The sequence below is a fragment of the Kogia breviceps genome, chromosome 3 (genome assembly GCF_026419965.1).
Source record: "Kogia breviceps isolate mKogBre1 chromosome 3, mKogBre1 haplotype 1, whole genome shotgun sequence".
Lineage (NCBI taxonomy): Eukaryota > Metazoa > Chordata > Mammalia > Artiodactyla > Physeteridae > Kogia > Kogia breviceps.
Window position 1 is genome coordinate 3,779,099 of NC_081312.1, and position 72,089 is coordinate 3,851,187.

General features: G+C 43.7%; 1 long non-coding RNA gene across 2 annotated transcripts; it reads left to right on the forward strand.

Annotated features, from left to right (window-relative positions):
* Positions 1 to 12,253: 12,253 nt before the first annotated feature.
* On the forward strand, positions 12,254 to 39,910 carry LOC136793903 (uncharacterized). Of its 2 annotated transcripts, none has more exons than XR_010839981.1 (3): positions 12,254 to 12,430; positions 21,695 to 21,780; positions 39,896 to 39,910. It is a non-coding gene; the product is annotated as an uncharacterized lncRNA (long non-coding RNA). The 2 variants fall into 2 exon arrangements; XR_010839980.1 differs by lacking the exon at positions 39,896 to 39,910 and adding an exon at positions 36,488 to 36,728.
* The last annotated feature ends 32,179 nt before the right edge of the window (positions 39,911 to 72,089 follow it).

Consider the following 72,089-nt stretch of genomic DNA (forward strand, 5'->3'; position numbering starts at 1 on the left):
TTGAAGTTTGTATTCGTCGTCAATTATTTGGAACTTTTCCTCAAAGTTGCCCCCTTTTCTCTTGTTTTATTGTTTTTTTTGGCCCTGCTGCCGCCAGGCTCAGCTCCCCTGCCTGTGACCTCTTGTTTGGCGTGCACACGCACCCTCAGCCAGTCTACTGGGTTTCTGCATCTCCTCTGCTTGGATACATCCGGACCTCTGCTAGCCTGAGTGGAAAAGCACAGCAGGCTTCAAGCCCCCCTCCCCACCCCCCGAAATCCAACCTCAGGCACTTTGCAGCCGGGCCTTCAAAATCTCCTGCCTCGGCCGTATCTGTTTCTTCGTGATTCCTTCACCAGCTTTTCTTTGTCCTGCCTCGAGACTTCCCTCTCGCCCTCTCCTCACCTGGAACACCTTCCACCTTCCTGTCTACCTGTCCAGGCTGCACCTCTCAAACCAGGCTCAGACCCACATCGACGTGGCCCACTTTGGACTCGCGGGGAACTGTCGTCCCGGCTTGGCTGTCTTGGAGGGCCTGGTGCTCCCACCTGTGTTTCATTGCCCTGTGCTTCCTTCTCACAGTGTAGCTTGACTTTGGGGATGTTTCTGGTTGAAGAGAAAACAATGGAGGCTCCTTGAGAGCAGGTATCATTTTACACCCGTCCTGGGGCTCAGTCAGCACTCAGCACCCACAAAATAGGCCATCCATCCGTCAGCCGCATGCGGATGTGTAAATCAGAATCACATCTGGGCGGGCAGCAAGGAGAGGGGCAGTTACAAATGAGCCTATTCCCCGGAGGTGCAAGCGAGGTCCACGTGCTGCTTTGCGGAACTCATAGGACCTGTCCCTGGACTTTTTCAAACAACGGAAAAATCTTTAAATTAAATAGAATCTTAAATTGTTTAAAAAGTGAATACGGCTCAGTTGGACTACAAGAGAAAGTGGAGGGAAACCAAACAAAAGCAAATCCAGAAATCCAAACAGTTCAGTCCGCTTTGGATAGTCTTGATCTGCCCAAGAAAAGGAACGGATTCCTGAGAAACAAGCAAGAGATTCTAAAAGTGCTGCCGTGTATCGTCTTGCGGCAGGTGCAGGGCTGCCCAGGCCGTCTTCTAGCAGGTGGCCCTACGCCTCCGCAGGTCGTGGGTACTTTAGAAAAAGTGCCCTCCAGGGCCGTCCCCGTGTGCCCGGAGAGGCTGAAGACAGGCACTTTCTTCAAGGAGTGTAGCTTACCCTGGATCCCGCTGAAAACCTGGCGACAGACAGGGCTGGCCCTGAAGAGGACGATGAATTCCACTCTGGTCAATAGTGCATGATTAAAGCACAAGATAAAAGTGACGCGAACAAAGGCACCTTGAAAACCCTTCAGGGAACAAAGAGATTAGCAATTGCAGTGGTACAGGAAGAAATGAAAATGATGCAAATAACTCAGGAACTTGAAGGAGGAACATTTAACATGTAGGATTCAGCGCAAATGTGTTAACCATCCATCTGAGAGCAAGGTATCTTATCTCACCACTTAATCAAGTTAACTCACCCAGGAGCGTTAGCATTTAGAGATGTACTGTGGTTCTGAAGGGGGCCACCCTGAGAGAGTCTGCATGTTCAGCCGAGACACTGAACTTCCTTCTGGAATATCAGATTCTCAGCTCATGTTTGCAAGGAACAGTAAGATAAATCAAAAGAAAAAGCAGGTATATAAGACGCAGAGCTGGATTTGGAGGACCGCCAGGTTAAAACGTACACGTGGCACTCTTTTCGAGCTGTTTAAAAAACTTTGGAAAGCTTCCTCTCTTTCTCCCTGAGGAAATGTTTCAACAAATGGCTGGGTGGTTTAAGCCTTTCCCATCCGTGAAATCCCTGACCTTCTTCTCCTGTGTCTCTTCATCCACGGCCTTAGACTGGATGAAATGCAGATCCAGTCCACATTATTTTTGGAGAATAGTTTCGTGTTCTGATTTTGTTCCAGTTCAATCGTTTAAGAAAATATGTAGGTTCAGGTTCATTTTAAATTGGTTCGCTCAGTGTACTTCTGGGGTGGGGGGAGACAGAAACAAAACAAAACAAAGCAAAAATACCTCCTTTAGACTTACGGTTCAACACAGAATTAATAGTGGGGCCACCGATCGGTGAACGGTGCTGTGTGTTGGGGGTTTGTGAAGGACAGCTTTGGGTCAAGGCCAGGTCATCAGTTTTAATCCGAAGGGTCGCCCTCCTTATTCACAGTAATTTGGGGGCTTCTTTATCCTAATTACACACCAGGCCCCTTGCGTCAGATTTTGACAGTACCGCTCCACACGACCTTTGGGGCTGGATGCTTTTCAGAACTTAGATTTTATTCTCCCATATTTTAAAAGGGGAATACAGTGTAGAGGCTGTGTATTATGGAATCTGGTAGCCCAGAAGCACCCCTTTATCAAACCCTTGGGCATTTTCACAGTAAACATATGAATCTTCACTTTCAGAGGCATAAAATTGAGACTATAAATAACCTCAGGTACTAAGTTTAGGAAATGACGATTGGTTTTCAGAGTCTTTTGGAGTTTGGGGCTTGCATGTAGGGAATTGTGCTCCTGGATTACAGAGCCCCTACTCTTTTCCTTATTAAAATAAATAAATAAATAAATAAAAAGGCGCCGATTCCAGGCTCCTTCAAGATCCTTTCCCATGGGTCAGTTTTAATTGTAGCATCAGCGTTTCAGTGTTATTTGTTTAGAGAATGCTTATATATGTTCAGAGAATTCCCAGAAACCTGTGGACTGAACACCACGCTTAGTGTGTTAAGCGTGCCCGTCCTAACATTTCCGAGGCCCACTCCCCCGTGTCCTATTGTAGGTAAGAGAGCGACCGCAGGAGGCATCCTGCTGGCTGGACACAGCGCCAAGGACAGCAGGTGACCTCCGATAGCGATGTCTCACTCCTCCGCCTGCCAGGAAAGTCTCCCAGGCCGAAAAAAGCAGCAAGTGACTTCATTTGCCTCTGACCTTTGAATGAAAATAAACTGTACATGACTAATAGAACCTACGGTACTAAGAGGTCCTTAAGATGATGGAAATTGGCCACCAGCATGTGGACGGGCCTCCTGCAGGGGGTAGAGCCTTGGTTGCATAACCCCTGCCATCCCGTCCAGTTTTGACTCAGGAAGCCGGTGTGACCTATATTAAGTTCTAATAAACATCAACCGTTTCAAGAGATACACATATTTTGCCCAGAAACAGCCAGCATTCCAATTTAAATGGGAATGCAATGTCCATTTTTTTTTTTTTTTTTTTTTTTTTGTGGTACGCGGGCCTCCCACTGCCGTGGCCTCTCCCGTTGCGGAGCACAGGCTCCGGACGCGAAGGCCCAGCGGCCACAGCCCACGGGCCCAGCCGCTCCGCGGCACGTGGGATCCTCCCGGACCGGGGCACGAACCCGCGTCCCCTGCGTCGGCAGGCGGACCCCCAACCGCCGCGCCACCAGGGAAGCCCGTAACGTCCATTTTAAGGATGACATTTTATAGGAAAAGTCACGAGTTGTTTGTGAATTTGACTGAGTTTTTGTAGGCCCGCAAGAGCCGATTAAATGCACACGGGCCGTGTGCCCTCTCAGAAATGTCAGAAGTCTCCGTTCAATTTTACCTTGTGTTGGACACAAGTGTTCCACCTACAGGAACGCACTTGTGCAGGTAAAGTGGAAATCCTGGAGAGGGCCGATCCACGAGGCCAGTGTGTGGTTTTGCATCCACTTCAGGAATCCATCCAGTGCTCAAAGCAAAGTGGTCCTGTGTTAGTCATGCAGCTTTTGAGGGGGCTCTTGGGGTGCTGGACGTGTGCAGAGGCCTTGGCTTCACGGAGATGGCAGCTTACACTCATGAAAGAGGAAGCGAAGGTTAGGAGGCCCGCACCCCCTGTGTCTGATAGGGTTGGTAGGGGCGGAGGAGGAAGCAGCGGGCGGTTCCCAGGAGGAAACCCCGGCAGGAGCTATCCTGCTGCATATTTTGGAGCTGCCCAGAGGAGTAGGATGGGGCTGAAAAAGATGACCGAAGTGGTGGCAGCCTGCCTGATCTCTCACCCACTGGCCCAGCATTTGTGACCTGACATGTATACTTAAGCTCACATTGCCAGGAAGAGCCCGGCCTCAGAAAGCTTTGAAATGCTGGCAGATGAACACCCCCGAAGGAGCAGAGGCCAGCCCTGCCCCGTGGCACTGTTCTCATCTAAAGTTCTTCTTAATATTTCTCACGTTAGCACTGTTTCCCCCGATGATCTCAAGGTGTTGTACTGAACTCTTTACGGAGGAAGCGTCTCTTGCATTTTGCATGATTAAAATTTGGGGAGGCAGGTGAAGGTGTCGGCAGGAGAAGAGAGAGCTGCGTTACACAGAGGGTCAGAAGGACGAGTGACAGCAAATCCAGACACTGCCTGAGGCAGGGGGTGAAGTCACTGCCCTCGAGGTAAAGAAGAAATCGCCTCTGCCTCTTCCTGACCCAAGGCCCAGTGAGAGCCACTGGGGAGAGGCGTTGTGTTAGATGCATCAACAGGGGGCCTTTACGGGGGACCCACCACCCAGGCCAGGCAAAGAGGGGACACATCCTTGGAGAGGTGGTGCCTGAGCTGGGGCCCACGGGGTGAACTGGCATTGATCGAGACTAGGCATGGTACAGGGTGATGCACGGAAGAGCGTGGTCCAGGAAGAGAGAACGGACGGCCCGAGAAGGGAAGGCGGGGCTCTGGGGACCCCTCTCCATCACCAGGCTTCCGTTCCTCAGCCGCAAGTCGATGGGGTGATCTCTTTCCCTACAGCTTGATCTGCCTAAATCTGGCCTGGATTGCAGCAAGTTCAAGTTCTGCAGACTTTAATAGGTACTCCCAGAAGAGAAACACCCGATGGACCATTTTCCAACAGTCGATATAGAGGGACGCTTGCAGATACTGATTCATGGGCCTTTTTGGCTTAGCACTCAGCATCTCTGTGTCCGTATCGTCTTTAACTCACGTATTCAGTGAACCTCTGTTGAGCAGCTAATGGGTCTAGAGTGCTGGCCCAGGCACCGGGGTAAATGGTGGGCGGACGGGTGCGGTTTCTGCCCTCGGGGGGCTTACAGTCTGCAGAGGGAGACTCTTCAGGACAGTATCAGCAACATCATGTGACTCAGGTGCCTCTTTACTGTCTGCTGTTTCAGCAGCTCAGAAGGAAAGGAACCTTCAGCAGACACCTCCAGGATCCCTGCCATGTGCCAGGTGCCCTGTGAGATGCGAGGTGGTCCCGGCTCTCAAAGAGTTCGGGGCTTGGTAGGGAAAGACAGGGAGGGTCATCCGAGTGTTAGCAGTGGTAGAGGTCTTGGGGGCACACGGGGGGAGTATTCAATACCACGCATGGGGCATTCAGGAGGAGGGGAGGCCACCAAACAGCTGACTGTCTCTGGGGCACAGTATGCCCTTTGGGGTCTGGGAGAGAGGGTGGGGTGGCAGCGGTGAGGGGCCGGAGCCAGATGGCTGGGGCTGGGGCTTCTCCTGGGCTTGTCTGCAGTCGTTGAAGTACATGCTCCCGGATGACAAGAATTATGAAGGTTGAAGTCGTCCCATCGAAGATACTCTACTGAGTTAAGTTCATATTTTATATAAAATGTTCCGCAACGTTAGGTAGAATTGGACATCGCTTAAAAGAAGAAACCTGATTTCCCAAATGTCACCTGGATAGCTATTTCGATGTCAGATTAAACTTCCTGCTGAATACAGATTTCCAGTGTGGAATGCCAAGAGCTGGTAGTGACACGGGTCCTTTTCTGGGACAACGGTGACCCCCGCTGCGGATTAGAAATGCATCTTGAATTTCACAAGAGGTCGGCGGTGAGACCAATCGCACCGATGAATGTTTCCCCAGACCATCATGAAGGGAGACTTCCCTCCCGCCGGCCCTGTGTCTGCTTAGCTGGGTAGCTCGGGATGACTGCTTGTGTTGTACCTTTTTCTTTTTCTTTCTTTCTTTTTTTTTAACATGTGTTGTACCTTAGGGCACCATTTCTGGGATTAGGAAGGAGGAGGAAACGTGAGCATGACAGTGAGAAGCAAGTTGCTCCCACCTGTTCTAGAGCCAGGTGGTCTGCGCTTGCTGAGGGGAATCGGGATAGCAATTTCTCAGGGTGGGTTTCCGCAAGTTTCCTGTTTTTCTCCCTGGTGTGCGGCAGAGCCTTCTCCTGCAAAGCGGTGGATGCCAGCAGTGGCTGAAGTAGCTGGTCAGCCTGCCTGTGACTCCCTGGCAGGTTCCTCCTTCTCAGGCCGAGAGAGCTCCCCGTCCGTACAATGAAATTGATTTGTGGGCTCAGCTGAATACTTTTTCTTTTCTTTCTCTCTCTCTCTCTTTTTGTTTTTTTAAAGACCAACCCATGAGTAATTAGTTGTGCAATTCAACTGTTTTTCTCTTAAAAAACATTTTTTTTTTTAATGTGGTAGAATTTTTATTTTTTTCTGGGCAAATTTTCAGGATTTAATTGCACTTAAAAATTGTGGAGCCTGTCAGAGTAAATTGCAGATAGAATAGTTTTACCCAATAAAACTAGTCCTGTGATTGTCACCATTGTCAGACTTCTCAGATAAAGTTGTGGGAAGGACAATTTAAGTCTACACACGGTGAACCACACTTCAAATCAGTATTCAGCACAAGGCTCATCACGCTGAAAGACAGAAACCCGGGGTAGCAGCCGTGATGCTGGAGAAATCAGACATTGATTTTAAAATGGTTTCAAAGGCTGCCCACCTAAAGAAAAGGAGAAATGTCTACCCCAACGGGTTTAACTTAAAGCGGTGCAATTAAAGACTTTGTTTTTATTGCAATATAGCTGATTTACAATGTTGTAATGTAGTGCAATTTAATCTGTGAAAATTTTTTGAAAAGACAAAAACCATTTCATACCATATTAAAAGTAGTAAAGCATCAGCAATATTACTAGCTTTGTGCAAAGTTGCATCTGCCGTTCTCCTCCGTCAAGTTCCTGTTTATTCCGTCTGTATGTCCTGAGTGGCCCTAGCCTTTTCTTGAAAAGGAAACCCCCTTAGGGTATGAAAAGCTCAAGTAGTTTTTACCCCCTTAAGAAATACTTTCATCTTCTCTTCCTCCATTTTTGATAAGGGAGCTTCTAGTGCTGAATTGATTTGTCTTCATGAAACGTAGAACTTTCTAGAATATGCAGCTGATCTTAGGACCCAACTTGGATTCCTGAGGACAGGAGGAGACCTCGTACTTTTTATTCTTCCTCCCACGGTCCAACGCTTGTGTTTTTGACCAATAATAAACTTCAACCAAACAATTATTGGACCTACTGAGGATGGAAAGTAGTTCCTCTATTGTTTGAAATCATTTTTAAGTTAATTGTGTTATGTCGATCGACTACTAATCTATAATACACATTTATATTTTATGTAGTTCCCTACACATCAGGAGGATGGGGAAAAACGCCTTCCTTATGTGAAAGTATCAACTCGTTTCTACCCTTCAGCATTGTGGAGGTGAGTTAAATAATACACGGCTTACACGGCTAAGCTGTTGGAGCTTTTAAGCAGAAAGATGTTCAGTGAGAATACCGGTGTAGTGTAGGATTTGGGAGCCTGGCCTCCAGAAGCTGACTGCCTCGGACCTTTGCCCGGGTTCTTCACTCTGGAGCTGGGTCGTGTAAGTTCCTTGAAGCGCTTACTGTATCATGTAAGCATCTCGGCGCCGAGGTCTCCTCATCTGCAAAAGATGTGGGCGTCAGTGCCTTCATCAGGTAGCTATTGTAAGGATTAACCTGATGACCCAGGCAAAGTACTAAGCGCAGTGCCTGACACAGTACAGTACGTAATCGTGTGTGTAATCGTATGGAATCATGTATGGAATCAATCGTTAAAGAGAAAACAGGATTTTACAAAAACAAAACTAGGAAAATGAAGGTGGCTGGATATTTGTCTTATAAGTGATATGTATTTTTTCCAAATGGCCTATGAAGAGTACTAGCCTGTCATCAGTTAATATGATTATGTACATTCACCATATCGGAGACCTAAAGAGATTTAAAAATTGGTTGCCCATGGAAGTTATTAGGTTATGTGTGTGTGTGTGTGTGTGTGTGTGTGTGTGTGTGTGTGTGTTTGTACATACGTTCAGCGTGTCCAGCTGTTGTATACATTCTGTATACATTTTGTAGGCTGTCAGATAATAACAACAGGGCTGGTATAATCTCCATAGCTGCTTGGAAATGACCAATGTCAGCTTGGAAAGGACCATAAACACCACCACCCAAATTGAGAGCCCTTCTGTGTGAGCGTGTGCCTCTCTGTAGGCTGCAGAAGTGCAGGGTGCTGTGGAGGGCGGGCTTGGGAGATGGGGGCTCAGAGGCTGTTCCCCTCTGGCACCCCTGGAGGAGCGCTGCCTTCCTCTTCCTCTTGTTGGAAAGGGGCAGCCAGGGCCCAGGGCCCAGTGCCCCAGGTGCACCTGGCAAGTGGTTCTGCTGCCAGCTAGTCCCGGGCAGAAGGAGGCACGAGCAGGGTGGAAGATAGGAACGTGGAGCACAGGTGGCCTTGGACAGAGCTGACCCCTCCTGGGCCTTGGGAAGCCTTGGAACCTTCCAGAGCCTCACGTTCCTTCTATTGTGTGAAGATTAGCTCATGGCACCCAGATTAGTTGCAGTAACCTGCCATCTCCCTTTAGAAGCAGGGTAGGTGATAGATGCCACTCTGTGTAATAATACCACATCCTAGCTGGAAAAGAGGCAACTGCTTTCTGAAGTAGTTTACTTTGATAAGTGCTGGAGGTGGATAAAACAGTTGGGTGTCTGATAGAAGCGGTAACATATTTTGTCCAGTCCTGGCTTCTGTAGATCTGTTTTGCTGAGTGTGCAATTTTTCAAAAGAGCTTTTCCTACCTTGCGGTTACCTTCGTATTGGAGAGAAGAGAAAGCCAACGCACACCATGAATTACTTCCCCACCAAAAGGCCCTTCTAACTTCTTACATTAAGGGCCTGGAAAATTTGTTTTTAAGTCCAGGTGCTTTCTTACCCAGTTCATTGTGAATAACTGTGCTAGATAATACTGTAGATGTTGAGGGACTTTGTCTAGGGACAGTAGAATAGGCCCAGTATTAAAATATCTTACATACCTACCATTTTAGAAAATGCACACAATATACTATTAATTTACTCTGAAGCTATAGAATTAGGTTCAAATCTGTGCACTGAAAACCTTTCAGATGACATAGTTGAGATAACTTAAATATGGTAAAAAAAAGTTGAGGATTGGATCCACAAATGTAAACCAATTTGTATGAAACATTGTTAATGATCAGTTGTTTGATTTCACCTGGGTAATATTTAACGCTAGTTTGTGTGGGTAGACAGAGTCTAAATGTGAATCTTGTGTATGAAAAGACATTTAAAACATTTTATTTTTATTTTATATTGGAGTATACTTGATTTACAATGTTGTGTTAATTTCAGGTATACAGAAAAGTGATTCACTTACACACATACGTATATCCATTCTTTTTCAGGTTCTTTTCCCATATAGGTTATTACAGAATAATAAGTAGAGATCCCTGTGCTATACAGTAGGTCCTGAAAAGACAACGTTTTTGACTGAAGCTCCGAAGAGGGATTATGTGATACATTTTTATAAGATGTATTAAAACTGTTTGTATTTTTTTCCCTCGAAGAGAACCTCATGTTAAACTCTTCTGCAGTTCTTTCTATACGTGTCTTCAGTTATTTTGTCTTGAGGCTAAAGGGATTTAATGAGAGCTGGCCTTAATGGCCGGGCCTGATGCTGTTCTGAGGGCTTTGCCTGCGTTGACTCATTTATTTCCCGTCTCCTCCTGGTGAGATGGGGTCTCTTATTATCTCCATTTTACAGCCGAGGAAACTGCAGCTCCGCGAGGCTAAACGCCTCACCCACGGTTGAGCGGGGATTCACAACCAGACGCCAGACTTCAAGAGCCTGCATGCTTCTCAGTGTTAAAGAGGAATCTGGGGATGCTTTGTTTTCCGCGGCAGCTGATCAATTCTATAATAATTCTATAATATAATAATAATATAATTCTATAATAATTCTAGAATAATATAATTCTAATATAATTCTATAATAATAACTACGAATGGGTGTAAATTAGGACTACCGGCCAGATTTCACAATGGCAAGTGTTTTGAACTTCTGCTTGAAATAGGCTTCTGTTGACAGGCAGCCTGTTACAGCTGTGGAATTTACAAACATTCACCCAGTGTGGACAGAATCACTGCCTGACGGTCAGAGGATGTTTCCAAATTGCATTTGTCCTGGGAAAACGTAAGGGAGAACTAATGTTACATTATAAATACAGGCTCTACAGACATGAGAGCTGTTAGCTAAATACCTAATAGGGGAGAGTTAAAAATACAATTTTAACTAAGAAATCATTCTATGTTTATCACGCTTTCTCACCTGCCAGGTGCTGCGGGAATCTTCTTTCAGGAGCCCATAGGCTGGTCTGGCTCGAGAGAGCACCAAGTCAAGAGATAGTAAGAACATTTCTGGATGGACAGGAAGAGACTTATCAGAGTACAAGTGATATAACGGAGATGTAAAAAGCGAACGTTTTCAAATAACAGTCCTCCCTTTCTTAAGAGTACCAGTAGCTTCAAAAGGAACAAGTTAAACATCAATTTGGGGAAGACTAGTAAAGGACGGTAACATGTAATGAAATCTTTTTTTTTTTTTTTTTTTTGCGGTACTCGGGCTTCTCACTGTTGTGGCCTCTCCCGTTGCGGGGCACAGGCTCCGGATGCACAGGCTCAGCGGCCATGGCTCACGGGCCCAGCTGCTCCGCGGCATGTGGGATCTTCCCGGACCGGGGCATGAACCCGTATCCCCTGCATCGGCAGGCGGACTCTCAACCACTGCGCCACCAGGGAAGCCCCTATGTAATGAAATCTTGATTGACGACTGTGTGCTCTTGAGGCCAGAACAGCTCCCTGGGGCTTCCTTACACCATCCAGACCCGGACAGGCCAACGCACTGTTTGGGGAGTACCGGGGACTGCATTTCTGGCATTTGTATATTTCAGCACGCTTGATTTAATGGTGAAGTGAGGTCACCGATGATCAAATATCCTTGGAGAAACCCCTCACCTCCAACAGCCCGGCTACGTTGGCGGTCCCCAGAACCTGGGCCGGTGGAGGGTGGGAGGTGATGGGTAAGTGACTTTTAGGCTCCGGGATGGTCTCATTAGGGAATCAGACCTGTTTGTGCTCATTTCAAAGCAGAAGAAACACACTTTTAGAGGAAGAAGAGAAACTCGGCTCTAATCCTGCCCACTGGAGTCCATGGCATAACTTCCAGATGGTGATATTCAGATTCTTTTGATATTCCTCCAGCTAGGGATATGAAATACATATGAGAAAAAAACTTAGGCCCTGGAAAAAAAAGATAAGCGCCTCCTAACTACTAAGAATCCTTTGTGTCTAATGAAATGATCACTTTCTGGTGTGAATGTCATGAAGTCGGCTACGGGCACTATTGGAGCGTAGACTTCACGTGGTCCCTCGGGGATGTGTGACTTCGCCTGCCTGCTCACTGTGGCTTCCCAGTGCTCCGAACGGGGTCTGGGATGGTGTAGCTGCTCAGAGCTATTGATGACCAAGTGACTTAATGATTGACAGGAACGAATCCAGAATGGGAGGCACCCTTGAGAACGTCACAGTGACATCTGATAATGCAATCGCACCGAACCTTTCCCTAGGTTCTTAAACAACTGCAGAAGAATCAGGAAGACCCACGGAGGAATTTCGAAGAAGACACGGCTAATTTACAAACAAGCGCGAAATAGAATGTTGGAGGAGCTCTGCGGCACCAAAGGCTGCAGCGGATTGGAAGCAAATCGGAAAGCGGGCTCTGCGGTGAGTGCGACCGCGTTTGTTTCCCAGCAATAATTTTTGAGGATTAATTTTGAGGGGGAAGAGAGAGTTTCCTTTACACTTCTGTGTAGGATGGCGCTCCATCATGAACTCTTCTAACCGGACTAAAGAGTTTGCTCAGAACCCAAGGGAAAGAAGCCAGGTCCCCTTAAGGCTGTCAGCCCTGGAGGACAGGAGTCAGTTTGAAACGTCTTAGTTTTAAGAAGGTGGCAGAATTACATAATTATTCACAACTCATAAGAAATTAAAATACCTCTTCCAAATATGAAGTTGGGAGATAACACAAACCACAAATTCTAGACTTTCGGAGAGCGCGTGCATCGTTTGGCCTCCCACGCAGAAACCCACATCAGAATGTCTGCGCCGCGAACACGTGGCCGCGCTTCCCCGGCTTCCCCAGCGTCCCTCCGCACACGGGAGGGGTCCCTCGGAGCGGCTCCTTCGCGGCGCTGAGGGGCTGAAGATGCAGCACGTCGGAGAAGCAGGTGGTCACCACAAGGCACCCGGGACCACTGAGGCACCGCCTCTTCCGCTCATGGCAAATCCGCATGAGGTAAGGAACGATCAAGAAAGTCCTAAAATAAAGGCGCTGGGCGATGGGAGGGCTTGGGGGTGGGGGGGGTGGGGGTGGGGGGCGGAGTACGGAGAAATGGTTTCATGGGCCCAAGGAGGCTGTCATTCTGGATGGTGGCCTCGGCGCGCTCATCCTGTTCGTGATAAACCAAAAATCATAGCACCTCGTTTAAGCAGATAGATTAAGCATCACTCACTCAGCCTCCTTTTGAGGATCTGTCCTGCCTCTCGCGCGGTACTAGGCCCTGGGGCTTCCAAGGCAGAGCCGCTGGGTTCCTGCTGCAAGGTGCTCATATCCCTAGCAGGACAGTCAGATGCATAAACCACGAGGGGCTGGACTAGTGCCGGTGCACTGTGGTCAGGGGAGGAAATGCAGGGAGGGTGGGTACCCCCAAAACAGGAGAGGGGTGAGCCCTGGAGTGTGGCGTGGCCATGGGCTGAGGGCTGGAGGGAGTGGGGAACCGGGATCGTGTCTGGTGAAGGGGTGGCCTCCAGGGTTGCAGGGCTGCAGAGGTGGGGGCACCTGGTGCCTCTGGGGGACTGACTTTGTGTGCTGCGCTGAGGGGTCAGGGCTGACCGTGGTGGGAGCCGAGTCCGTGGAAGTCTCTCAGTTGGGAGGCTCTGGAACCACTGCCAAAGCAATTTATTGGAGACAGAAGCCTTACCGTATTGGGCAGAGGATTGAGTGGGACGTGGAGGGGGTAGCGTTTTGAGGACGGCGGCCGTGGCTTACTCCTCCCGGGGTCCGCTCTAGTGCGCGGAGTGAGTGCCCAGTTCACTGCAAATACTTTCCTCTCTTTCCAGAGACCTTCGTTAGCAAGGCTCTTTCACCAACCTTATCTTATTCAATTTTAATGAAAGCACATAGTCTTGACTTAGGAAATAGCCTTATGAACTTGACCCAAAAGGAGCAAGGGATGAACCCCCAGATCTGTCAGGTCTGTGTTTTCTCCACTTTTCCTTCTGTACGGGGGGGAGGCGCTTCATAGAGCGTCCCCCCCTCCTCCCCCTGCCCCCCCATACGGGAAAGCGTCTTATCTTTCGGTTGCGTGTTAGCTGCCCAGGACGCAAAATTCAAGAAACAGTTTCCACCACATTCTCCCAAATACCTACCATCTACCAGACACACACAAACGGCGTGTGCCTTCTGCCCTTTGGGATCTCGTGGTCTAGAACCTTTGCTTAACGTGGCAGAAATCGGACAAGATTGAATTCTCTGAAGAAAGGATACCCACAGAGGAGCATCAGTGCCATTCTGTTTGTGTTTGGAAACCCTTTAAGAGATCAGAGAACTAAAAGAAACATTCCACAGCACAACAATTTTTACCAGCACAGGAGAGCTGTCTTCAGTCTGTCCCACCTGTGGAGAATTACCCAGCCTCTGCCAGTAGCGCTGACAGCGAAGGGGTTAAAATAACAAATAAATGACTTTATTTAGACTCGAGCGTTTCTGGCATTTTTTTCCTAGATTTTTTTTTTCCCCACAGTATTTGATGTGACAGCTTTTGTTTGCTCACACTTGTCTCTCTTTTAAATTTCTCATATCAGCGGTAAAAGCTATTTCTTTTTCCTGTAACATCTTGAGCTTGATATCCAATGAAGGGAGAAATTGCTCTTGCATTACTTGAAATTATACGATTATACCCAATTTGGGGGGAGAAAGATGAGAGGAAGGTAGATCTCCAGGCACTGAAGATTTTTGCAGACGGGTCATTTGCAGCATTATTTCTGATTAGTCATCCATAAAAGTGTTTTTCCTGTGGGGGAGGCTCCTCCATTTCTGGTGTTCTTTAGAAACGCTGATTTTGAGGCCCATCCGGGCGAGGGAAGGACAGTCATCATCCACTTTGAGGCCACCGTCTGGCCTCGATGGGGCTCTGGTTGGGAGCGGAGGGCCACTCTGCACGGAGGAAGGGAGCAAGGGGAGGCAGAGCCGGGTGTCATCGCATCTAAGCATTCCCGTCCGAAGCGTCACCCGTGGAACCATTGGCGTTCTGGATGCGCATGCGCACTTGCAGAGCCGGCCTCTGAAGTGGGCGGGCGGCTTCAGGTACCAATTATTGGTGCGTGGGCAAAGGTTGTCCAGAGAAGTCTGTCTTTTCTGAACTTGGCGAGATCATTTATAGACCATGAACAAACCGGAATTTGCTGGCTAACCATTTAAAAGCAATTTTGGAAAGAAATGTTCAGTTTCCTGACGTTTCCTTATGGGAGTGAGAATCTGTCGTCTTTTCCAGTTTCTTTTCACATCCCAGGGCCCCCTTCTGGAGGCCACCATTTTCCAAAGGAATTCACTTACGGGGGTTAACCTTTTGGCCACTGACGTCCGAGTGAGGACACGCACGCTTTGTTTGCGTGGCCAGTGGGAAATCTTACCTCCTGACATCGTTCTCGGGTGGGCAGGGGGTGAAATGCTTTCTGTAAATTTCAGGGTAGAGGCAGCCATCATTCGATCCATGCCTTCTCAAGCGGCTGGTATTTCCTAAACTTTGCTGTGTATATCGTTGGAAGCACAGCGTTACCACTCTAAAGAGGGACACCAAGGAGCCAAATGCCAGTGGAATTCTGTAATGTGGGCTGCAGTGTAAACTGTGGTAGGGTTGAACTGAGGACTCTTCGAGAAAAACCTGTAAGTAATTAAGTTCTCCCTCCAGCAAGGTAAAAGCTGATTCTGAAGTCTGTTAGCACAAAGGAGAGTGAAACCTTTGTTGGTGATTATATATATATATATATATATATTTTTTTTTCTTTTTTAATGTAAATAAAGAATCTGGCAAGACAAAGAAACCTCATATCTCATTACTGACCTAAGGAGGAAAACAAGGAAAGATGCAGCCTTTGTTGGTTGCATGTTTTCCATTGCTGAGGTCAGGACAAAACTTAGATTACCCTGTTTCAGCAACTCCCAAACCATGTTCCACAGAATATAAGATATTTCCTGGGGAGGAGGGGAGAGAGATTTCATGAGCAACTCAGTTTCAGAAACCTTGCATATAATTTCCCCTCCTCTGGAGATTCATGATGCTCTTTAGCCTATTAAGAGAATGCTGTTTGCCTTCGTCTACGCCAGCGCTCTCTCATCCGGTGTGACCAGGGTTCTTTTCACAGGGCACCTGCTAGTGTCCTAGGAGAAGTACTGTTTAGTCCACCCACAGCAGAAACGCTGCCCACTAGCAACCGATCTGCCCTGTCTGTCCTTGTTTGTGCTTGCTCGGTGGTGCTTTATTCACATCAGTGGTGTACAGTCTGGTGTGATGTGTGTATCCGGCTTTCAGGACAGTCTGAATGCTCCTTGAGGACAGACGCTTTTCCTGTCTCATCTTTGTGTTCTCCAAGTACCTGCTGCAAGGAAGGAAGCGTTTGATGACTGTATGTTAAAAGCTAGTCCCACGGTGGCTCGTGCAAGGACCCAGGCGCGCTTTGGACCCACTAACAGTGATGAGGGTTAGAAGCGGGGGTAGACAATGGAAAGAAAGATATGCAGAGCTAGTCCGGTTCAATTGCTCTCTCTTTCCTGCATTCCATTTTCTCAGAGGAAAACACGTACCTTTGGAGGACTCTTTACCTCTGTTTGCACTTGCAAGAATAAAAGCATAAAACATTTTTTTTTCATTGTAAAATTAGGAAAAGAAATAATGGGATGGACTGAGGCTCAGAGCGGACAGAGATTCAGTTACCTGGCAAGGCTGAGTAGGTAGCATCCAGTGTTCGCCTGGGGCTTTGAGCAGAGAGCACAGGGCTTGGAAGAGAAGGCTTGAGTTTTCACTTCCATGAGGAATCGGGATGAGTGACCATCTTCTGTAAAGAGACTCAGGGGTGTCACCAAGAGGGAGGCTGGTGAGATGGTGTGATGTCCGTTGCTTAGTGTCGTGGGAAGAGTGCAGGCTTTGGAGTCTGGTGGTCTTGGCTCTGAATTCCAGAAGCTCCACTTTAAAAAAAAAAATTGAAGTATAGTTGATTTACAACATTGTGTTAATTTCTGCTATACAGCAATGTGACTCAGTTATACACATAAATATATTCTTTTTAATATTCTTTTCCATTATGGTTTATCTCAGGAGATTGGATATAGTTCCCTCTGCTATACAGTAGACCTTGTTGTATATGCAACAGTTTGCATCTATTAACCCCAGACTACCAATCCATCCCTCCCTCCCCCGCCCCTGCCTTGGCAATCACAAGTCTGTTCTCTATGTCTGTGAGTCTGTTTCTGTTTTGTAGACAGGTTCATTTCTGTCATATTTTAGATTCCACATATAAGTGATATCATATGGTATTTGTCTTTCTCTTTCTGACTTACTTCGCTTAGTATGATAATCTAGTTGCATCCACGTCGCTGCAAATGGCATTATTTTGTTCTTTTTTTTATGGCTGAGTAGTATTCCATTGTATATATGTACCACATCTTCTTTATCCATTCCTCTGTCAATGGACATTTAGGTTGTTTCCATGACTTGGCTATTGTGAATAGCGCTTCCAGCAGCTCCACAGGACCTTGGACTAGAGTTTCAGTTTCTTTAGTTTTAAATGTTGAAAAATATTTATTTTAAAATTTATTTATACATTAGAGATTTATATCATTTAAAAGTATTTAAAATTTTTATTTCAATAATGCCTAACTCATAAGGCAATTGTAGTCTATGTAGGTTCTTGTATAGGTTGACTTGCTTATGCTTATATAAGTGTGGAACACACCAGGTTGTTAACATGGATTACCTGGGAGAGGTGGCCCGTGCAGGCTGAGGTCGTTGAGGGCTGTGGTAGCCAACATCCAGGAAGCCTTGCCTCCTGGCGTTCACGCATTTGTGTCGTCCCTCCCCACTGTGAATAGGTATGACCTGGGTAACCCGTAGGGTATGACAAAATGAAGAGGTGTGACCTTTGAGGCTAGCTCATGAAAGGCGTTGTAGCTTCCACCATGCTCTCTCAGTTTTTGCTCTGGGAGAAGCCAGCTGCCACGTTTTGAGGACACACAGGGAGCCTGATATAGAAAGGTCCATGTGGTGAGGAACACGGGCCTCCTGGCAACAACCCACACCAGCCTGCCAGCCACATGAGGCACCATCTTGGAACCAGAGGTTGCAGCCTCAGTCCAGCCTTCCGATGATGGCAGCCCCACCCTCTTGACTGCCCTCGTATGAGAGACCCTCTGCCCAGAACCACCCAGCTGAGAGCTTCCAAATTCCCGATCAACAGAATCTCTAAGATAATAAATGTTGATTATTGTATTAAGCTGCTAAGTTCTGAGTTGCTTTGTTACATAGTAATGGGTAATTAATACAAATTAGGGACGTGACAAGGCAGACAAAAAGTAAAAGGCTGTACTAAGAACCAGAGTGTGCATGATATGATTTCATTCACATGAATTTTATATAAATGTGCATAAAGAAACTAGAAAAATATACAGTCACAGACTTGTAGGAATATCTGTGTTACAGTGTCAGTTGCCAAGTGGCAAGTATAAATTACAGAATAATGTGTGTAGAAAGAGTCTATTTTGGTGAAGGCAAGCAATAAATCAGCCCTCTCGTGTGTTTACAGAAGCAGGAAGAAGGGTGTGGTGGGTTTCTTTGGGAGGTGATTATAGTACCTGCCTTTGTATAATCTTTTCTTGCATTGTTTTGTTTATAATAGGCTTAAATTACTTTTGTAATTTGAGACTATAGGGAAATAAATATTTTTAAAAATTAAAAAGTAAGGTGATTGAAAATGAGAAGAAATAAGTGTTGCAGACTGCTTGGCGTGCAGAGGCATATTCATCAGAGGTTCTTTCCTGTGACATGGATTAGTTTGGTGTCCATATCTGGTGGTCTGGTGCAGCCTATGGACCCTTTCTCAGACGAATGTTTTTAAATGAATACATTTAAAATATATAGGCTTACAGAGGGAACCCATTCTATTGAAATAAAATTACAATGTATTAAAAGCCAAACTTGTGATGTAGCAATAGATGTGCTTCTTTATTAATATTTTAAATTAGATCCACTAAATGGAACAGCTACCGTAATGTCAGAGTAGTAACGAGTGTAAGCGATGTTTGAGATACTTGCAGCAAGTTTGGTGTGATAAGGAAATATGTGTGATTGCTGTTGATGCCCAAGTCACAGGAACTGCTGATGCATTATACTGAGATTATGCCTAAGTTCACAGATGAAGGGAGTGTTATAAATATCTGTGAGAGAGTAGTGAAAATAAAGATATTCTAATTTTTTTTCCCCCAGTCATGTTCACGGACCCTTTGCAGTAAGTCATCGCTACAAATAGGTCAAAGTCAAATTCAGTCTTTGCGGGGACTGGGATGAAGGAAGGGCAGAGCCAGAGATGCTCAGGGGTTAGTTAGGTTTGTCACCGGGCCAGGGCGCTGGACGCTCATGCAGTGTGGATGCCAGTGGGGTGGTCAGCCAGGGTGAGCAGGGCGTCCTCGGGCACACCAGCAGGGCCCAGCACACAGCGCTCCCTGCTGCCCTTCTCTGTGGGGAATTTTGTTTCCTTGAGAATCTTTGGAAAACCAATACCTAGTTGAAAAATAGCACACCACCTTATTGTTTTATATTTGGTAGGAGCCTGAGATTCCTTGTATATCTTCTACAGAAACCCACAGGGAGAAAGAGTGCTTTGCAGATCGAGGCTTGGGCAGTCCAAAATCTTATAGTCAGATAATACCAAATGCTCTCAAAAGTACCTTGCTGTTTTTCATTTTTATTATTATTATTTTTGATTTCTCTGCTTTCATTCATGGTTCCCATTTTTCTCATTTTAAGCCTTTCTTAGCAGGTGTTTTCTGGAGGTCACCCTTTGAGCTCATCTCCGGTCATTGCTCGTCCTCTTAAAGTTGTCAATCATTTAAATATTTCTAAAATTGCAGGATTGGGCTTCCCTGGTGGCGCAGTGGTTGAGAATCCGCCTGCCGATGCAGGAGACACGGGTTCGTGCCCTGGTCCGGGAAGATCCCACGTGCCGCGGAGCAACTAAGCCCGTGAGCCATGGCCGCTAGGCCTGCGTGTCCGGAGCCTGTGCTCCGCAACGGGAGAGGCCACAACAGTGAGAGGCCCGCATACCGCAAAAAAAAAAAAATAAATAAAAAAATAAAATAAAATTGCAGGATTTGTTTAGGAGCCCAAGGACTTGGATAAACACACCATCAGTGGTACCTTTGGATCGATTCCCCCTCCTCCCCGGGCCCCTTTGAGAGACCTCACCGTTTGTGGAGGTAAATCATATCACTTGCCACTAAGTCTAACAAATTAAAAAGATCCAGTGACCCAGAGCCAAAGATCCAGGCCCTTCCAGAGTGTGACCTGGACATTCTCGTAACCAGCCAATCACTAAATCACTCATCAAATATTATTAAGTGCCTCTTATGTATGAGGCACTTTGCTAGGAGTTGCAGGGCAGTGACTCTCAAACTGTGTATCACACACACCAGGGGTTTAGTAAAGCCAGTTTAGTGGGTTGTGACCAACCTTTTAAAATTGCAATAGAAAACAGTAGTCGTAAAGGTAAGTACTGTGTCGTGGATGTATGTCTCAGATGAATACACGCCCACCCACCCACATGCATGTATGTACTAGATTACCATGAATAGTATACTTGTTTATTTTGGGTGGTTGTCAAAAAACTGGAAAGTTCCTGCTGTAGGGAATATTCAGCAAACATTAAACGTTAGGGCGCCTCTATCTTTAAAGTCATGGTCAAGTGGAATAGTAAACACATTAGCTGTGACGCCTGAAAAGCTAACAGCACGAGGGCAGCTGCACGGTTCTGTTTAACATCTGGGGAGCATCCCTGCTTGATGAGCATGGATTGCCCCCCAGAGTTGGTCTTACCTGGAGGCAGGCGGGAGGGCTCTCGTATCCTCCTCGGTCTTTGACTGCCCTGTGGGAGGGGCGTTATGGCCTCTCAGGGGCGTGGCTCCTGCGGGGAGGAGAGAGGAAACCCTGTGAAGGAGACAGCTAGGAGCAGCGAAGGCTCACAGAGCTGAGACAGGCCCACCGACCTGGTGAAGGCCTCTGGGTGGGTTACTAGTCAAGTCTGCTGCACGGAGCTCCGATTCCCTAATAGAGGTCTCCACCCTTGGAGGATGAAATGAGGCCTAATTGTTCCCTAAGTTAATTCCAATGAAAGATCCAAGGATTTGGAGTACGCTGGTTTTTTTGGGTGTGTGGGTGGGGGGTTCTCTACTTCTTTTTATATAATTATATGCTGCCACCATTTCAGCTTTGCATAGGCCATGAGCACCACCCAAATGTCACCTCATGTGGAATCCGGCAAGAAAGCTTATCTGTTGTCTGTTGCCTGGTAGGATTTCACACTTATTTCTTGGAAGAGGTTGGGCCCTAGTTCAGCCAAATGGGATTGCTGTCTCGAGGAAGACTGTCCCCAGACCTCTGGCTGGGTGGCATGCTTGCTGGGCCAGCAGGTGTTGTCAGGGACACCAAGGTTACTACGGATCATGAACTTGCCTTTGTTTGGTATTTTGCAGGCTCCGTGTGGGTTTGAAGTCATTTTGCCCATCTAGGACCCGTCGGCAGGCAGTTGAGGAGAGGTTCCCTAGGAGTGAATGCGAACAGAAATGACTGTTGGTATTACAGTAGCGGGAGGGGAACTTTCCTGAATGAAAAGAAAATACCCTGACTCTCGGCGTGCCCAGCCCCCCCCACCCTGGGCATAAATAATAAAACCCACTGAGACTTTGTGCCCACTGAGCGTGACGTCTGTTGGTTTTCATTGTGATTGGTACCCACTCTCGCTGTGTGTACTGTAACCCACGGTGAGAAAAGTGTATCAGGAAAGGCCAGGCTAGGAAGATCTGGGTCTGGTCAGTTTGTCCTTTTGGAGGAGTTCAAAGTTCTACAGCTGCTCATAGCATGGCACACAATGGCCAGAACTTCCCCAGACCAAACCCATCCCTTGGGTCATGCACTGTATTCATTGACCAGGCCCTCTGCTGTCCTGGCTGCCAGTCTCTGGCTTTCCCTAATGCAGGAGGAAGGATCTGGGGGTACCACCGGCTGAATGTCAGGGTCAAGTCTGCATGGCACCCAGTGCAACAGAATTGTGTCATTTATCTGATCAATTTTTCAGTTCTCAAATTAATTTTCCAGCCATCCAATAATAAAGACCTCTTACGTGAAAATTTGCTATAGGCTATCAGGGTCCTGGCTCATCTATTTCTAGAAAAACCAAACAAAGCAAGAAAAAGGTAATGACCTAATCCCCATTTAACTTTGTGTCTTTTTGACAGGTTAAGAAGTGCTCAATGCAGAACACTAACTAGTGCGGAAAAATGTTGCCCCGTTCCTTAGCAGACCATTGCCATTATCAGTGGAGGTAAGGGTCTTTTGAGGACACAGAGAATTTTTTCTTATTTGTTTGCAGGAGGAATTGAGAAAGGGTGTGTGTCCTTTGGGACAGGTGAGGGGTGAAATGGAGAAAATGTTGTTTACAGCGGTGGTTCTCCATGGTAACAGACCTGAGGTCCCTTTTATAACACATATTTTGTAATGCTCTGTGGTAAGTTACAAAATATGGCTCAAATTCCCTCCATCCATGAAGGCTCTCCCTTTGCAATGTGGTGTTACCGCTCCTCTCATCAAGAAGTTGTGTCTGTTAGTCCACCCCCTCGCATCCTGGCTGGTCTTGTGACTAACTGTGACCAATAGCATGCCGTGGAAATGATACTGGGTGACTTCAGAGCCAAGGCTTCAAAAGGCTTTGCAGCTTCTACCTTCTCCCTCTTGGAATCAAGTGACCGTGTGAGGAAGCCTGAGCTAGCCACCTGGAGAGGCCACAGGAAGGAGAGCTAGGTGCTCAGGCCGACAGTCCTAGCCAACTGCCAGGCACGTGGCCATCATGACCTCCAGCCCCAGGCTGATTGGCCAACTAGCTCCAAAGGCAGATTGCACTCTGCCAGCGTGCTGTGGAGCAGAGGGGAGCCATCCCAGCTGGGCCCTGCCCAAATTGCCAACCCACAGAATCATGAGCAAGAAATGATTATTGTTTAAAGCCATTGATACCATATAGTTTTTATGCACCAATAGAAAACTGATACTCACTCTTTGTTTTCTTTGAAAGTCATAGGTTATTTTGTTTTCTTTGAAAGTCATAGGTTATATGAACTACTATGCATAAAATTAAAAAGAAGAACGTTAATACCTTAATCGTAATACAAAAGGAAAACTAGGAAAGTAAGCAAATGATGTGCAAATGCTAGAGGTCGACTACCCTTGAAGTTGTACTGATGCAGTAGAAGTTACCTCGAATCACCACGGACTCATCTGCTTCAAGTGCAGGCTGCTAGAATGGGGCTGAATCACAAACCATGATGGCGTTGCCATTGTAACGTGATTCCTGAAATGGCGATCGGTTCTTGGCTGAGTTCAGAAAGACGAAAAGTAATATTTTACCTGTATTGACGTAGCAGTCAGATTCTTAGGGAATTAATTTTACATTAAAACTGTACCCCCCAAACCCTTTGTGTTTATTCATAGAATTATAAAGTTTTAATTCTAGTTACATTCTTTTTTTAATTTTAATTTTTATATTTTTGCTTAGAATAATTATATTTTAGTATTAAAAATTTTTATTGAAGTATAGTTTATTTATAATGTGTTAATTTCTGCTGTACAGCAAAGTGATTCAGTTTTACATATATATATATACTTTTTCATATTCTTTTGCATTATGGTTTATCATAGGATATTGAATATAGTTCCCTGTGCTATACAGTAGAACCTTGTTGTTTATCCATCCTATATATACTAGTTTGCATCTGTTTATCCCAAATTCCCAACCCATCCCTCCCCGACCGTCCCTCTCCCCGGGCAACCACAAGTCTGTTCCCTGTATCTGTGAGTCTGTTTCTGTTTGGTAGATATGCTCCTTTGTGCCGTATTTTAGATTCCACATATAAGTGATATCATATGGTATTTGACTTTCTCTTTCTGACTTACTTCGCTTAGTATGATAATCTCAAGGCCCATCCATAGTTGCTGCAAATGGCATTATTTCATTCTTTTTTATGGCTGAGTAGTGTTCCATTATATATATATATTTTTTTTTAAAAAAAATATATAAATAAATACACACACACACACACACACACACACACACACACACATACATACATACCACATCTTCATCCATTCATCTGTCGATGGACGTTTAGGTAGTTTCCATGTCTTGGCTATTGTAAATAGTGCTGCTATGAATATAGGGTGCATGTATCTTTTCGAATTATAGTTTTGTCTGGGCATATGTCTAGTTACATTCTAAAGTCAAATAAATATAAACACATTCAAAAACTGAAAGAATTCATCACCAATAGACCTGTATTGTAAGAAAGGTTACAAGAAGTCTTTCAGGCAGAAGGCTATTGATACCGTATAGAAATATGGATTACATATGGGGATGAATAGCACTGGAAATGCTAACTACATGGACAAATATTTAAGATAATTTTCTTATGATTTAGATCTCTTTGAAAGATAGCTGACTTTAAAAAAATAATAATGTACTCTTTTATACCATATGTAAAAGTAAAATGAATGACAACAATAGCATAAATGTCAAGAGGGGAAGGATGGAAGTTTACTATTTTAAGGTTTGTATTCTCTATGCAGAGTCATATAATATCTGCTGAAGGTAGTGATAAGTAAAAAATTGTGTACTATAAGTCCCAAAGCCATTGCTAGCATACCAAAACAAAGACATAAGCTAACAAAAGAGGTAAAATAGAAGTACAAAAAAGTACAACTAATTCAAAATGAGAGAAAAAATAAAGGAAAAAGGAACAAAGAATAGATGATATGAATAGAACACAAATAAGTCTATAGATTTAAACAAGCCATACCAATAATCACATAAAATGTAAATGGTGAAAATGCCCCAATTAAAAGGCAGAGATTGTTAGATTGGATTTAAAAAGCAATACTCTATGCTACCTACAAAAAGTAAAATAAAACAAAATACACCTTAAAGATGAAAACACAAAGAGATGGAAAAAGATTTACCATGATAATAATAACAAAAAAATTGGAGTGGCTATATTAATGTCAGACAAAGTAGATTTCAGAGCCTGCAAAAAGCCTGGGCCCTCAGCCACACAGCATGGAAACAATTCTCCAGACAGCTATGAGCGTGAACCTGGAAGTAGTTTCTTCCCCATTTGAACCTCTGGATGCTCACAACGGTCTTATAGGACCCTGAACAGAGAACTCAGCTAAGTCATGCCCAGAATTCTGACCTACAGAGACTGTGAGATAGTTTATGTGTGTTAAGTTGCTGAGTTTGTTGGAAATTGTTTTGCAGCATTGAAAACAAATACAGGTATTAGTACCTGGAGGTGGGGTGCTGGTGTAACAAATACCTAAAAATGTGCAGTGGTTTAGGAACTCACTGGTGGGCAGAGGAGCATGATAGAGAAAGCCCAAGTCTTCCTGAAAAGACTGTGGATAGTAGAAATCTGGGTTTCAGAGATACTGCTGGTGACGGCTCATAGGAAGTGGGCAATATGTGTCTGGAAACTGGAGGAAGGGAGAGTCCTTGACATGGAGTAGCAGAAAGTTAAGTGATATTGTCTCCCATGCTGGTGTGGAAAGCAGGACTTGTAGGTGAAGAACTTGGTTATGTCGCTAAGGACAATCCGAGCAAAGTATTGAAGGTATTCCTTGGTTTCCGCTGGGAAACACATATGGTAAAGTGTGAAAGGAAAGGGATTACTTAATTGATGGAAGAACTGTTAAACAAAAAGGGAGTAGATCTGGGTGATTTTTGAAAATTCTAAGCCTTTCCAGAGGACAGCAGGTGCTCAAATTAAGACAGTGTGGTCTAGAGAAAAATCTGAAGTTGTGACTACATAACCTTTTGCTAAAATCTGAAAGATCAAAAGGTCAGATAATTAAGTCCAATGAAAGGATTTTTGGAAGGGGTATGCCTCACAGATCCTCTCCATCAAACCAGAGGACCTCTAGAAGACGTAAACAGGTTGGCCCTCAGCATCTCCATCTTGCTAGCAGAGAGGACCAGAGACTCTTCTCATGAGCATGATGAAATAAGTGGCCATGTTGGAGAATCCTACACGACGAGGGGCTGTGGAGGGGATCCAGGACCTAAAAGCAGTCTGCCCATGATAGCCAGCAAAAGCTGGGGCTCTTGGACTAATAGCCGCAAGGAAATGAGCTCTGGCAGCAACCCTGATGAGCTTGGAAGTAGATTCCCAGTCAAACCTTCAGATGAGAACACAGCCTGGCTGTCACATTGGTTGCAGCCTCGTGAGATCCTGAGAAGAGGACCCAGTTAAGTCTCATGTGGACTTCTGACTAAGAAAAACTATGAGTTAATACATGTGTGGTTTTAATCCTCCAGTTTATGGTCATTTCTTATGACTCGGTAGAAAACAAATACACTGAGTTTTGACACATTCATACTCTGCAATCCAAACTTCTGCCCAGATAGAGAACATTATCATCATTACCCTAGAAAGTTTCCTCACGCTACTTCCCAGTCAGTCCCCCGACCATCAAACCCCCCAGAGGCAAAAAACTCTGCTGATGCTTCTTACACTATAGATTAATGTTGTCTGCCCTACAGTTTCATGTAAATAGAATCCTACTATGTATGCTCTCTTTTTTTGTTTGGTTTCTTTCACTCAGCATATAGTATTTTTGCAATTTATCCCACATTGTTGTGTGTGTCAGTAGTTGGTCCTTTTTGTTGTTGCATGTTATTCTGTTCTGTGAATATATCACAATTTGTTTAACCATTTTTCAGTTGATGGACACAGGAACGGTTGCTAGTTTTAGGTGATTGTGAGTAAACCTGCTATAAACATTTTTTGAATAAGTCTTTTCGTGAATGAACGTATGTTTTTATTTCCCTTAGGTTAATGCCTAGTTGTGGAGTTGCTAAGTCATGGGATAGGCGTATGATTACTTTTATAAAAAACTTCCAGGTATTGATATTTTTCCTAAGTGGCTGTCTCATTACAGCCACTATGAATAGTGGCTCATTCTCACCAACAATATATGAGAGTTCCCGCTGCATTGAATCCTCACCAACCTTTGATGTTTTCATTCTTTTTAATTTTTGCTATTCTAGGAGACGTGACGTGTAGTGGTATACCATTGTGGTTTTAACTTACGTGTCCCTGATTTCTAATAATGTTGTGTACTTTTTCTTGTGCTTATTGGACATCATGTCTTCTTTGGAAAAGTCTCTTTTAAAATTATTTGCCCCCCTCCCTTTTTGAGGAGAGGGATTTTTTTGTGCTTTTATTATACTTGCTAAGTTGTAGGGGTTCTTTGTATATCCTGGATACCAGTCCTGTGTCTGATGTTTGTTTTGCACATAGTTTTTCTCATATGGTGGCTTCCCTATTAATTTTCCTTATGACACCTTTTGATGAACAGAAACATTTAGTTTTCATGATTTTTTATAGTTACTGCCTTATGTGACTTGTTTAAAAGACCTTTGCCTATCCTCAAGCCGTGAGCATATTCTCCTGTGTTTTCCTATGCAAATACCAAAATTTCTGAATTACTGTAGTTTATAGTAAGTTTTGAAGTCAGGTAATATGTCCTCTAATTTTGTTAAAGGTTTTTTCAAGGTTGCTTTGGCTATTCAAGTTCAGTGCTGTCTAATAGAGCTTCATGCAGTGATAAAAGTATATACCTGCACTGTTTAGGAAAGGTAACCACTAGCCATATGTGAGTATTCAGCCCTTGAAGTATGGTTAGTGCAACTAAGGAACTCAATTTTTAATTTTATTCAATATTAGTTAATATAAATATAAATTTAAGAAGCCACACATGGTTAGTAACTACCATCATGTACAGTGCAGTTAGTTGTAGGTCCTTTGCACTTCCATATACACTTTAGAATATGCTTATCAATTTCTACCAAAAAGAGGCACTGGCTTTGTAATTGAGATCTCTTTGAATCTAGAGATCAGTTTGACCAGAATTGACATCCTAATAGTGGTTAGTCTTTTGATCCATTATCATGGTATATCTCTCCATTTATGTATGCCTTTTTCAGTTTCTCTCAAAATGTTTTGTGGTTTTCTGTGCACTGGTCTTGCACATACTTTGTTAAATTTATCCCTAAGTATTTCATGCTTTTTAAAAAATGACATTATAAGTGAAATTATTTAAAAAATTTTTTCAATTGTTTGCTGCAATTGACTTTTGTAAGTTTACCTTCTATCCTTTGACCTTGCTAAATTCACTAATTAGTTCTGATAGTTGTTTTGTTGATTCCTTCAGATTTTCTATGTAAACAATCATGTCATCTGAAAATAGAGACATTTTTACTTCTTCCTTTCCAACCTGGATGACATTTATTTGTTTAATTTTTATTTGTTTTTATTGGCTTATTGTACTGGCTAGAACCTCCAGTGCAATGCTGAGTAAGAATGTCCATTCTCACCTTGTTTCCAACATTAGTAAGGACAATTTCAGTCTTTCATCATTAGATATTGTATTAGTTATATGTCTGATGTTATTTCTAGTTTTTATCATGAATAAGTTGTGAGTTTTGTTAAATGCTTTTTATGCATTTATTAAAATGATCACGTGGTTTATCTCCTTTAGTCCATTGATACTGTGAATTACGTTGCTTGATTTTTGAATGTTAATTCAAACTTAAATTTCTGGGGTAACCCCTACTTGTTCATAATATACTATGCTTTTAAATATTTTTCTGTATTATATTTACTAATATTTTGTTAAGAATTTTTGTATTTATGTTCATGAGTGATACTGATCCATAATTATATTTTGTAATGTCCCTGTCAGGCTTTGATTCTAGGGTCTCAGTGGCCCTCATACAACAAGCCAGGTGTTTCCTCCTCTATTTTAAGAAAGAGTTTGTATGCGGTTGGTACTATTACTTCCTTAAATGTTGACATAATTAACTAGTGAAGATATCTGGGTCAGCAGTTTTCTTTGTGGGCATGTGCTTGGTAAAGAAAGTAATTTCTTTTATAGATATATGACAATCGAGATAATTCTGTTCTAAAGAATTTGTCCATTTTATCTAAATTGTCAAATTTGTTAAAGTTGGCATCATCTCTTTAATATCTGTAGGATCTGTAATGATGTCCTCTGTCTTGCCCTTGATATTGCTAATTTGTGCTTTCTTTATTACCTTGATCAGAATATCTAGATGTATATCACTCATGTTTATCTTTCAGAGAATAAGCTTTTGGTTACATTGATTGTTCTGTACTTTTTTGTTTTATATTGCACTGATTTCTGTTCTTATGTTTCCTATTCCCTTCTATTTACTTACTTTGGGTTTCCTTTGCTCCTCTTTTCCTAGTGTCTTAAGTTGGAATCTTGGATCATTGATTTTAGATCTATCAACTATTATAAGCATGTAAAGCTATTAATTTCCTTCTAAGCTCTGCTCTAATTCAATCCCACAAATTTTGATATGCATTTCTAGTATCATTCAGTTCAAATATTTTCTGATTACTCTTGTGACTTATTCCTTAACCCATGAATTGTTTAGAATTGTGTTTAATTTTGAAATATTTTGGATTTTCTAAATATTTTATTACTGATTTCTAATTTCATTGTGGTCAAAGATTATACTTTGTATGATTCAAGTGAAGCTGTTTTACCTTTTGATGTGTATATAATGTGAATTTGAATAGAAAGACTATTCTCTAGGTTTTAGATGTAGTATTCTATCAATATCAGTTAGGTCAAGTTTGTTGTTAGTATTGTTCAAATCATCTATGTATTTACTGATTTGTTTTCGTTTAGTTGTTCTATTAATAGTTGAGTGAGGGGGTGTTAAAATCTCCAACTATGATTGTAGAATTGTCTATTTCTCTCTTTAATTGTCGATATTTGCTTCACATACTTGAAGATCTGCTGTTAGGTGCATATACATTTATGGATTGTTATTTGTTATGATGGATTTATGCTTGTATCATTATGAAATATCCCTTCTTATCTCTGTCAATATTCCACTCTTGAAGTCTATTTTATCTGATATTCATACCTTCACTCTAGCCTTCTCATGCTTATTGTTTTCATGATATATATTTTTCTACTCATTTACTCTTAATCTATTTGTATCTTTATATTTAAAATGTGCCTCTTCTGCATAAAGTTAGGTCCAGCTTTTTTGTTTTATAATCCATTCTTATGACCTCTGCCTTTCAATCAGTGTATTTGGTCAATTAACATTTATGTACTTTAAAAAATATAATTGGATTCAGGTCTACCATTTTATGATTGGTTTTCTATCTGTCCCATATGTTTTTGGCTCCTCTTTGAATTTTTTAGTGATTTCTCTATAAACATCACAATATATATCCTTAACTTATCACAGTTTATTTAGTATTAATATTGTAGCTCACTATGTAAAATGTAGAAACTTTGCAACTGCATTAATTTATTTACTTCTCCTTTCCCTTTATGCTATAGTTATTATATGTATTATATCTACATTGTAAAGCCATCCAGACAATGTTATAATTTTCACTTAAATAGTTATAAGTATTCTGGAGAGGGTGCAGAGCAAAGGGAACCTTCTTGCACTGTTGGTGGGAATGTACATTGATACAGCCACTTTGGAGAACAGTATGGAGGTTCCTTAAAAAACTAAAAATAGAATTACCATATGACCCAGCAATCCCACTATGGGGCATATATGCAGAGAAAACCGTAATTCAAAAAGACACATGCACCCCAGTGTTCATTGCAGCACTATTTACAATAGCCAGGTCATGGAAGCAACCTAAATGCCCATTGACAGACAAATGGATAAAGAAGATGTGGTACATACATACAATGGACTATTACTCAGCCATAAAAAAGGAACAAAATTGGGTCATTTGTAGAGACATGAATGGATCTAGAGACTGTCATACAGAGTGAAATAAGTCAGAAAGAGAAAAACAAATAACATATATTAATGCATAAATGTGGAACCTAGAAAAATGGTACAGATGAACTGGTTTGCAGGGAAGAAATAGAAACACAGATGTAGAGAACAAACGTATGGACACCAAGTGGGGAAAGTGGTGGGGGTGTGGTGATGGGATGAATTGGGAGATTGGGATTGACATATATACACTAATATGTATAAAATAGATAACTAATAAGAACCTGCTGTATAAAAAAATAAATAAAATAAAATTCAAAAAAATAGTTATAAGTATTTTTAAACAAAGTAAGAAAATATTTTTATCATTATCCAGCTATTTCACATGTTCATCATTTCTAATAGTTTCCATTTTTTTCCCAGAAGATCTGAATTTCCACGTGGTATTATTTCCCTTCAGAATGAAGAACTACCTATAGCATTTTCTAGTACAGATTTGCTGTCAATGAATTTTCAGTTATCTTTTACCTAAACTTTTTATTTTGTCTTAATTCTGTAAGGATATAGTCAACTGGACATAAAATTCTGAGCTAACAGGTTTTAAAGATTTTTAAAATTTAGGGCGGGCTTCCCTGGTGGCACAGTGGTTGAAAGTCCACCTGCTGATGCAGGGGACACGGATTCATGCCCCGATCCGCGAAGATCCCACGTGCCGCGGAGCGGCTGGGCCCGTGAGCCATGGCCGCTGAGTCTGTGTGTCCGGAGCCTGTGCTCCACAGTGGGAGAGGCCACAACAGTGAGAGGCCCGCATACCGAAAAAAAAAAAAAATTTAGAACTTTAAAGATGTCGTTCTAGTGTATTTTGGCCTTCTGTCATCGTAAACTAGAGGTCCTTTGAATTGTTCTTCTGTATGCAATGTTTCATTTTTCTCTGGTTGATTTCAAGATTTTTCTGTTTATCTTTTATTTGGAACTGTTTGACTATGGGAGCCCGGGTGTGGTTTTTTTTTTTATTTTTAGAATTTAAGAATGATTTTATTACAGAATAATCACCATTAGTGAGCATAATCTTTGAAGCCTAGTGGATTGCTGATTGGCATTAGAGTTCTGGATTGCCCGTTGGCATTGGAGTAAGGTTCATTCTTTGACCTTTTTTAATCATTCATTTATTCATTTAACAAATATTTGTTGAGCACCTACTATGTGCCAGGCACTGTTTAGGCTCTGGGTGTGGTTTTCTTTGTAGTTTTTCTTCTTGAGGTTCTCTGATTTTCTTATTGGAAAATTTAAGTCTTTCATCAAATTTGGGAAATCTTTTTGCCATTATTTTTTCAAATGTTTTCTATCCTATTCTTTCTTTCCTCCTCATTCCACCAATTACACTTATAGTAGATACTGAATCACAGGTTCCTGAGGCTCTTTTAATTTTTTCTAGTTTTTTTCTTTGTATTTATCAGATTGGATAATTTCTGTTGGCCTATCTTCAAGCTCACTGACTCGTTCCTCTGTCGCATCCATTATGCTGTTAAGCATATACAGGGATTTAAAATTTCATGTATTGTATATTGTATACTGATGCTCTGCTCTAGAATTTTCATTTATTTCTTTTTTATAGTTTCTACTTATCTGTTGGCATTTCCTATCTTTACATGCATGAAGAGCATATTTTCTTTCTGTCCTTGCTTTTAAATCCTTGTCTTATAATTTCAATATTTAGGTCATTTTGGAATTAGTCTCCATCTATTGTTTTTTCTCTTGAAGATAGGTCACATTTTCTTCCTTCTTTTGTGTTGTGTGTTTTTGGATTGTATCCTGGACATTGTAAATGCCATCTGAATTCTGTTATATTTATCTGAAGAATGTTGATTTTTTTTTTTTTTAAAGCAGACTATAAACTTAACTGGACTCAAATTGTGAACTCTTTCTCTTGGAATAGCTCAAATCTTAGCTCCGTTCTTTGTCCTTTGCTTAGCGACTTTGAATCCACCTTACATGGTTCAGGTGTTACCTAGAGAATTTGGGGTGCCCCTTGTCTGATTCTATCCTTTTCAGAATTACCCCCTCACTTTCCAGTGACCCTGGTTGCCCTGAACTCTGTCCTTTTGTTCTTCAGGCCAGTAAAACTGTGGGTTTTCCTTGACAGGTTTAGCCACTTCTGTGGTGACAATTTTGAATTGCCCTCAGGCTAAAAGCTATAAAAATGGGAATTTCATCTCATGCCATTTTTTTCCTTCCAAATGCCGACTTCTGTTAGAGTCTGCCTGCCTTTTCTTCATCCTCCAGTCAACCAAAGTCTTGTTTTATAATTTTATTCGAGTTCATAATTGTTATCTGCAGGAGGGTTGGGTCTACAGCAAGCTCTCTTGGCCATACTAGGAGGAAAAAACCCTTCCTCCTTTCATGGAGGTTAAATGCATTTTATTTTCAGAGAAACTATGTGACATATGTTTTTTCTCAAAAACAATGCCTAAGCTCCAAATAAATCAAGGTGAAAATAAATGAAGGACTCAAGAGGACATCAGTCCCATTTGTCTAAGATCTGGCCCACTTTTAATTTTATAAGGAAGATACTAAATACTAATTTTGTTTCAAAATTTATAAAATGTTCTATTGCTTAGTAAATTTTTTTTGAATGAATGAGCATTATGATAATGTTATCATCAGTGTACATATCATAAAATAGTTTAAAAAATATAGTTTTAGTATATACCATTTCATTGTGTGTGTATATATATATACACATACATATGTATTATATATATATTCATCATATGGATATGTAGTTCCTATTTCCATATTTTTTGCCTGTATTAGTTACTATCTGAACATCTTTGTACATAAACCTTTAAAGACATACCTGGCTATAGAAGAAATCTCTTAACCACTCCTCCGTTTAACTGACAGTTGACTGACTGGATTAAATTGATGTTTTCTACACCTTCAGCAGTGCTGACTGTACCGAGAACTTTCACTTTTCGTCTACTGCCACTATTTGGAATGTACACTTACCAAGAGCTAATTGTATTTATTCCCAAACCTGTTTATGCTAGTTGTTACTGTGACTTAGTTGATTGGGATACTAAACAATGAAATATGAGTGAAAAAAGACAGAGGTTAGTTGTTTCTATAAAAAGTGTAAAAACAGACCTGATACCGTATGCTAACACATATATATGGACTCAAAGGAAAAAAAAAAAAAATGTCATGAAGAGATTAGTGGTAGGACGGGAATAAAACACAGACTTACTAGAGCATGGACTTGAGGATATGGGGAGGGGGAAGGGTAAGCTTTGACGAAGTGAGAGAGTGGCAGGGACATATATACACTATCAAATGTAAATTAGATAGCTAGTGGGAAGCTGCTGCATAGCACAGGGAGTTCACCCCTGTGCTCTGTGACCACCTAGAGGGGTGGGATAGGGAGGGTGGGAGAGAGGGTGATGCAAGAGGAAAGAGATATGGGAACATCTGTATACGTATAACTGATTCACTTTGTTGTAAAGGAAAAACTAACACACTATTGTAAAACAGTTATACTCCAGTAAAGATGTTTAAAAAAAAAAAAAAAAAACAGACCTGAATGCTTTGGGGAGACTCAATAAAATAACCATACGATTACAACAAAATAAGGTTATGGGCAAGGCAACTGTAAACAATCTGAGAAAAAGAATTATAAACTAAAGAAAGAGCCCATTTTCCTATTGATACCCAAATATCTTGACGTGTGTACCCCAAACTTCATTGAGACCATGAATCATATAGGTGTGGTTTATGCAAGAAAGATGCCGAAGAATTCTCATCAGGGATCAGACTCTGAGAAGGGCCTTGGTCCTTCATTGTAAGACGGATGAATGAATCCACACTTTAGATTGTAACATAATCCGATTTTTATAGTATAATTTTGCCATTGTTGATGATCCCCTATTTAACTGACTTTTCAGTGAATTGACCAGATGGTCCAATTGCTGATCCCCAAAGCATGAGAAAAGCAGATTTGAGTTGTGTTTCCACAGGATAGCTTCCTAGAAACGTCATGACTGTGTATTTTTTAGACTATTGACGCATATTACCTACTTGCCCATTAGAGAGATTGTATCTACTTCTGTTCCCACATAGGGCTCTTTTTGAAGTTTTAAACTGTGGTGCAGTGAGGCTGATGTCTCCCCCAGCTGCATCAGATGTCACATGCTGGACTTGAGTACCTGTGGCCTGAAACATCTAGAAAAATATCCCAGGACTGTCCTGTGCTACAAAAAAATGAAATTTGATTCTTTTTCTATTAATGCCAGATTTTTATAAATCAACCTTAAATGCCATAAAAGCATTGGGGTTGGTTGCTGAAAACACTCAAAGTTTCATCTATCAGTTTATAATATTCAGATGATCACCCCTTTTTCTATGCTAGCAGGTACCTTAGAGGTCAGCCTATTAAACCCTTCTTTTAAATTGCATCCTGGAATGGGGAGCAGGGAAAAGTGACTTGACCTAGGTCCTGAAGCTAGGTGTGTCTCAGCTGAGCTCAGAGCTCAAGTATCCTGACACCTGGTCTCATACAGCTCTTTCAAATATGTCCCATTGCTTCTGCTCGGGAAGGGAAGCATGCTAGAATTTATCACACGGAGTTCCGTATTATCAAGGTGGCGTGTGCAGAATGTTATTGGATAATGTCTATAGTATGAGCTAACATTTATTGAATGCTTAAATGTGCCAGATACTGTTTTAAGTGCTTTAGCTGGATCAAATTATCTTAGTATCTCGCCCACGTAAACTTCATGATGACTCTCCAAGGCCCCGTTTTACAGATAAGGAAACTGAGTGTGGAGAAGTGCCGGAGGGTTGATAGCCAGTAAGTGGTGAAATCAGAATTTGGTAGCCCACATTCTTGCTCCAGAGCCTGGATTCTTAGGCATCCTGCTAAATTGCCTCTCTGTATGTGGCAAGAATGAAAGGAAAGTAGCATTTATCATATGTCTACTCTGAGCCTTGCATTTTAAAATATTTTACACCCTTCAAAAGATGAATCTTCACGATCCCATTTTCAGTTTGAAAGAGTAAATATCAGGTAAATTGAAAATGACTTGCCCAAGGACACAGCTAGTAGCTGGAAATCAAACCAAGACACAACGAACTCCGAAGCCCATGGTTTTGTTAGAGAACCATGCCGCTGCGGTACCACCCGGATCAGTGGTTCTTGTGACCTCAGCTGCACGTTGGAGTTACCCAGGGAGGGTGAAAAAACACAGATATTTCCATCCCGCCTCCAGAGTTTCTGATTTAATTGGGCTGGGGTGAAGTTTGGGCAGTGGGGTTTTTTTTGTTTTTGTTTTTGTTTTTCCGGTACGCGGGCCTCTCACCGTTGTGGCCTCTCCCGTTGCGGAGCACAGGCTCCGGACGCGCAGGCGCAGTGGCCATGGCTCACGGGCCCAGCCGCTCCACGGCACGTGGGATCCTCCCGGACCAGGGCACGAACCCGTGTCCCCTGCATCGGCAGGCGGACTCTCAACCACTGTGCCACCAGAGAAGCCCGGTGAGATTTTTTTTAAAAACTCCCGGGGATTCTAATATGTAACCAAGGATGCCACCCACTACAAAAGATTCAGATGGTTTCAGTCATACCATATACGATTTCATTTCTTTGTCCAAATATGGGAATAGGTATACATCACATCACTTAAAGACATGTTTTTAACAGTGTATGAGTTTCCTGGGGCTGCCGTGACAAATTACCACAAACTGGGTGGCTTAAAACAACAGAAATGCATTCTCTTTGGGTTCTGGAGGCTGGAAGTCTGAAGTTCAAGTGTCAGCAGGGCCACGCTCCCTCTGAAGGCTCTGGGGAAGAATCCTTCCCTGCATCCTCCTAGCTTCTGGCGGTGGCATCAATCCTTGGAGGTCCTGGCTCGTAGCTGCCTCAGTCCAATCTCCGTCTCAGTCATCACACGGCCTTCTTCTCCTTGTGTATCTGTTTCTTGTCTTTCTGTATCTGCCTCCTTGTGAAAGAATAGCGAGTATGTACATTGATCTCTGCCCTGGGTTCCCAGCACAGAGCTCCTAAAACCCGTGGCATTTCCTAAGTGATAAAAGCACCAGGAGCATCTTTTGTTTAGATATTTGGGCTTTGACCAGTCCCTGACACAGGGCTCCTAAAACCCTTGGAATTTCCTGAGTGATAGGAATGTCTTTTGTTCTAATGTGGCAGCTCTGGATGGGCTCCTGGATGGGGGCTGGTTCACCAGCCTGGAAGCTGTCCAAACCCCACGGGGTTGGGATTTTTATGGAGGCTTCCTCATGTAGGCATGAGCACGTCCACACATCAGGAAGACGACTCACCCCAACTCCATGGGAAAAGAGCTGCCGTGGTCAGGACCCTCCCGGACTTCGCCTGTGTATCTCTTCATCTGGCTGTTCATCTGTATCCTTTGTTGTAGCCTTTATTATATAATAAACTGGTAAATGTAAATACGTGTTTTCCTGAGTTCTAAGAACTGTTCTAGCAAATAATCGAATCCAAAGTGGCGGGGTGAGCCGGGGGAGGGCGTGGGAACCTCTTGTTTGTAACCAAGTAGGACAGAAGTTGTGAGTAACTTGGAGACCTACCGCGCTTGGTTGGCATGACTTTAACCCGTGGGGTCTACACTACCTCTGGTTAGTTCAGAATTGAACTGAATTGTAGGACACCCAGCTGGTGTCTCTGAATTGCTTGGTGAGGGGAAAAAACGCCCCCACACGTGGTGTCAGAAGTGTGGTTAGCGGAGTAGTGGTATGAGAGCAAAGAGGAATGCCCAGGAGGAGAAGTGAGTTTTTTCTACTCACCTCTCTATGTATAAGAACCCAATCTAACCCAATATGACCTCATCATAACTAATCGTATATGCGTAGACCCTACTTTCAAATAAGGTCACGTTCTGAGGTTCCAGATAAACATGAATTTGGGCGGGACACTATTAAACCTAATACAAACAAAATTAAGTAACATTATATTCTTAAGAATGCATGAATCTCTAGGAATGGCAAAAATGAAATTCTATGGTTTTTGGATCTGCCTGATTTTTTTTAAGATATTTAAAAATTTCTTAAATATACCCTCCCCCACTGAAGAAAAAAAGCATCCAGTCCTAATAGGTGTATAACTAAAGTATAGAAAGATCCCTTTCTGTGTGTGGGTCCCTTTGGCATGTTCCAGAACACAGGGAGCCCAGAGGGCTCAGCTTGTGTGTCCAAGGTGTAAGTGTGCACAGAAGTCTGTGGGAAGGGTAGGCTGTTCCCAATGGGAGATTTTTGAAGAAAAACCAGTTCTGATCTGCATTCTACTGTAAACTGACAAAAGAAATTTACAGCACCTTTTAAGGCATCAAAGAGCTATTTGCCTTCTTTCCAAATACGGTTCATGAGACGTTATGCATTGAAGCAACCAAAATTTGGAGTTGCGTTTTGAGGTCATTATTTTATTCAAACATTTTTTTTTTTCTATAATGAGACCTGATGACAGTCTGAAAGTGCAGTAAAGTACAGTCCTTGAAAATCTGACAATCTGATTCCTTAAAGGACATTTATAGGTCAAAATTGCATATTCCACCCCCCTCACCCAACTTGGAAATAAATACCTACTACCAGTGACACCATTGTTTCCTTATACTCTCGCTTTCTCTCGAGAGGACCAGCTACCAATTACAGTTGACCCTTGAATAATGGGTTCGAAAGTCAAGGGTTCACTTATATGCAGATTTTCTTCAATAGATACGTAGCCCTCTGTATTCCTGGGTTTCTGCACCTGTGGGTTCAACTAACTGCAGGTCGAGTTTTTCATCCACAATTGCTTGAATCCGTGGATGCGGAAGCTCCGGATATGGAGGCCGAGTGTACTAGGCCATTTTCTAAAAAGGACTTGAGCATCTGAGGATTGTGGTATAGGGGGTGGGGGTTGGTGGTACTGGAACCAACCCCTGCCCCCCTACTCCGGATACCGAGAGATGACTGTATTTCCATCTTCAGTTGATTTTGCCAGTCAGGCTATATAACATTTTGACAAAATCATAATTTTCGTTTTAGAAACGGGAGAAAGGATTTGCTTGTAAGAAGTGGCAAATTCCCCTCTGAGGCTGTCACTGAAACCTGCTCCCTGCCCCTGCCCCCCCTTCATGAACATCATAAAAAGCTTTTTCCGGATCCCTTTTATTTGTGACGCTTCTCTTAACCCTGGGTGGGGTAATGTAGACAGATATGACTCATAGATGGGTAGTTTACCCAGAATAAACATAATAAGTGGTACAGAATCCAATTATTGGACTAGCTTTTTTTTTAAAAAAAAAGCCTCTGTGAGTCTTTATAAAACCTCAATAGCAACATTTAGGCAATCTCGTAAATAATAAATCTTCATTTCCACTTGGAGAAAACTCCTGGTCTTTCTGTCTTAATTTAGCCTTCCTTAAAAAGGTTAGAGTTAGTTCTAACTTGTATTTGGCCGAGTCCTTAAGCAAAAATTCAACAGTTTATTCTTCAGTAAGTGCCACAGAATCAAAGACTCACCAGATGATATTATTAAGTCGTCTACTAGACGTGTGATACTAGGAAAATGTGAGGATTGGTTATGAGTTCTGGTACCCGACAAGGCATTTGATGGCTATTTGCATTGGGAGGATGGAGATGCTATTGTCACGGAACACATGCCTCTTCTTGATACTGTCCAGCTCTCTATTTAATGTGCATTATGAAGAGTAACCATAAATACCTAATATGCCACAACTTATTGTGGAGTTTCAACATTGCCTACCCATTTAAGAATGACATCATGCCAGGGCTGTAAAGATTCTTTTTCTGTGCCCCCCAAAAGTCATGGAACACACGTTCACTCCATAGAGAAATAATTAGCCAATGTACCATGTAATAGAAGAATGCAGAAAAAGGTATTTGTGTAGCTTTTCGTTCAGTGAGTTCTTAGACACTTACGTTACTGGACTGGAGAAATGAAACAACTTTATGTGTCTAAAATATGACTTCTTGATTCTTTGGGGGGTCAACAGAGTGTCGAGTTCGTCACACATGCGTGTGCACACACATGTAGACACACTCACACAGAGTGGTTAGAAAACACACGTGGGGCTTCCCTGGTGGCGCAGCGGTTGAGCGTCCGCCTGCCGATGCAGGGGACGTGGGTTCGTGCCCCGGTCCGGGAGGATCCCACGTGCCGCGGAGCGGCTGGGCCCGTGAGCCGTGGCCGCTGAGCCTGCACGTCCGGAGCCTGTGCTCCGCAACGGGAGAGGCCACAACGGTGAGAGGCCCGCGTACCGCAAAACAAACAAACAACAACAACAAAAATAAAATAAAGACGCCAGGGCTTGTGCTCCTTCAGTGCTAAGACTCTTTTCCCAGGTGCCAAGGCCATCCTGACTCGCTGTGTACATGCTGATCTCTTTTTGTTTTCTGAAACCTTGAAGGAATGTATCCCTGACTTGTTTGATGTTCTTTGTCTCACAAGAATAAAACTGTGCTGCAAACCATGCTTCTCCAGAGCAGTACCTCAGAGTAATCTGTCTCACTTGTCCGAGGACTCTCACAAAATCGAGTCCTCAGTTTGGCTCAAATAAAACTCCTTTCTATTCGGATTTAGACACCTGCAGAGCACACAGGCAGCTGACACCGGAAGCAGTTGGAGCAGGTGGCTGTCCCGGGCCTGACCCTGGGGGACTCTGCACAGCGCCCGCTTTGAGCGCACGGAGGCTGGCCCCGAAGATGCCAAACTTCCGGAGAGCCTGGCTTTCCCTCACCCACCGTGAAAAATAGCGTCCAATGGGGGATAAGCGTCACAGAGAAACTGTGACAAATAAGCCCAGTGACGGCTTTAAAAATTTTTGCCTTTTGAGGTGAATTGCAGTAAGTTGTGCAGCAGGCTGGTAAGGCTGCAGGAAGAGCTGTGGCCGGAGGACACTCACTTGTAGGCGGCCTGGCTTCCTCTGTGCCCTTGCTCAGTGACAGCTTCAAGAAGCACTTCTTTTTAAATATAGCAGCGTGTACATGTCAATCCCAAACTCCCTAACTATCCCTTCCCTCCACACTTCCCCCCGGTAGCCATAAGTTCGTTCTCTAAGTCTGTGAGTCTGTTTCTGTTTTGTAAATAAGCTCATTTATATCTTTTAAAAAAAATATTCCACGTATGAGCGATATCGTATGATATTTCACTTTCTCTGTCTGACTTGCTTCACTCAGTATGACGATCTCTAGGTCCACCCATGTTGCTGTAAATGGCATTATTTCACTCTTTTTAATGGCTGAGTAATATTTGAAATGGATGATCAACAAGGACCTACTGTCTAGCGCACAGGGAACTCTGCTCAATATTATGTAACAACCTAAATGGGATAAGAATTTGAAGAAGAATAGACACATGTATATATACTTTGCTGTACACCTGAAACTAACGCAACATTGTTAATCAACTCTGCTCCAATATAAACTGAAAAGTTAAAAAAAAAAAAGAAAGAAAGAAATGCTTCTTCAATTTGTTTTCTCTGCAACTCGCAGAACCGGGGCGGGGGCATGGCTGGTACTTGTGCTGGTTTGTCACACGCCCCATGGCAGGACAGCTCGTGGGCTCATTTTGGTACCGGCCCTGCCCACAGTATCTGACTGTGAGCTGAGGATGGCAGATTCCTTGCCCAGGAAAACTGCCCCCAAGAGGTGGCCCCATCACTTTGCTAGAACTGGCCTTCCGACCTTCCTTGGTTTTACTGACACCTTGGGGTGTCTTCAGTCAAATCCAAGGGGCTTGCAAAATTCATTTTAATCTATTTATGAAATATTTGCATTTTGGAAGAAGGATGCGTGTCCTAAAACCAAACGAACGGTGTTGGGGTGGCTATGGGGATTGAGCGAGGTGAGACGGGAGGCACGTTCCTTGCACGATGCTTTCCCTGGGGCAGCTTGAAATCGTGGGACGACCAGGGGCTCAGACCTGAGTTTGAACCTCAATTCTATCATTGCTTGTGACCTGGGCCAGTTACCATATGTCTCTGTGCCTCAGTTTTCTAATCTATGAAGTGGGGGTGATAATGCATGCCTGGCAGTGTCTGGAGGAGGTTTGAATGAAGTGGGCTGACACATGGGGTTCCAGGCACGTGCTTCACACAAGGTGACCTTTTTGACCATTGTTACCAGCAAAATAGCAACCGCCCTGAATGCCTGTCCTTGTTTAGTACAAAATTCCCTGCACAAAATTTCAGATTCTGAAAATATTCTCTCATATACTCAACCAGTTGTGTAAGAATGCATCCAGCTGAACAAAGAAGAAACAGACCCACAAAAATAAATCCCCGACAAACTGTCTGCCGGAACGACAGAGTAGCAGCCTGATCCCCTCCGACTTTATAACAAGCATGCTCGCTCCGCAGGGAGCACAGGGCCCTTTCGGGAAGGGGGGGAGGCCACAGACAAAAAGTTAAGTGGATTTAAATGTAAGCAGGACTCAAAAGAAAACAGAATTTCCTTTTAGAGGCTTAGGAAAACAATTAGAAATAAATGAGGCCAGAAGGCACAGTTAATAAAGGAGGCTGAGAAGCAAAAATGATAGAGCAGTTCACCCACTTCATGAATAATTTTGCAAGGGGGAGACAGAGGAACCCCACCCGGAGTTATTCTGACCTTGCCGTTGACTCACTGGGTTCTCACAGCCCACAACCTTCCTCCTGGGAAACTTAAAGCTGCCGCTCCACGGAAATGTTTGTTCTGTCTCTGAGCAGAAGATACTGCCTCCGGTGGCCCGAGTGGGCCGGGGCCAGACCCTGTCTCTGCAGCTCTGAACAGGTGGCAGGCCACGAGGAGGCTCTTTCCATGCCCCAGGAGCAGGATTCGTCTACAGGAAGCTTGTTCCTTTTTAAGCAGAAAGGGTGCGTGGATGCTGTTCTCAGGGACAGGGGTATCATTTTGAATCCTGATGGTCCACGGCACGTTAAAAATGTGAGTACCTGCCATAGCCGATTAGCATCTAAGCATCGTGGCTCTGTTCTCCTGGGAAGCACACGTTGTAGGAAAAAGGAAGGACGTGGTGGGTAGGCGGCAGATGGCTTTCTTTGTGTTGAGGCCCTGTTGTCCTCGGTGTTTATTCTTGGTTGGATTCAGCCCCTCTCCTCTGGGTCCCCTGGCCCGTGACTAGACCACCTTGACTACAGAGGGTCACGTGCCGGCCACCCTGCATCAACATTTTTGGTCTCAGTCCCGCGAGCATCAGCACCTCGAAGGCAGGGGCCAGGTGTCAGGCACAGGCCCTGGCCCCGACAGATGCTGGGTCATGGTTCCTCCCCGAACGCTAGAGGAATCTGGGCTCTTCCGCCAGAGGATGAGAAAATACCTTCCAGAGTCTTCTGAGGAGTCTGAGAAGCAAAGGCAAGCTGGTTTCGCACCATACTCTTCCCCTGCCTCGTCAGCGTCTGCGGCTGCGGCTTTCACAGCCGTGCCGGGCGTGCCCTCCGGAGGCTGGCAGACGCCCTGGTGGCCTGGCCAGCTCCATGCTGTTGGGCAACGTAGAGCCTCTCCGGCCTCACGTGAGTCCTCCATACCTCACCCATCCCCCGGATCTCGGCCCACGGCTTCCCCCGCTGACCCCATCTTCGGGTGGCTCTGGTGTTTAATCGTGACGTCGAGCTGTGTCAACCAAGGGGGATGGGTGACTGTGACAACCCAGCGCCTCCCAGACTCTCTGCTGTGCAGAAGTGACCCCAAGATCTTGCACCCGACGATGACAAAGCATTTTGCAAATACGGATTGCCAAGTCGATTTAATGCACTAGAGCCTGCGGTCCAGGCACACGGGCTGGCCGCAGCTGGAGAGTCATTGAGCCAGTAGGCCAGTAGAATTAATGCCAGTGGCTCTCTAGTTTGAACTTTGTGCACCACTCTGTGCTCTGGAGAGGGGAGAGAACCGGACAGCCAGGTTCACCAGTGCGAGACAGCTCTGTAGGACTGCCGCTCCGTGACCCCTGACAAATGGATATATTCATTACACCAAAGGAAGGAGCCGCAACATGGAATACATATTTAAGGAAATATGCACACAACTCAGTTTATTTTTCTTATCTGATTTTTTTTTTTTTTTTTCTGGTGCAATATGAGTCCTGTTGAATATTTGGCTGCTGCCTTTCCATACTTGAGTTGTTTGTCATTTCTGGGGCTGCTGATGCTGTTATGATTCCCCTTTTGGGAGGAATTTACAGGCACATGTTGACCCAGCTGAATGGGAACAGGGAGCATCGGAATCTTAAGAACAAGGTCCGTTGCTCCTTTTCTGGACGGTGCCCTCAGATGAGCCTTGTCGGGCGAGCCGTCGAATGCGCCACGACCCCGCTTTTGAAAACCAGATCTTCTCTCAGCCTGGCCTTGAAATAAATCAGCCTTTCCTTCCAGTAGTATCTGGGACTTGTAGACAGCCCTGTGCTTTATCGTGGGGCTCTCAGGAGAGTTGGCTCTCCGTAGCAGCTGTTGCTAGGTGAGGGCACGCTTCCCCACAGAGACCAGCGTGGGAGAGGATGGGGCGGGCTGCTGGCAGAGGGCCAGGCGGCCGTTGCAAGGGGAAGTTGCAGAGGCCACGGTGAAGGACGGGGCAGGACCTTTTCATCTGACCCTGCCACTGTCTTCTCCTGCCTTTCCCAGGTGCCCTCGGGCCTTCTCTCCCCCAGAGACTAGCCTATGCCTCCTTCCCACAGAGACATTTGGGCACTCACTTTGCCACATTTTCTGGACCCCTCCCACCCACCAGGGACTGGGGGTACAGAGATAAATCGGTGGTGGGCTCTGCCTCCTCGAAGTTCAGAGCCCTGTGAGAGAGGCAGACCCCACAAACCATGAGCCACAAAGCCACCTTCGTGGCCGGTGTCTTGACAGCTGCAGCGGGTGCAGTGGGCACCTTGTCTCTATCCCCCACCGGCTACCCCAGTGGCCCCCCTGCTGAGCACAGTCACAGCCTCCTGGGTCTTTCTACCTGACAGCTTCTTCTGGCCACGGACGTTAACACTCCAGGAGGGACCTTTCGTCACCGAAGGTTGGGAGTCAATGGGACAAAACACTTAAAACGGTAAATTTGATGTTTGGTATATGTTACCATAATAAAACAAAAAGACACACTACTATATAGAAGATAGATAACATGGACCTACTGTATAGCCCAGGAAACTCTACTCAATATTCTGTGATAACTTATATGGGAAAAGAATCTGAAAAAGAATGGATATACGTCTATGTATAAGTGAGTCATTTTGCTGTACTCCTGAAACTTACACAACATTGCAAATCAACTCTACTCCAATATAATACAAATTAAATTTAAAAAAAGCAGAAGAAAAAACGTCTTAAGTGCCCACTGAAATCAGTGGTATTACTGTTCCTAAAAATAAACAAAGAACACAGAAAGACTTAAAGACTAGGCGAGGGGGGTGAGGCAGAGGGGGGAGGGCAATACCCTTTCCCAGTCCCTACCTCGCGGAGGTGCAGCCAAGAGAAGATCCTTGGTTACGTTACCTACCGTGAAGCAGCTCGTCTAGGGAGTGGTACCTACGTTTTTCAGAGGGAGTGTCTGTCTCCGGCAGGGACCCCGGTGCCCTCCCATCTCTATGCTAACGATTCCCAAGTGCATCTCCCCAGATCAGAGCAGACTGCCAGCCTGCAGACCAGGCCCTGTCACAGGGTGTCACCCAGGCCTCTCAGCCCCTCCACGCCAGCTGACCTCCTCCCTCCCCAGGAAGAGGGAAGGGCAGTTTCTGAGTTAAAAGCAAGGCTTTAAACTGAAAGAGAAACTTAGTGGAGAAATGAAAGTAAACTGGATTATTGACCGGTGTCGTTGCCGCCCCTCTTTTCCTCTAGATTTCTGGATAATCTTTAAATCCCCTTCCTGCCTGCCTCTTGGTCCCCTTGGATTGGCCATAAGCTGTACACAGGCTGCTTTTGTAAGATGGTGAGAACTATTGCCGATATTTTACAATGGCTGACTCTGAACTTTCCCCTATCCTTTTTGCCCAAATGCATTATTTTCAGGAAATCTCTGTTGTAAGACAGGACTCTGCAATTACGGTCCTGGGGCCAAGTCCCTCCCTCACCCTGTTCTTGTAAATAAAGTTTTATTGGCAGCCCGCCAAACCCATTCATTTCCATATCGCTTGTGGCTGCGCCAGGCTTCCACGGCGGAGTCCAGTCCTTGTGACAGAGACCACGTGACCCGCAAAGCCAAAAAATATTTACTATCTGACCTTTTGCAGAAAACGTTGCCAGCCTTCTGTTGTAAGAGATGCTGAAACGTTTAATTCTTTGAGGACTGGGGCACATAATTCGTGTTTCTTAGTCCCAACAAGCTAAAAGAAGGAAAACTGATTTACTAGGACTTGCTCTGTAGTAGTCATGAAATATTGTCTCGAAATTCCTAGTATTTTAATGAGTATCAGTCAGCATATTAGCGAAATCTAAGAGAGAATCTAAAAGGAAGACGGTGAAACATTCCATCAAATTTCTACTGACCTAACAGTTGGAATATAGACTAGTCATATTGACAGAGCGTTGGCGATTTTACCTGCATCCCTAAAAGTTTATATGTAGATATTTTGGGAGAGGGATCTTTTTGTTTGAAATTCTTCCTCAATTCAGACATCAAGGTATAATCAATTATACAGTCTTGGCCTTGGTCTTGTGTAATTCTACCCAAAATGACATCGTGAATCTGAGACACCACTCCTATTGGGCCTTCAGGAGCAGAGAGGGTTCAAATATCGCCCCTCCAACCCCCTGGTTTCCTATTTTAAAGTCTCACACGATTTCGGATCAACGGGACCAGGGCTTCTTAGCTTCGGCACTGTTGCCATTGGGGTCAGAGGATTCCCTAGGGGAGGGGCGTCCTGTACCGTGCAGGAGGTCGAGCAGCAGCCCTGACCTCCGCCCATGAGATGCCGGAAGTGAGCACTGCCTTCCCCACCTCTCCCAGTCACGGCAGCCCAAACTGTCTGCCCACGTGGCCAAACGTCCCCCCAACCCAACCCCGAGGCGGGAACCACAGGCTTAGTCCGGGGAGAAGCCAGGAGGGCGCTCCTCTCCAGGTGAGGGTTTGCACGTGCCCCTGAGAATTGGTCTTGCCGGGAGGAGCCAGAAGCTCTTCTCTCTGCTCTGCTCTGGACTTGGAGTCGTGGGGGTGGTGAGGTTTCGACGGAGCCCTTGCCGGCCCTGCGCCCCAGCCCGTCTCTCTGCCAGGGCAGGAGACAGTTCCTCTTGGTTGCCTCCCCACCCAGAGCTCCGGGAGAGATGAGCATCTCTTCGTTTCAAAGCCACTGTGCTTAAGTTTCTTTCTTTTGAAGCGTGCATGCCTTATATGATGGAGAAACCCCAATAACGATACACCGATATCTAAAATCGTTTTTTTTAAAAAAAATTTTTATTGGAGTAGAGTTGATCTACAGTGCTGTGTCCGTTTCTGCTGTACAGCCAAGGGAAAATCAGTTGTACATATACACATGTCCACTCTTTTGTAGATTCTTTTCCCATAGAGGTCATTATGGAGAATTGAGAAGAGTTCCCTGTGCTCTACAGTAGGTCCTTATTAGTTATCTATTTTATATCTAGTAGTGTGTATATGTCAACCCCAATCTCCCAATTTATCCCCCCACCCGCCTAAAAAAAAAAGAGTTTTGAAAAATTGGAGATACTTTTAAAAGGAAGAAGTTGATCTGCAGTAAAAGAAGTGAATCAACTTTAGGGAACAATATTTGACTAGACAGGCAAGTGAAAGGCTGGAACTCTTCCGAGAGAAATGATAATTAAATGAGTCTCAGAAACTTTGTTTCCCTCCAAGTGCATTTTATGTAATTTTCTAACATGGAAACAACAGCTCTTCTCCCGGTTGAAAAAAAAACAAAATCAGTCCCCACCTCACAATCAACAGAATCATGGTTTTGTCTAATCTCTATAATCAGAAGATAATTTGCCTTAAGAATAATAATAGTAACAATATGCCCGTTATGAAGGAGGATGCTTTTATCATTTTATTTGCCAGCGATTATGTAAATTCCAGAGATAGGGTGAAGGGCCGGGAAGTTGCAGAAAGCCTGCGTTTTCTGTGGGATCCACGGGCCTTCTGCTAGGAGAGAGAGAGCCAGATTTACCCCCTGTGAAAAGAATTTATTTTCTGCAGATTGGCTAAAACACTTGATAGTTTAAATACAATATGTTGGCAGCGGAGGGCACATTCTTGCTTTCTGCTTCCCTTTCCTGGTGACTTGGGACATCACTGGATGTCCCCTGTCTCATGCCTGGATGGACCATTGCAAGGATTTCCCAGTCTCCATCCTTCCCGCTCCCATCACAGCCCTTCTTCTCCGGTGACACAGACCTCTCCGGGGTCCTGGCTCAGAGACTTTGCCTGTCTTCCCTTCTTCGGGGAGGCCGAGTTCTAACCGGCTCCAGCGTCAGCTAGCTGGGCGCGCTTGGGAAGCTTACCCTCTGCTCTCTGTCGGCCCCAGTGTGTCATCCCCAGAATCAGAATGAGAAGCCCGGCTCTGAGTCCCAGGTGCCCGGGCAGATTCGCTGCCTGAGAGGCTGTGATCCTGTGAGCCTGCAGGGTGAGTGGTAGGACCTGAGCCCTCCCTCCAGCAGGGCAGGGGCGGTCTTGTTGCTTGGTTTTACCAGCTGGGGCATCCATGGGAGGAACATTCAGATGCATGTGGCTACATTATCTGTGCCAATCCCTGCTCTCGTCCATGGACGTCCCGTGTTTCAAAAGCCCCGCAAACACGTCTTCTCTGATGAACCATCCCTTTCCAGCTCACTCGGTGCCCATCAGGGAGGTGTGCAGTGCAGTGGGGCCAGCCCGGTGGAGGAGGGTGAACTCTGGCAGGTGGGCGCTTGAGTCTCTGCTCCGTTGCTCTTGGGGCTGTAGGCAAAGTTACTTCACATCTTGGTGCCTCCATTTGCTTTCCGGTGACATGGGAATCATAACCCCGCTTCCGTGGAGTGGGGAAAGCTCTCAATAAATGTTCCCAGAGGGGAGCTGTGGAGCAGAGACACGCCCACTCCCGGGGGGCATTTATCCCCGGCTGAGAGACTTCCCATCCCGTTTACCCTACCATTGCACGATTCTAGGTCAACCGAAGAACTGAGGTCCTCCCAAAGGGTGACTCTCATTGGGACTTCGCCTGAAGTTGTCTGGACTCTTGACCATAAATGCGTGTTTTCTACATACCAGCTGTTGTTCCCAGCACTTTACATGGACTAACTGGTTTGTTTCTCAAAACCACGAGTGAGTAGTATGTCATCATCAGCTCCATTTTATAGATGAGGAAACTGAGGCACAGAGAGGTTAAGGAGTGGCTCAGTGTCACACAGCTTTTAAGCGGCAGAGCCAGAATCCACACACAGGCCATCTGGCTTGGAAGCTGAACTCTTCACCCAAGTGTGTCAGCCACAGTGGGTTTGCATCACCAAGCTTTACGGCGGGTTTGTAAAAAGGCTGATATCTCCATTTTTCCATAATTCCTCTCAGCTTTGAACCACTTTTCCATCCAATGTTAGAAAGTTCTGGATTTAGAGATGTCAGAGAAAAGGGGAGGATACACACATATTGTTACTACTTCAGAATATCCCACCTCTGCTTTTGGTTTTACCCAATCTGATTTTTAATCTCTTAGGTTAAGTACCTTTTTTCCCTTCTCTTTCCTTGGTACCACATGTGCCTGGAATAGAGAGCTCTCATCCTTTACCATATTATTCCTCTACTTATACCCTAGTGCCTTGGAAAAAAGACTTCACTCTTTCCTTTATTTGCTCCTCAGGCCATTTCTACTGGTCCTTATAAGAGAAAGACCATATCATTCTTAGGACCTGGAGGTGAGTGTCCCAAGAATTTACTCTAGGCTTGGGTGTGTTGAAACGCAGAGCTCAGCTGGCCGACCCTCCCAGCTGCTGGAGATCATTTCGTGGAAACACATATTCGGTGAAAAATAACATTTCACCGAAGACAGCTTGAGTTCTGAAGACCACTTTTCTTTGCTATGGCTGAAAACCACATTTTCCCAAACCAAATTACAATGAAGGTAAACCAGAGAAGTCCCACTTTTGTTGCAAACTTGACTGTAGGGTATAATTTTGAAGTTTAGAGGAGTTTGGGAGTATTTGAAAAATTTTTCTAATTACAGAAAACAACATAGGCACAGAGGAAAATTTGTAAAAACCTGGACTAAGTGGCTAGAGGAATCGAGCAATCAAGTCACAACCTCAAAGCCGAGAGTTGCTCAAGGCTGATATGTATCTTGGTATATTTTATCTTCTGTGGAGATTTTGGAGTTAATTCACTTTGAGATGGTTCATCTCGTCTCAGCCAGGTTTTCTGGGATTCCTCTAAAACGGGCCATCGTTTTCCAAGTGGACAAAAAGTGTCAGCTGGTAGTTAGGGTGAGGCGTGATGGGAAGTGCAGTCACAGATTTCTTGCATGTTTTAAGGAAAAAGCTGGGCTCTGAAGTTTTCTCTTCCACATGCTCAGAGGCATTCGGGGACATGGCAGAGAAATTAGGGTGCAGAGGATTACTCACCTTATCGTTAAGATATCATCTTGCGCTGCTCTGCAATTATGAGGAGTGTTCCCGGGGCTGGTGTTGGTTGGGAGAAGGCTGGATTGCAAAGCAACAGGATAATTAGGCACAATTGAATTACCTAAAGAATAAGTGTCAGCCTCAGTTGCAACCCTCCTCATTTCGTTATACTCAACCCTGTAATGTCTTTTAAATTTTTGGTTTCATTAAATCCTTTTTTTTTTTTTTTTTTTTTTTTTGCGGTACGTGGGCATCTCACTGCTGTGGCCTCTCCCGTTGTGGAGCACGGGCCCCGGACGCACAGTGTCAGAGGCCATGGCTCACGGGCCCAGCCGCTCCGCGGCACGTGGGATCCTCCCGGACCGGGGCACGAACTCGCGTCTCCTGCATCGGCAGGCGGACTCTCAACCACTGCATCACCAGGGAAGCCCATTAAATCATTTTTAAGCAGCTGCAGATACACCAAGAAGACGGTGAAAAAGTGAAAATAAGTGAGAAGAATGTATATTCCCTTAGCTCCATCTGGAAAATATTTAATTGGATTAGCTCCTCTCAGGAGCCACTGTAGTAGAATTGTTAGCTTAGAGTTCACACCCAGCCAATACATTGTGTGTGTGTTTCCTTCATTCCTTCCCTCCCTTCCGCCCCTCCCTCCCTCCCTCCCTCCCTTCCTTCCTTCCTTCCTTCCTTCCTTCCTTCCTTATTTCCTTCCAATTCCATTCTGTACAATGAACATTTATCAAGGTCCTCATTGTACTGTAACAGAGCAGGACCCTATGCGGCCTTCCTGGGACAGGACCCACCCCTCCCATGTCCTTTACCTGCTTCTTATTTGTAGAAAAACTTTAGCTTCCTAGGCCTTCCCTGAGTTCCAAAGAATAAATTTAGTCAGATGTGACAAAATGCAGAGACAAAGAAAAACAGTGAATCAAGACAAAATAATAATAGTTTAGCTATTACACAAGGTCAAGGACCTTTAGTTCCTCCTCAAGGGTGATAGATAATAATATTCTGAGCCATGTCCTTGAGCTGTGTTGCAGATACTGAAACTCCCACCAGGTGGAAGGAGTTAACTGTCTGTTGCCCGCAAGCCTGTAGACCCCAGACCAGTTGGAGCCAGAAGGCTGATGAGGTTGACTCCTGATTACCTCACCAACAACCAATCAGAAGAATGTCCATGAGCTGATCAGGCACCCCACAACCCTCTCCCTCACCCTGTCTTTAAAAACCTTTCCCTGAAAGCTGTCAGGGAGTTCAGGCTTTTTGAGCATTAGCTGCCTGGACTCCTTGCTTGGCACCTGCAATAAACACTGCATTTTCCTTCACCACAACCTGGTGTCAGTAAATTGGCTTTACCACTCGTGGGGGAGCAGACCCAAGTTTGGTTTGGTAACAGTACCAGGTCATGTGCTGGTTGTTAGGAAACAGAGTCAAAACTCAGCCCAACTCTTTGGGTTCTGAAAGGCCATGTTAGGCAGAACAGGGGATCCATCAAAGGTGGAGTTTTATCCGGAAGCAGGCTCAGTAGATCCAGCAAAACAAGTGTTCTTTGAGGGTTAATGGTGACAAAGGAGCTGTAGGGAACACAGACATTGTCCCAACGGCCTTCCTCTGAGTTTATGGTATTATCTGAGGAACCATTTCTGGCTCCCTGCAGTTATTTAGCACTCCCTTGATCTTACATATTTTTCCATTATTTTAATTTTCCAAAACTCATCCTTTTATGTACTGTTTGGTAGGATGATGGACCCACTTTTGAGGTAGGGTTGACAGATTTAGCAACAAAACAAAACCAACAAAATAAAAATAACACCTCCCCCACCCCCACTGCCCCTGGAGGATGCCCAGTTAAATGTGAATTTCAGATAAGCAATAAATAATTTTTTAGTACAGGTAGTCCATGTGCAATATTTGGGACATACTCATACAAAATTTTTGGTTGTTTATCTGATATTCAAAGTTAACTGAGTATCTGGTGTATTTTCTGCCAACTCTTCTCTGAGGAACTCAGGAGACACGATTTAAAGTCAGGAGTAGTTTAAGAGATGCTTAGGTTTTATGCCTCCATCTTTTAACTTTTAAAAGAGAGGCTGAAATACATAATATTTAAACTTTTTAAATTAAAAACAACAGTGCAGCTGCAGATTATAGAGGAAAGGACACAGGCTGTGTGATCAAAGAGACACGGGTCCCATTTGGCTCAAAGACACCCGCTATCTAATATGAGGTCCTGTCTCTGTTTCTCTTTCTCTTCTCTCTGTCTCTCACTCAGCACATGGTAGGATGGACTTTCCCTGCCCACTGCCAGTTATCTGGCTGTGCCCAATGGACTATGAATGAGGGTGACATCAGTCATTTCCAGGTGGCAGCATGAAGAGCCAGGGCACCACTGGCCATGCCCCCTCTCTGCCATGGTGTCCCCAGTGCTCCAGATAGGGGCTGCTCTCTCAGTCCTGGATCTGTCCTCTGGATTAAGGATGACCCTGACTCAGAGCTCCCAGCCCCCCTGTGATGGCCGCCTAGTGTGAAGGCAAATAAATAGGTGAAGTATTAAGTCCCTGAGATCGGCGATTGCTTTTCCACAGCATAAGCAAGCCCATCCTGACTGATACACTGCGTCAGTGTACCTTGGGGAAGCCCCCTACCTTCCATGAACTTGGCATCCGTATTTGAAAAGATGCGGATAGCATAACCAATCTTCTTGTATACAATTTAAAAATTTTAAAGTAGTTTCTCACAAGAAGTTGCAAAAATAGTGCAGTGTAGGCTGAGACATAAGTAAAGAGCATTAAACATAGTTTGTGGAAAATCCTGGCTTGGTTCACCTGAGGCATAACTCTTCCTGGTAATCGATGGATGTGCTTAAAGTCAAAACGGTTGAAAGCTGCTTCTCAAAATGTTCCCATAGTTTACTGGGGAGGCAAGCACCTCGTATGGCGAATAACCAGCCTGCCGCTCGGCCGTCGCCAGCCCATGTCCAGCTGGTGAAGGGCAGCCCTGTTGAAGAAGTATCTGCTCCTTATTAACTGCAAATTGACATTTAAGGTTTCTTCTTTCCTTAGGGAACTGATCCAAAGGCTTATGTAAGTTTTCTCTCTTACACACATTTTAAAAGCATGTTAAAACAATACAGAATGTCACTGAAACCACATGAGAGCTGAGAAAGAAGGCAGAAGCTCTTCTTTCCACATATAACATATCCTTAATGGGCCAAGGTCTTTGGCTACATACATCATTTTAGAAAGGTCTGTCCTGTGTCTGGGGCTGTCTGATGGCAAGTCATCCCACGTCACACATTTTGGCCAAATGGGATTTGTAGATTCTCCCCCCTTTTAAGGGGCGCTGTTAAGATGGGGACAGTTCAGCAGGGTCCCAGTGAGCTCAAGGACAGAGAGTATTAGAGAGTGGTACGTTATTTCATATTTTCATTGGTACCCATGTCCAGGAATGCCCTCCTTGTCATCACATATTTATTATGCATCTCTCTATCTCTGAGTCCTCGGACTTTAAAATCAAAGGTTGGGATGTTTTTCTTTCCAAGTTTCTTTCTAGTTCAGGAGCTCTGTGTTTGTGGATCCTCCAACATTTAGAAAATCCTCCCCATTTCCTCCCACCAAACCAGGTGTCTGTATACAAAGCCTGGTCGGGAATTGATTGCATGCTAAAGGGGCCCTGAAGGAAGACTCTCTCTCCCTCAGGAGTTTGATTATTTTATTAGTCGTATCACACCAGCATTTAAATCATTTCAGCATTTACAATTTTCGTTATTTAAAGATAAGGCCAGACCCTTGAACTTCTAGAAAAATAGTGTGCAATGGGAGAGGAGTATCATTTTTTACTAGGAGCTGTTTGTTTCAAGTGACAACTGAAGTCTCTTACAAATACTGGTTTACTCTTTAGCTACATTTCACTGCTTCCAATGGATGGATTTACTAGTTCCCAGGCTTGTGCTGTACCTCAGCTCTTGTGGTGCAAAGACCATAGCCTGTTTCTTGGACTAATTTCCATGTATTATATAATTTTTTTTCTGGATGTGCTTTTTTAATGCCATGTCTCGATTCGGAGCGTGGTCTCTGAAGCTGCCAACGGTTGCCTGCTCTGCTCTTGGATCCCTTTCAAGTTGCTGAGCTGCCTGGGCTGAGGATTCCTATCCAGGTGGTGGAGAATGAGAGCTGAGCCTGTGGGAACTGGAGACAAATTGCCTCTGTGAGCCCAGTCTTGTAACTGAAGGACTCCAGTCAACATCTGAGGAACTCGAGCATGAGAAAGGCGAGCCAATGGGCTGTTACGTTGTTCCTGAGAATCTTGGAATTGTATACTTAGAGGCACCCCACCCCCATCTCCTGATGGGTTTTGGTGGCAGCCCGCATACCGAATGGCATTTTCTTCCTGTCTTCATCACTTCGGGTTGACATGACAAAATAGCATAGACTGTGTGGCTTAAAAACAAACATGTATGTCTCACGCTTCTGGAGGCGGAAAGTCTGAGATCACATTGCCAGCAGACCTGATGTCTGGTGAGGACCCACTTCCTGGTTTGCAGATGGCCACCTTCTTGCTGTGTCCTCACGTGATGGAGAGAGACCTCTGGTCTTTTCATCCCCTTATTAGGGCACCACTCCTACCGTGGAAGCTCCACCCTCATGATGTCATCTAAACCTAATTCCTTCCCAAAGACCCCACCTCCAGATACCATCACATTGGGGTTCGGGCTTGAACATTTGGGTTTTGAGGGGATGCAAACATTCAGTCCATGGCACTTCCTCTTCATCCCCTTCTCCTCCTACATTCACCGAGTACCTTTTTCCTGCCCGGCTGCAGGCTGAGGCTCCACACATTGAGAAGACCTGGTTCCTGCCTCCTGCAACACACACTCCTGTAGAGATAGACGGTAAACCAATCCTCATGAGTCAGTGCAGCAGGGGCTGAGCTGGAGGTGTGCACTGATTGCTTGTGGTCCATCTTCGAGGCGTAGGATGAGCTCCTGAGTTCTCTAGAAAGCAGAGAAGTTATAAGGGGCCTCACCAGAATGTAGCAGTGTGAGAGGACACGGTTTGTTTAGGGAAACAAGATTGACCTATGCTGGGTAATGAAGGCATGGCAGCAGATCAGATGGGGCTTGGTGGTGTTGGGCCTTGAATGCTGAGCTAAGGGGTTTGGAGATTAAATTATAAATTAGTAACAGAAAGAAATCTTCAAAATCTCTGAAATGTCAGAATTTTAAACACAATCCACACTTCTAAATAACCCATGGGACAAAAAAGGTATCTCAGGGACAATTGAAAAAAATTTTTGAGCTGAGTACAAATCTGACCACAGTGTATTCTAAAGTGTGAAATGATTAGAGGGAACACATATCACTTTAAATATTTATATTAGAAGAGAAGAAAGATCCTAAATCAATTACCACTTTAAGCTAGAGGAAAAAAGAGCAAATTGAAATCAAAATAAGTAGAAAAAAGAAAATAAGATAGGTAAAAGCAGAAATAAATGAAAGTAGAATGAGAAAAAAAATTGAGAAAATCCATGTAACCAAAAGCTGCTTCTTTGAAAAGATCAGTGCAATTAATAAATGTTTAGTAAGACTGAAAAAGAAGAGTGAAAGTACAAATTACTAATATTAGGAGTGAAAGAGGGGAAATCATTGAAAATCCTACAGAAATTAAAAAGATAACAAGGCAATACAATGAACAACTTTAGGCCATACATCTACAACTTAGATGAAATAGACATATTCCTTACATTAGGTCTTTTTAAATTGAAGTATAGTTGATTTACAGTGTTAATTTCTGCTGTACAGCAAAGTGATTCAGTTATACATATACATACATTCTTTCATATTCTTTTCCATTATGGTTTATCACAGGATATTGAATATAGTTCTCTGTGCTATACAGTAGGACCTTGTTGTTTATCCATCCTTTATATGTAATAGTTTGCATCTGCTAACTCCAAATTCCCAATCCATTCTTCCCCTACCCCCCCACCCCCTTGGCAGCCACAGGTCTGTTCTCTATGTCTGTGAGTCTGTTTCTCTTTTGTAGTAGGTTCATTTGTGTATTATTTTAGATTCCACATGTAAGTGATATCATATGGTATTTATCTTTCTCTTTCCGACTTACTTCATTTAGTATGATAATCTCTAGTTCCATCCATGTTGCTGTGAATGGCATTATTTTGTTCTTTTTTATGGCTGAGTAGTATTCCATTGTATATATGTAGAAATGGATGTATTTTTTTTTGTTTGACATATTTCCTGAAAGACAAAAATAACCAACACTGATTTAAGAAGAAATAAAACAATGGAATAACTCTATAGCTATTATCTTAACTGAATTTGTAATAACACACTTTCCCACAAAAACTCCAATTCAGATGGCCTCACAGGTGAATTATAGAAAATATTTAAGTAATTATATTAATCCTACACAATTTCTTTCAGAAAAATAGACGAAGATGGAAAAACGTTTAAACTCATTTTATAAGGCCTGTATTAGCCCAGTACCAAATGCAGATGGTGTCTTTTTAGGAAAACTGCAGACCAGTATCCCTCATACACTTAGAAGCAAAAATCCTTAATCTTTGCTTATTATCAAAGCAAATCTGATAATATAATAAGTCGGTAATGAACTATGATCAAGTGTGATTATCCCAGAAATGTAAGGTTGGCTTAACATTAAAAAAATTAATGCAATTTACCATATTCACAGAACAAAAGAGAAAAACCATATGATCATATCAGTAGTTTCAGAAAAAGTATTTGACAAAATTCAGTACTCATTCATTATAAAAACTCTCATTAAACTAGGAATAGAAGGGATTTTCCTCAATCTGATAAAGAGCATTTTTGAAAAGCCTACAGCTAGCATCATACTTAATGGTAAAAGACTGAATGCTTTCCTCCTTAAATGAGGAACAAGGCAAAGATGTCCACTCTCACTACTTTTTTAATTCAACATTTTATTGGGTGCCCTAGCAGACAATACAAAGAAATGAAAGGCATTCAGAAAGAAAAAGATGAAACAAAACCATCTTTATTCACAGGTGACTAATTGTGTAAGAAGAAAATCCTAAGGAACCTATTTTTTAAATTTACTAGAATTAATAAGTGAGCTTAGCAGGATATTACTATACCTATAGTATCACTATATACTGGTAGCTAATTTATAGTAGCTTAAGAAAAGCTTGGAATAATCAGGGATAAATTCAACAAAATATACGAAGACCTGAATGCTAAAAATTATGATATATTTTTAAGCAAAATTAAAGGAGAGCTAAGTAATTGAAGGGATATCCCTGCTTGTGGACTGGAAGACTCGGTAATGTTAAGGTGTCCATTACCACCAGATTAATTTATAGATTCGGTGCAATCATAGTAAAACCCCTAGTATGTGTTTTGGTTGAAATTGACAAGTGGTTCTAAAATTTACATGGAGAGTCAAAGGACTTAGAATAGCTAGAGCATTTTGAATAAGAAGAGCAATGCTGGAGGGCTTGGGCTGCCCCATTTTAAGACCTACTATCAAGCTACAGGAATTGAGAGAGTGTAGTATTGGCTTGAGGACAGACATATAGATCAATGGAACAGAAGAGAGAGTCCGGAAATAGATCAAGCATGATCTATTGACATGTGGTCAATTGAGTTTTGATAAAAGAACCAAATTTCAATGGGGAAAGGAAAAGTTTTTCAACAATTGGTGCTGAAACAACGGGGTATCCATGAGAAGATATGAAACTGGACTCATGTTTCATGACATATGCAAAAAGTTATCACCAAGTGGGGCATTGACCTATACCTAAAATCTGAAAGAATGAAACTTCTGGAAGAAAACGTTAGAAAAATCTTGTGATCCTGGAGTAGGCAAAGTTTTCTTAGGACACATATACACAAATCAAAAATTATAAAAATTAATTTGGAATTTATCAAAAGCATAAACTTGTTTTCAGAATACCCTGTTAAAAGGTAAGGCAAAGAATGGGAGAAAAAGGACATCCCTGTGGCGCAGTGGTTAAAACTCCACGCTCCCAATGCAGGGGGCCCAGGTTCGATCCCTGATCAGGGAACTAGATCCCACATGCATGCCACAACTAAGAGTTCACACACCACAATTAAGGAGCTGGCGAGCTGCAACTAAGAACTGGCGCAACCAAAAAAAAAAAAAAAAAAAAAAAAGAATGGGAGAAAATATTCATCATACATATCTTACAAAATCCTGTATGTAGCATATAGAGAGAACTTTAAAAACAGTAATATGGATACAAATTCCTTTAACACTGGGAGAATTTATCTGGCAACTTAAAATGGGCTTATTTTGTTGGATGTAAATTATAGCTTTAATTCCCCAAAGCTGATACAAATATTTCTTTTGGTACTTCTACTTCCACACAAGACAGAGTCCCAGGGACTGGATTTATCCTCATGCCTGAAACAACTAAAAAACTAAAAAATAAAAACTAGACAAGAGATATAAAACAACAGTTTTCAAGGCACTGGGTAATCACACAACAAAGGACATGGATCCCTGAGAAATGGTAAGTGATTGAGTAAGCCTTAGGGTTGTCCTAGCTTACTTACTGCTTTGACAACGTTTCTGGGCTGCTGCACAAGGATGTGGAACCCAGACAGGGCCTGGCTGACTTGCCGAGTTGAGGACAAGGAGCAGAGAGTCTAGGGAGACCAAGGTAGCCGAAGTTTGCAGGGCAGAGCACTGGAGGGCAGAAAACTATACACGTGGCGATGTTGGGAGAACTGCAGGAGTTCAGCAGAGCATGGTCACCACATGCATGTGAGGAAATTACCTGAAGCTGGGAAAAACACATCCAAAAGGCATGCATACAGGACCAGGAATCGTGCCTGCTCCCATCAGTTGGACTGGAAAACTCATAACTCATGGGCATTGGTAGAATTCTCCGGAGAGTCTTGCCTTCCTAGTGGGGAACAATTAGACTTAGACTGAGCTGTGTTCCAGACCCACCTAATAAATCATGAAAAAAGACCTGAAGGAATCAACTTTTCCTAAGTAACTTAATGTCATCCTCAAGTTATGCCAAGAAAGTGCAAGTGTATTTATAGAAATAAAAAAGTCCAACACCCAACAAGGTAAAATTCACGTCTGGCATCTAGTTCCAGATTACCAGATATGCAAAGAAGCACGAAGATATGACCTGTCATGAGAATAATCAATCAACCAACCAATAAATCAAAACTGACCCAGAACCAACACATATGTCAGATTTAGCAGATAAAGACATTAAAATGTTATTATAACTGTATTCTGTATGTTAAAAAGTTAAGTAGAGACCTGGAACATATAAAAATGACCTGAATGAAACTTTTAGAGATGAGTGCTACAATGTGTGAGAAGAAAAGTACACTGAATTGGCTTAATAGGAGATTAGACATTGCAGAGGAAAAGATTAAGGCACTCGAAGACATAGCAATAGAAACTATCCAAAATGAAACACAGAAAAAAAGATCAGAGCATCAGTGATCTGTGGGAAAACTTCAAGTGGCCTAATATAAGTGGAACAGGAGGTCCTGAAAACAGGGAAGGATGGGAGATAGGAAAGACATATTGAGAAATAATGGCCCCCCAACTTCATAGAATTTAGTTTCCAAATTCTATGAAAACTATCAACCTATAGACCTGAGAAGCTCCATGAACCCCAAGGACAAGAAATAAGATAAAAACCACATTGAGGTACATCATAATCAAGTTGATCAAAACAAATAAGGAGATAGTATTATAAGGCACCAGAGCAAAAAGACACGTTATATATGGAGCAACAAAGATAAGGATGACAGCAGATTTCTCCTTGGAAACGATGTGAGAAGAGCAACATCTTTAAAGCACTGCAAGTATATATTCTCAATCTAGCATTCTGTATCCAGAGAAAATAGTTTTCAAAAGTGAAGGGGGTTTCAGACATACAGTATGCAAAAGAATTTATCACCAGCAGACGGGCTCTGCAGGAAATGTGAATGCAAGTCAGTTAAGCAAAAAGAAAATGATACCAGATGAAACAGGACTCAACACAAAGGAAGGAGGAGCACCAGAAATGGTAACTATGTGGGCAAATGAGGAAGACATTTTTTTTTTTTTATTATTCCCATCTCTTTAAAGGAGCGCTGGCTGTTGGAACAAAAATTGTCACAATGTATTTTGTGCTTTATGACATATGTGTATGTTAAACGTATGAAACAACAGTGTAAAGATTGGGTCCGGAGAAATGGAAGTAAGTTTCTTATACGTGCAGTGGTATAATTCAATATAGACTGAAAACAGGTCTCAGGGAACTTTGGGGGATGATGAAAATATTCTGTACCTGGTTACTTGAGTGTATACATTTGTCCAAATGCATGTGGAGACTTAGAATGAGTCCATTTTATTGTATATAAATGATTCCCTTAATCCCCAAAGTGGATTAAAATTATTTCTTATGTTATCACTGTCATCATCATCATCACCACCACCAATACCACAACAATAACAGTAGCAACATTTATCAATACTTGTCACATGCCAGGAACTGTGAAGTGCTTTATGTGTGTTGGATCTTTTTTTTTTTTTAAACATCTTTATTGGAGTATAATTGCTTTACAACGGTGTGTTAGTTTCTGCTTTACAACAAAGTGAATCAGTTATACATATGCATATGTTCCCATATCTCTTCCCTCTTGCATCTCCCTCCCTCCCACCCTCCCTATCCCACCCCTCTAGCGTGTTGGGTCTTTTAATTGCCATTTCATAACCATATGAGTCACGTAATTTTATTACTCCCAATTTAGTGATGAAGAAACTCAGGCTTTCAGAATTTTGAGATGGAGATTTAATTTCTGGCCGTCCAACTCAAGAGGCCAGGTTGATATCTCTACCACTTTGCCTTCCCTCTCCATAGGAATGACAGTTATATTTCTACATGAAATTGGGTCATAGAGCTCAAAGCACTATACAAACATAAATCAGGAGCTTGGGATGAACATATGCACACAACTATATATAAGGTAGATAACCAACAAGGGTCTACTATGTAGCACAGGGAACTCTACTCAATATTCTGTGATTACCTATATGAGAAAAGAATCTAAAAAAGAATAGATACATGTATATGTATAATTGAATCACTTTGCTGTACACCTGAAACTAACACAACATTGTAAATCAACTATACTCGAATAAAATTTTAAAGGAAATAGGAAAACAAACATAAATGCTATTAAAATCGTTGTAATTCTTCCCCAAAGCGCCAGTGACGATGTCCTGGGAAAGTTCATCTGGTTTGTACTTGGCTCAGGACGTATCTCATCTGAAGGATTGATACATTAAGGAAACAGGGACAGTCACAGAGACTTTCATGAAGCCATTATCACCCCAGTCCAAACTGAGGGTGTGGCAGATGTGGTCATAGGCTCAGAAAAGAAAGGCAAAGTGTTATCTTTAAAATGAGGGGAGTAAAATAGACAACTAATGGGAATATACTGTACAGCACAGGGAGCTCTACATAATGCACTGTGGTGAACAAGGAAGTCCAAAAAAGAGGGGATATATATATATATAAGTATAGCTGATTCATTTTGCTGTACAGCAGAAACTAACACAACATTGTAAAGCAACTCTACTCCAATAAAAATTAATTAAAAAAATAAAATGAGGGGAGCATCAGTGTTTTCTTTGATCGGTCAAAAAGTATTTAGGACTGTATAAACACTAAGATAGCAGTTAAGCAGAAAAATCTGAGTACAAGCCCACACATAAATCCATAGCTACACGTACCCAGAAAAAAGGACCGAAGAGAAATCCACCCACCGATAAAGCTATTATTTTTATGAGTTGGGATTTTGTGTGCTTTATACTCCTTTTTTCTTTATGTTTGTTGGTGTTTTTCATATTTTCTATAGTAAGCATATGTTGCTTGTATAATCAGAAAAACACTGATCTTTAGGGAAATCAAACGTGCTTTTAAAATGAAGGAATTAAGTGCGGTGGAGACAGGATTCCAGCCCTAGATATGGGGGCTTAAGTGAAATGAAGACTTTCTCAGAACACAGGGATGAGGAATGGTCTGGGTCTGAGACACTCTTACCAGACTTTTGGTCAGACCTCCCCGTGTGGAACACTTCTGCTGGGGTTTGGGATGTGTTATCTTGTTTATGGCTGCAAACATTCGCAGTGTTTCTCTGGAAGGACTCAGGAATCTGAGACTAAATATTTAGAGAAATTAAGACTTTCCTTACAAAACTGAGGGCTTACACATGGGTTTGCGTTTTCACCTATCCAACTGCTGGGGGAAGTCTCCGAATGCTGGGTATCCAAATGCTTTCCAGGGGCCGTCGCCACAGTGACTTTTTATTTTCTCTGTTCATTTTCCATTTTCACTTCTGCTAGTTTGGCCTATTACATTAAATTACAAGATATTTGTCACTGATATAATTTAATCCTTTTTTTTTTCACTGTGCGGCACCTCCTTCTTTAGCGAGCTCGTCAAGAAAGTGAGGTGATGTGGAGGGGACAGTAGAGCAGGAGGCAGGTGTGGGCTCTGCACCCCTCCTCCACCTCTTACCTCCATGACCTTGAGCCATTACCTAACCTCTCTATGCCTTGGTTTCTTTTTAATCTCGTTCTTTATGACTATTTAAGGTATGTGAATCATAAGAAAGCTTCCATGTTACATGTATTTAGGTTGTAAAGCACAATGATAAACAGCCCATGAACCAGTAACTTGGGGCCTCCTGTATGCTATCTGCCTGACCCAGAAATAAACTAAATCAGTTTCTTAGACTTTTACTTAAAAGAAAAAAACTCGCTTGTGTATTTATGCCTAATTATGTGTTTAATTTTTATTTGCTTCTGGGCTCTAAAAAAATGTTATGTTGCTGCATGTAACTATAGTTTATTCTATTGTGAGGGGTGTTTGAGTTGGTTTCTCTTATGGATACACCTAGTAGTGGGACTGTCAGGTCATTAAGTATGTGAATGGCCAACTTGACAAAATAATACCAAGTTGTCTTCCAAAGTGTTTGTATCAATTCATACTCCTACTAACAATGTTTAAGAATATCTGTTTATCTATACCCTCTCCGACATGGTATAGTCTGACTTCTTAACTTTTACCAAGAAAGTGTAAACTGATAGCTTATCCATGACCTTGATTTTTATTTTTCTGATTATTAATGAGATTGAGCCCCTTTTCATAAATGTATTGGAATTTGTGCTTCTTCTATAAAATGCCTATTAACATGTTTTACTTATTTTGCACTTGGATTTTTGGTTTTATTTTCTTTTGTTTTGAAGGAGTTCCCTATATGTTTTGGATGCTAGTTCTTTGTCCTTTATAGGACAATGTGTTTCAAACATTATATCCCAGTTTGTGGCTTTTCTTTTTACTGTTTTATGGTAACTTTTGATGAACATAAGTTATTAATTGTAAGAACTTAAGATTTATTAATACTTTATGTTTAATACTTTTTGTGTCTTATTAAATACTTTCTTATACCAAGATTAAAAAAATATATTTTCTGGGGCTTCCCTGGTGGTACAGTGGTTAAGGACCCACCTGTCAATGCAGGGGACATGGGTTTGAGCCCTGGTCCGGGAATATCCCACATGCTGTGGAGCAACTAAGCCCGTGTGCTACAACTACTGAGCCTGCGCTCTAGAGCCTGTGAGCCAAAACTACTGAGCCTACATGCCACAACTACTGAAGCCCATGCACCTGGAGCCCATGCTCCGCAACAAGAGAAGCCACTGCAATGAGAAGCCCGCATACCGCAACAAAGAGTAGCCCCCGCTTGCTGCAACTAGAGAAAGCCTGGGCACAGCAACAAAGACCCAACGCAGCCATAAATAAATAAATAAATAAATAAATAAATAAATAAATATTTTCTTCTAACAGTTTTTGTTTTGTTTTCCACATTGCAGACTTTAACCCATTTAGAGCTGATGTTGTTAGTGGCTTGAGGTGGCGGCCTAGTTGTCACCCCATCTGAGCAGCTGTTGGTACCAGCATCATTTTAAACAGTTCCTGCTCTCTCCACTGACCTGCAGAGCAACCTCTGTTATATCTCAGAGTTCCATGTATGTTTGGGTCTATTTAGAGGCTCTGTGTCCTGTTCCAATGGCCATTTTGTCAATATCTGCACTGATATCACACTATTTTATTTGCTCTAACTTTATGAATGAACCTTTGTATTAGGACAAGTCTCTAACTCATTCTTCAAAAGTGCCTTATCTAGTCTTGACCCTTGCTTTTCCATAGACATTTTAGAATCAGCTTGTCAATCTCACAAAAAGCCCAGTTAAAGTTTGACTGGGATTGTAGCCCTCTTTTCAGGAAAGACTCACATCTCCATGATATTGAGTGTTCCTATCCATGAACATAGACTACCTCTCACTTATGTAGGCACTCTTTCGTGAATTTCAATAGCGTTCAAAAACTCTAGAGTTCAATATAGTTTAAAGCGTACAGATCTTACCCATTTCTAATTCGATTCATTAATGGATACCTTTTGACTTTGGTCACTATTATAAAAGATGTCTTTCTTTTTACTAATTGACTGCAGGTGTTTGCTGATGGTCTATAGTAATGTAATTTATATTTGTATATAGCCAGCCCCTTGCTAAACTTATTACCCTAATGATATTTTATTTAGATTCTTCTGAGACTCCATGTAGACAGTTGTCACATTTTCTTTATTTAAAAATAGATATAGTAATAATAATAATTCACCTGCTTATAAGTTATAGATGTAATACTTGTAAAGTGCTTAGAATTGTGAGCTATACATATTTTTCCCATTATTATTAGTTTAAAGTAATGACTTTATTGTTTTTTTATAAAGGTTTTACATGTGCATTATAAAAACTAAAGCAATGTAGAGAAGTGCAAATAGAAAACCAACAAATCACCCGTCACCCAGAAACAAATAGGATAACATTTGGTAAACATCATGCCAGTTTTCTCTCTATGAATAGATAGAAAAATAGGTGAATATATAGACAAGATGAACTAATTTTTATAAAAGTAGTATCATGTTTTGCATGATTAAAAATATTAAATTTTAATTTGATTTGATTTAAAAAAAATCTGATGGCATAGCTGAACTTTAATTTCCTCACCACAAGACATATCAATCTTTAAAAATCCTATTTAAGAAAAAAAGTTTTAAAAAACCATTAAGTTGATGAGTCATTAGGTTGTTTTTCAAGCACATTTTGGTTTTTTTCAGCTGCTCTTGATTCCCCACTATAAATATAGGGTGAGTAGGTCTCTCACACCACTCCAGTCCTCCATTTTCCATCTACCTGTTTTTGTTGCATATATTATTTTTGTTTTGCTTGGTGTGCTGGCATGGGTTCTTTGAGAATAGCTGGAAGTACAAAAGGTTGATTGAGGGGTGACACCTGCAAAAGAAAAGGGCAGGGGAGCTGTCAGTCTGTGGTGCAGACCTGGCTGACCCTCTGCCCATCCAATGAGGAGTTCCAGGGCAAAGTTGCCCCTTAGAGGGATCCCACGCTGGGCAGAACTGGCCAGACCCTTCCATCACCATCCTGCTCAGTCATTGGCTGTGACCACCCCGAGAAGAACATGACCTCTGCTCAGAAGCAGAAAGAAGGAACAGCTGGATCTAACTCCTCACAGCTGCATCTGCAGGGGGCTCTGAGAGGAGCATCTCCTCGTCTGCCACACCAGGGTTTATAATATTTACCAATATCATAGCATAATCCCTCATTTTAGTCATAGTCGTATTTGCATCACTAACCACCAGCACTTTTTACCATGCCATGGCTATGCTAGGGTTCTTAATTTTGGCTTGTCTTTTGTTTGCTTGGATTTCTTGTCCAATATTTCTTTCAAGAAGGATTCACTTGTTCTATATTCTTGAACCCTTTTATATTCGAGAATGTCTGACTTTTGCTTTCTTCCTGAGGGACCACTTGGTTAAATCAAACACTTTTTCCCCTCTGAGTTCTTGTAGACATTGCTCTTTGGATGAGTATGAAGTTAATGGATTTTTATTCCTGTTGTAAGTTGTGTACTTTTTTTTTTTCTGGTTGTATGCTTAAAGAATTAATTCTTTAACTTGATGTTTAATAACAACCAGGGGATATCTCATAATCTTTTTGTATCAAGAAATCATCTTTTCCCTGGTATATGTGTGTTCTTTCAGTTGGTACATCTACTTTTTCCTTCCTTTTGGGAAAAAAATGTCTTGCATTGTACCTTGTACTAATTTCTTCTATTCCACTTGTTATCTGCTTTAGGGGAAGTGTTTTCCTTTTATTGGAATATGCTTCTTGCCCTTCATATTCATTATCTTCTCCTTGATTTACTTTTATCTCTTTGGTTTTTTCTTTTTCTCTCATATTCTGTGACTGCCTCAGATATTAACTCCATGTCATTTATTTGATTTTCAGCAATGTCTAGTTTCTTGATTATCATTTCTTTATTAGATCTATAAAATCTATAAATTGTCTCTAAATTTGGTTCCTTTGCTGGGCAATATTATTCTTTTACTTTATAGTCTCACTTTTTGGTTTTTGTGAAATTGCACCCATTTTTAAATATATATTTGGTGTGCAAAACTCACAGGGACTCTGACTCTGTGTCTTAGGTCATGTTTTCTTCTAGACTTTCTTCTTCCACTGTGTCTCATGTTTCCTTCCTCCCTCCTCCCCCTCCTTCTTTCCTTCTGTGCCACCCTCCATTTGGCAGGCTCTCTTCATTTGTTTCCTTACTGTTCTTTCAGCCTTTTCATCATGTGACGGGGCTGCTCGGTCTAGCCTTCCTATTTGTGTGATACATTCTTCCCTCTTACATGGGACTAATTTGTCTTTCCCTCTCTGAGCTATGCAGTCATCCCTCAGCCTCTAGGGGAAATTGGTTCCAGGAGCCCCTTGGATACCAAAATCCGCAGATGCTCAAGTCCCTTACATAAAATGGCGGAGCATGGTGCACACAGTTTGCCCGCTGAATCCGTGGACTTCTGAATCCTCAGATTCAACCAACTATGCATCGAAATTTCGCATTGGTTGAATCCGTGGATGTGAAACCCTTGGATGTGAACCCCGTGGATGTGAACCCCGTGGATGTGAAACCTGCAGATAGGGAGGACGGACCATAATTCGAAACTCCGTGTCCCTCTCAGATTTCCTGTGGTCACAGTTTGGGGGCGGTGAGGGGGAGCAAACAGCCCTCTGCAAAGGCTGAGTGCAGTTGGTGCCAAGAGCCCCAGTTCTGACGTCTTCCTGGAGTGTCCCGTCCCAGGGCCCACTGACACAGCCAGGGCACATTCTTCCTGCCAAGGGCACCAGACTGTGACTCCAGCTCAGCACAGTGCCCTGGTAGGGTTGCCAGCTACAATGTAGGCTGCCCTGTGAAATTTGAATTTAACTTAAAACAATGAGTAATTGTTTGGTGTAAGTGTATCCCACATGGGACATTTTGGCACATTTCTACGCTTTAAATCTGGCAACTCCATGCCCTGGAAAATGGCGAAGTCTTTTCCCCTCTACTGAGCTCCTTCCGATAAGCAGGGACTTCTCCTCTTGAGGGTTTTACCTTCACTTTTGCCAGGTTGTCCGTGTCCACCACCCCTACAAGCCGCCCGTTGCAGCAGCTGTGTGAGAATTCTCAGCATTAATGTCTTTCCTCAGAAAAGCTTCCAGGGGTTAAGGGTGGGGTCAGGAATCACACGTCCTTGTGCCAAACTGGAAATCTCCTGCCCCTTTCTCTTGGCTGTGATTTCCAATGCGTCTGGCACGAGGTGGTTAGTGCTGGTGAATTTCGTTTTCATGAATTCTTTTCTCTTTGTTGGGTATCGGAGGACAGTGAGTCTGCGATTCTCCTTCATTCTGCCATCTTCACCTGGAAGTGTTCCCTTTCACTGTTTATTCATTCGCATACTTAGTGCCTCAGTGCCTCCCATGCATTCTCTGCCACTGAGGGAGAAGAGGTGATCCAGGAATTCTCGCCCACTGTGCCAAGGCTATTGTAGGTGCCAGGAAGGATGCCCGCATTTTACAGTTCATCCTGGCATCTGGGTTCATCTCGTCTCCCCATTAGACTGAGAGCTCCTTCAAGGCAGGAGTGGGGTGTTCGTCACCTCCATCCTCACCCGAAGGGGTCACCAATGTTTGTTGCACAGATGACTGAACGAGTGTCTGAGATGCAGGTTTGCAAGAGTAAAAGGGGGGGGATCTCTGGGTACAGTAGATTTGAGGGGGACAAGGATATTAGTGCCCTGATCCCTCCGACTGCCGATGTGGCATTGGCACACAAAGATGGACATGCTTGGCCCTGCTGGTCGGGGCTCACTGGTGGAACGGGAGTGGAACAGATCGGTAACAGAGTTCTAGCTCTCATTTCGCCTCTGTGACCACAGACCAAATGCTAGATAAGTGGAAGGAATCTAGGAACAAACTATCAACACAAAGCTACAAAGGCAGGAAAAATGTACCAGGCAATGGGGGCTTAGGAAGCAATGAGACCCAGGGGGTTTCAGGGGAATTTGTCATTAGGTGGGGAAGAGAGTCAGGCAAGCCTGTGGGTGCAGAGGGGCTCAGAGAGAACTGGGTGGGCTCTGGGTGACCAGCCAGGAGGAGGCCGGGGAAGGGACAGACAGCTCTGCACGGAGGAGATACTGCAGCTGCGTTTTCAGGGCTGTTCAGGGCTCTCCAAGGGAGGGAGGCTGCAGAGCGGGGCAAAGGCACAGAGGTGTGAAAAGCAGGCTCTATTCCTAGAGCTGTCAGTGGGGCCCAGAGAGGGCAGGGGAGGCAGGGGAGGCTGTCAGCAGAGGGCAGGTTGCAAGGCCTGCAGGCTATGCTTAGGGCTTGGACTGAAGTCAGTGTAGGGTCCTAGACAGGATGGAGCAGGGGTAATGAGATCTTTCTTCTGGTGCCTCCTTTAAAGAGTGTTAGCAGATTTGCCCAAAATAGCTGGGCTCACACCATTCTCCAGTTAATCACTAGATATTCGGGAAAACATGAGCAATTCTGTAGCTGAATTCCTGCCTGGCTGGGAAAGCTGTCACCCCACGTGCATTTTGGGGTTGAAGGAGGAGAAGGCGAAGAGGAGAGGTCAGCCGTCTCTTATCTGGACCGCACCCTCTCTGACCTTTCTGCCTCTGTGATTCAGTGGGCCTAAGCAGCTCGTCTGTTTATAGATGTGCAGTTTGCCCATTTGGTTCTGGGTAACTCCAGAATCATCCAAAAAATTATAATTTTTCTTCTCTACTTTTAGCTAACTGGAAACACACTGTCGGAATTCTCTTTTTGCATATACATAAGGCGGCATGATGTCTCCAAAAGCGTGTTCCAGGAAGAAAGCTTGTGAGCCTTCCCTCCTCCGGGCGAGGTCCACCCTGAAGTCACTTGGGGAGATGTCAGGGTCTGTCACAGGTGAGTCCAAGTGGGTGGTCGGACTGAACAGGTGCATGTTTGGATCAGGTGTCTACACCAGGTTGACAAGCGTTTAACAAAGATGTTCTCTTCTGAGCACTGTGCTGAAGGCAGGACACAGAGCTGATTGAGGCTTTGGTCCTTGACCTCGGGGAGCCCACAGTCTAACAGAGGACATCAGATAAACACGCGTGAACCTGTCACAAGACTGCAAAACGATACCCGACACGCTGCCATGCACCGTACGCCATGCCTGGGGTGGGAGTAGGATGCTGCTCCTTCCTTTCAGAATCTCAGGATTCTCTGATGCAGTGGGCAGGGGCCAGGGCAATCATAAAACCATACCCCTCGCCATAAGCTCCAGAGGGTTTCCTGCTGCACCACAAAGACGCAGCTCGGTAGGATTAAACCTATTTTGGAATAACAAAGACGAAATCTGGAACAATACGTAGTGCATTTGAGGGTCTTCCAAAAATTCATGTTCATCCAAAACCTCAGAATGTGACCTTATTTGGAAATAAGATCCTTGCAGATGTACTGAAGGTTTGGCTGGAGATGCGATTGCTCACCGGGGTGGGGGGAGCCCTAAGTCCAGCGACCGATGTCCTTACAAAAGACAGAAAAGGATGCAAAGAGACACAGAGGAGGAGCCATGGGAAGATGGAGGCAGAGACTGCGGGGATGCTGCCACGGGCCTGGGGCCCCTGGAGCCACCAGAGGCTGGAAGAGGCAGTAAGGAGCCTCCCTTAGAGCCCTAGGAAGGAGCATGGCCCTGCGACACCTTGGCTGTGAACTTGGAGCCTCCAGAGCTGTGAGAGAAAGAGTTTCTACTGCTTTAAGCCACCACGTGTGTGGCAGTTTGTCATATAGCAGCCACGGGAAACCAATACACAAGATGATCTAGTTGTGAAAATGACAGCAAGCCCAGCGTGAATTTTAAATCGGGGCCTCGCTTGTCTTTTGGTGACTCAGTTGGGACTGTCAGCCGGGGGGAGGGCAGAGGGGGGCCAGACAATTCTACTCCACTCTCCCGGCCGGCTCTCTCTCCCTTTCTGCTGCCGTCACCTCCCCGGTACCACCAGCCACTTCCATCTTCACGCCCTCTTCCCCAGCTCACCCCATGCATAGTTGGATGCTGTCAGGGAGTGCTTGCTGCTGTTCTGAGTTCCGGGATAGGACCCGTGACCACTACTTTGCTCACGGTCACTTAGGTAGGGTTGCTGGGAAGTTCAGCTTTGAACGCCAGCCGTGGTTAGAACCACCCTTCTGCACAGAGACCATAACGATGACCTGCAGAGATGCTTAGAGGCTCAGGGAGCAAAGGGTCGAGACCCAGGTGATCACCTGATGAGATTATCGGTCCCCTGTCGACACTGACTCTGTAGGTGGCCCCATGCACGTCCTACCATGACTTCAAGCTTGTTGCTTCGATTGGGAGTTAGGCAGCAAGGTGGTTTCATGAGATTGATGTGAAAACGAAATGAGGCAAGGCATGCGGAACCCCTTTATAAATGTAAAAGCAATATAAATGGGAAGTTTTATCGCTATACTTGGAAGGAGCTGAAAAATACAGGTTAAATGTGTAAGACTACCGTCCAATATTTTTAACCCCCACGTGCAAATTGTTCACTAGACGCCAGCTGGGACCTTCAGTTGAAGAGTTTCTGTTGTTCCCCTGGCACTCCCCCACCTCCCTGACAACAAGTTCAGCCCCTGCGAGCAGGCCCAGAAATCCCGTCTGGATCCTACCTGCAGCTCAGGTGGGCCAGCCGAGGGGGAGGATGCCGCTTACTGTCTGCATCCAGGAGCAGAGAGCCATCTGACGCCGCGGCAGGGGCCATGAGGTGTGGGCTGGGGGAGACCCCATGTGTCCCCGTGTTCACACAGAGCGAGGCAGGCCCACTCTTTCTGTAGGGCCCAGGTGGGTGGTAAATATCTTAGGCTCTGTGGGCCTCTGCCTTAGTCTGTTTGGGCTGCTGCGACAGATTACCAGAGGCGGGGTGGCATATAAACAGAAATTTCTCACAGTCTGGAGCCTAGAAATCCAAGATCAAGGCACTGGCCCTTTCGGTGTCTGCTGAGGGCCTGCTTTCAGGTTCATCGATGGCCGTCTTCTCAGTGTGTCCTCCCGCGGCGGAAGGGGCGAGGGCGCTCCCTGGGGCCTCTTCTGTAAGGGCACTAATCGCACTCATTAGGCTCTGCCCCCACGTCCTTACCTCCTCCCAAAGGTCCCACCGCCAAACACCCTCACTCTGGGGGTTAGGACCTCACCCTGCAGATTCTGGGGAGGGACACAAACATTCAGACCAAAGTACACAACCGACAATTCAACTCTACCGACAAGAGCAGTCATAGACCACGTGTCAATAAGTGGGCGTGGCTGTGTGTCAGTAAAACTTTATTTACAAAATCCAGTGGTGGGTTGGATTTGGCCCTCGGGCTGTGGTTTGCCGACCTCTGATCGGAGAGGTTTGGGGAAAAGTTTGGGTGACTTTTAGTCTTTCGAGTAGTTTGATTCCTGTGACTTCGGTCATTAGACTAAAGGTTGCCAGGATGACACAACCTGCTGAATTGGGATGGAAGCTTCATGATGGGATTGTCCTCTGGAAGGGTTCCCCAGGGCAGCTGTGTGAGGTGTATCTGCGGGGACCTGGCCGGGCCTACAGGGTGACAGAAGCCCCTCAGAGTGCTAGAAACCGTTGGTGACTTTCTTTTCTTTGCCGCACTGATGTGTCCATGCACCACAGCGGCCCAATAACCCGTGGTTTCTGGAACGGAAACGAAACGGCTCCTGCAGGGCAATTTCTGATTCTACTTGTCCCCGGGTCTGAGAGGGCAGAGAGAAGCTGCAGATGTTTGC